Source organism: Trachypithecus francoisi, unplaced genomic scaffold (genome assembly GCF_009764315.1).
Source record: "Trachypithecus francoisi isolate TF-2019V2 unplaced genomic scaffold, Tfra_2.0 Lachesis_group7, whole genome shotgun sequence".
In the NCBI taxonomy this organism is placed as follows: Eukaryota; Metazoa; Chordata; class Mammalia; order Primates; family Cercopithecidae; genus Trachypithecus; species Trachypithecus francoisi.
Genome location: NW_022681472.1, coordinates 20,239,189 through 20,311,277, shown reverse-complemented (window position 1 = coordinate 20,311,277; position 72,089 = coordinate 20,239,189). Strand labels below are relative to the sequence as shown.

At 37.9% G+C, this 72,089-nt stretch overlaps 1 long non-coding RNA gene across 2 annotated transcripts; it reads left to right on the top strand.

Annotated features, from left to right (window-relative positions):
- Window positions 1-19,851: 19,851 nt before the first annotated feature.
- On the top strand, window positions 19,852-71,794 carry LOC117078927. 2 transcript variants are annotated; one of them, XR_004435202.1, is made up of 6 exons: window positions 19,852-19,979; window positions 54,683-54,774; window positions 64,718-64,819; window positions 66,381-66,603; window positions 67,897-68,046; window positions 70,865-71,794. It is a non-coding gene; the product is annotated as an uncharacterized LOC117078927 (long non-coding RNA). The 2 variants fall into 2 exon arrangements; XR_004435201.1 differs by lacking the exon at window positions 64,718-64,819.
- The last annotated feature ends 295 nt before the right edge of the window (window positions 71,795-72,089 follow it).

Sequence of the window (72,089 nt, the reverse complement as noted above, 5' to 3'; positions counted from 1 at the left end):
TAAATAAATAAAATGGAATTGCTCTGCGACTCACATGGTGTGGCTACAGCAAAGCAGATCCTAGAGAGTTGGAACCATATCATCCTGAGCATCTGCACCACTCCTCCTTGGAGAGTGCACACTAATCATCTCTCTTCATGGTCAGTAACCACATAAGGACAACACCAGACGATGCCAGTGGTGTTGGTCCTGTAGCATTTATATGCTTCCCTGAAAAGATAGTCATGCCAGATATTATTCGTCAACCTTGTCCTTGGTCTTCTCTCTTGATTGAGGCAGATGTTTATTTTCCATCTGTACTATATGTCAGTGCAACTGCAGCCTTCATCTGGCAAAGGGTGCTGTAATATTATGAGGCCATCACATAAGCTGCTGGAAAGATTATTCTGGTGAATAAAATCAGTTTATGGCTAAAAACATTTATTCTTCATTTTGATAAGCCCTTAACAAATGGAAATTTGCTTCCTTACACTTTTGCCAAGCATAGGACCATGTTTATTTCTCGGTATATGGGTCACGAAGGATTCCCAGCTGTTAGTTAGAGTCAGTTGTGCATTGCTGCACTCAACAACATCTGTTTCACAAAAACAGTATCCAGCTTTTAGCACTCAAATGGAGGTTAGACCATATGCCGGCAGACCACTTAGTTTTTACCTTGGGAACCAACTTTGCTCTAGTCAAGGTAACAGAGGAAAAACTGAATATTTAAATGTTACCAGGCTTCAGTCACATCTTCATATGTGCTTGTCATTTCCCACTATATATAGTAAAATTAGTTCCAAGCATATACTGCAAGCTGTTCCTCTTTTTAATTATTAATTGGAAGAAAGTTTGTTTGCAAAACAGTTGAAATGTATTTCGTGATAGATGCTGTTGTTGAAAGTAGTACCATAAGATAATTTTGTAAATAGAGCATTCAGTTAAAATGTCAATTAATATTAGCAATGGTCAAAAGAAAATCAGACTTGTAGCACGTACATAAAGTGTGACATAATGGAAAGTTACAGAATATCAAATATCTTCTTGCACTGCAAAGTTGTCTTTATTGCTTGACTTTCTGCTTAGTTCCCTTATGCTAGTCATTCTAATTTTTACAAGAAAATAAAAAGTAAAATATGTGCCTTTAGTTTGTTTTATGAGACACTTAAACTAAAAAAACACATATTCAAATGCATATTGGTTTTCAAATTTATATCTCTCTTAGCACAGTCTTCAAATCCCTGCAAAAGATGCCTCACTTATGTCCTAGAAGCCTAGAAATAGTTTATCAACACTGGTAATCTCATGAATTATTTTAGAATGTTTTCATGGATAAAGAATATTTTTAAAATAATACTAAAGAACATTGAAATTCTGTCTAGTTTTTTTCAAATTCCTCAGTTTCAAAAATGATTACATGTTTGTCTGTAAGGCGCTTTCCAAGTGCTGTGATTTTAAGATCGTACATAACTATTATTCAGTCTATTTCTTTTTTAATTCTACAGGCAGAAGTATTAGTTTTTGAAGGCTGTTTTGACATTGTGAAAAATGTTAAGAGATTTTTCTGAGTTGAAATTTTAATTGCGAGGCCAGAACATCAAGAGGTTCTTATCTGAACCTGAATTAGGGAACATCTTATATCTCCTGATCTCATTTTCAAAGAAAGTAAGAAATATGTTCATCGGAGGCTGACTCTCTGTAGAGGCTTCAGAACAACTAAGCTAAAGACCATTCAGTATTGAGTATCTCTAATTATTAGATTGTTCTGATCCTCCATCTATGAATTTGCATATAAGATTATAAATCCATCTCTGGATTAATCACATGACTAAATAGCAGACATGAGATGAATTATTACCACGTACAGTTCATGGCAGTCCTTAGCTTTGGTTACCTTCTATTTTACAGAATTGTCTGCTTAAACAGCTAAGTCCAGGTCAGCCCTGGGCAGAAGTTTGAATTGATCCAAGTTCATCTTTGGACCCTTCTATAGGTAAGCCCCTTGCTTTCAAATAGTTATCAATTAAAGCTCTGAAACATCTGCTAAAAAAGAAAAATTCAAGCCTCCCCCAGACCCTTCCAGAGGTAGTTTTTTTGTTTGTTTGTTTTTTGTTTTGTTTTGTTTTTTGTTTTTGTTTTTGAGACGGAGTCTCACTCTGTCTCCCAGGCTGGAGGACAGTGGCATGATCTCGGCTCACTGCAAGCTCCGCCTCCTGAGTAGCTGGGACTACAGGAGCCTGCCACCATGCCCGGCTAATTTTTTGTGTTTTTTAGTAGAGACAGGGTTTCACCGTGTTAGCCAGGATGGTCTCGATCTCCTGACCTCGTGATCCGCCCACCTCGGCCTCCCAAAGTGCTGGGTACAGGCGTGAGCCACCGTGCCCGGCCTAGATTTTTGTTTTAACAGGTAAACTTGGGAAGCAGGAATGATGAAGATGACAGTGAGAATGGTAATCAATAATGAATAACCTTGTCTATAAACTTGGCTCTGTCAGCAAGTACTAAGATAAACAAGTGTGAACATTTGCTGCCCACATCTCAACAACTTTGGTTATATATAACAAACAGAAATCTTGACACAATAGTATTGAATAGAACCAAGGCATAATGGGCCAATAGATCTTACAATCAATTCAAGCCAGTTAAAGAGAAGTTAAAGCCATTTTCTCCATCTCTCTGGGGCCAGGAAGTCTTTGTTCTCTGCAGCAGTGCATGTGCCATGCCAAAAGCACACGAACACACATGCCGGTGCATGGCAGGAAATGGCTGTACAAACCTTGACTCTATACAACTTCAGCCTTTAGTGCTGATTGTGTTTTGATTTCAATTCCAAGGAGAGAGAATCTGATTGTCCCAGGTGGAGTTATGTGTCCAACACTGGTCTATTCAGCTGTGGTCAGTGATGCCATGACCATATAAAAATAACATGGAGGCTACTAGGCTTACACTAGGAATTGTAAGGAGTAAATAGTTCTTATAAATGAGATTGTAGATCAAGAATGCATCAAAACAAGGGTCTCTTATGCACTCTTTCCTAGAGATGCTAATGAGTACTAAACTGTCTAAAGTCACCTTTAGAAAGCAGCTAGCTGTTGTGGTTGAGAATGTGGACTCCACAGTGGCCACTATTCAGGCTTAGAGCAGGATCCAGCATTCTCCATATAACTTAACGTCAATGTGCCTCACTCTCCTGTCTTATAAAATGGGATTGCATTTCTTATGGGTTTGCTGGGAGGATTAAGTGAGTTGCAAAGGTCTTAGTACAGTACCAAGCATACAGTTAAGAACTACATAAATGTATGTAAATGTTGCTTAGGAAAAATAATAAAAATAAAAACACTTAGAAACATAGGAAAATGCTGGTTCTGGGCAATGTAAATCCTGCAAATGTTTCTTGATCATTTGGGGTATAAGGGATACACCTCTTCCTTAAGGAAGCTATAATGCTGAGAGATTGAATCATAAATGGCTATAGGGCCTGAAAAAAACCAATCTATGAAATAGATTTGTAACAGGAGGAGGAAAGAGCTAAAATACTTCTTGTCTCATTGTAAACATGACAGTGGAACTCTTCATTTGTTCTAAGGCATTTTCAGTACCCTGTGGGCCTTTGATAAACATAAAAAATATTGAATATTACTTAATTTTCCCTGCTGATAAAAAACCAAAAACCTTATGCCACCTAACAGAACAGTCTTCACTAAATAGCAATATATTTGGTTATTTTCCACTAATTAAATATTGCAAGATTTTATGGGAAAAAAAAGAGGAAATTGTCTCTCTCAAAGAGATTCTTATATTACCCAGATATGATTGTAACAAACATACAGAAACAAGGGTACAGTTTGCTGCCTGGTAAGGAAGTACATAAGGAATGTTTATTAGGAAAAGAGTATGATGTTGGGGGATGGGGATAGATTGGGAGTGAGGCTAAGAGAGGGAAAAAAGCCTGTCCATATCACAGAGTGCAACTTAACAAGCATCATTCAAGTGCTTATAGTACAATTGGCAAGCTTACAGGTAAATCTTTTTTTTATTTGCAATACATTAACGTTGCTTCTTGAGATGTCTATCTTGCACACAGGCCGTACATTCTTGGAGGGCTGAGAATGTGCCATTTCATCAGTCTTGCTCCTCTTCCCCCATATACTTGAACACAGAAAGTAATCAGTAAATATGTAGAGAAGTGAACTTGAGGTACAGCTTTATTGGAGTCCTAACCTAAGATGCTTTAGAAGAAGGACATGCTGGAACATTAGCAGCAAGCCAGAGGGGATGAGGAAGAAGTAGGGTTTATTTTCCAAAGCTGCGCTGGCCATAGAACTACCCTCTGGAGTAGGTCTTACGAGCATGACAAAACCAAGCTTGATTCAGATCAACCAAACACATTCCAAAAGATTGCCAATTATGAGGGGAGCATGGTAATGGGTTCCATTCCAAACCACTACTCAACATTATATCATAGAGATATGGATGCTTGTCATATGGGGCAGGATGCCAATGAAGTCAGGACTTTAAAAGCCTCTGGAGAGAAAGTGACCTGAGTTAGGCAGAGTATCAGAGCCTCAGCCCAGGAAACAGGTTCAGGTTCAAACCCCATTCAAGGAATTGAAATGTTAATCAGAAAACATAGGAAAACTTCCAGTCTGGACAAATACTACAAGATTTGGGGATGATTAAGATTGGCAAATTCATGAGTGATGGGATTCATCCTGGCTTGTCAGATACCAGGCTTGCAAGGATATACCAGCCTGCTAATGCATTGCTGACCTGGATTCTGACCTGCTCAAGCATTAGGCAAGTCGGGTTCTACCTGCAGAACAAGAAGAAGGACTAAGGAAAATAATGGCTAATGCTATGTGAATCACAGAGGAAGCTATGAATTAGATTACAGAGAAGTTAATGCACAGAATCAAAGATGACACATTCCTTAGCAAATGCAGGACAATAGGGAGAGGTAGAGTAGTGGAACACAAGCCAGGCTATCAAGGAGAGCACTCTGTCGCTTGAGGATGACATTGTTTGTACTGTGGCTCATCTATTGATTAGGAAGGAGTAGAGGGAGACAGAGAGAAAAATGGGAGGGGCACACCATTTGCCTTGGGAGGAGAGAGAAGATGACCCCATGGCTTCCTATCTTGAGATCTGGATGGCAATCTCATTACTAGAGTATAACTCAAGCAAGATAAAACATAGTCTTTAATTCCTGTTTGGGTACTCATGCTCAACTTGAGGCATTCTTTATATGATCAACTTCCGCAATGAAAAGAGGTCTCTAAATCATGGCACTTTTAAAAAAACTTTTAATTGCTATGGTTACCATAGTAGGTGTGCATATTTATGGGATACATGAGATATTTTGATACAGGCATGCAATGCATAGTAATCACATCAGGGTAAATGGAGTATCCTTCACTTCAAACATTTATCATTTCTTTGTGTTACAAATATTCCAATTATACTCTTCTAGTTATTTAAAAATGAATAATAAATTATTGTTAACTGTAGTCAGCCTGTTTGCTATGAAATAGTAGTTCTTACTCATTCTATCTATTTTTTTTAATCCATTAACTTTCCCAACTACCCTAACCCCCATTACCCTTCCCAGCCTCTAGTAACCATCCTTCTAGTCTCTATCTCCATGAGTTCAGTCATTTTAATTTGTAGCTCCCACAAATGAGTAAGAATATGCAAAGTTTGTCTTTCTGTGCCTGGCTTATTTTACTTGACATGATGTCCTCCAGTTCTACCTATGTTTTGCAAATGGCAAGATCTCATTCTTTTTTTATGACTGAACAGTACTCCATTGTGTATATGTACCTTACTTTGTGTGTGTGTGTGTGTTTGTCTCCTCCATCCAACGTAGATTTTTTTTTTATTATTATACTTTAAATTCTAGGGTACATGTGCATAATGTGCAGGTTTGTTACATATGTATACTTGTGCCATGTTGGTGTGCTGCACCCATCAACTCATCAGCACTCATCAATTCATCATTTATATCAGGTATAACTCCCAATGCAATCCCTCCCCCCTCCCCCCTCCCCATGATAGGCCCCGGTGTGTGATGTTCCCCTTCCGAAGTCCAAGTGATCTCATTGTTCAGTTCCCACCTATGAGTGAGAACATGCGGTGTTTGGTTTTCTGTTCTTGTGATAGTTTGCTAAGAATGATGGTTTCCAGCTGCATCCATGTCCCCACAAAGGATGCAAACTCATCCTTTTTTATGGCTGCATAATATTCCATGGTGTATATGTGCCACATTTTCTTAATCCAGTCTGTCACTGATGGACATTTGGGTTGATTCCAAGTCTTTGCTATTGTGAATAGTGCCGCAACTTTACACTGTTTACGGTACCTTACTTTTTAATCCATTTATCTGTTGATGGGTCCCTTGGTTGCTTCCAAATCTTGGCTATTGTGAATAGTGCTGCAATAAACATGAGAGTGATGATATCTCTTCGATATACTGATTTCCTTTCTTTCAGGTACATACCAAGCCAATTCATGGTACTTTTTATGTATATTATAAAAACAGATGAGTTCATCTATTGAAAACATTTCAATTAAAGATGCAAACAATGAACACATTACAAAGAATTAACAACTCTGTAGAAATTAAGTCTTTCTGGTTTCCAAAAAGTTAGTTGGTTCTTGATGTAAATGAGTCCTGCAAATCTGTATACTGAACTCAAGCAGCCTGTGGGAGGAAGGTGGTATTCTTAGGATTGTGTTTTCACATAAATCAACAAGGACATTCTCAAATAAACCACTTAGTTATCATACAGTCATTGTCATATCAATTCATTTTTTAAATTAACAATCTGCTGTAATCAAAAGAAAGGATGAGAAACAAAAGGCAATCTGAAATAACAACACTCACTAACCAGGCTTTCATAAGACACTCTGGAAAACATTAGTCTTTAGATGTTGATTGATAATAATCTTACTTCCCCAAATAAAAAGAATTTGCAAGTGTTTATCTTTGGGTAACTGATAAAGACTGAGAGTAGTTTCTTAAGAAGCTCTAGCAAAACCACTTCTTTCCCTTTTATCATTAATCATGATTGTACAAAGCTCTGAGTAAATTTAAATTGTGCTGTTGAGAAAGTAGAACTGGAACATGTATTGGCTATATTTTTCAGTTCTTCTTTCAAATTTCCAGAAAGTCCTCCAAGTGTTCTTTGTATGTCTTTGATTCCTCTTCTCTCCATGATTCCCAAGGTATTTACAGATGGAATGACCATTTAATGCATGGTCCAAATCAGGAAACAGAATAAAAGGGGATGGCACTACGAATCATTTCAGGACAATTAACATAACCGGGATGTAGCATTACTCTATTTAGAGAGCACATTGAACTCATCTTGCCCTTATCTTATAAAAGGACTTATAAACTCCTTTCACATTATTTTAATCAAATTAAAGAATTTTCTCATTAGCCCCCATTTAAAAAATATAGATAGTAACAAAATACTGTCTTTAGGAAATATACGAGTTCTGACCTGTGAGCACAAAGACTGTTAAAGGCAATCGTAGCAAACACATTCTTGAACCTTGGCACAGTCACCTGTTTCTCCCTTCATTTATCCATTCGTGGCTAGTTATTGAGACTTTCCTGGACTTGGGATATAATGAATAGTGAGACCTACACTTAGCTGTCATATGAGGCTATTGTCTAGTGAGCAGACAATTGGAATGCAGGAACATAGGACTGTGCTGAGGTCAGTTTATGGCACTGAAGAAGTACCTCAGAGGGTCATCAGACCCAGGCAGGAGGGTGAGGGTGTTTGAGGGACAGTTTCCTGGAGAAGCAAAAACTTAGTGATGAGTTCATATCTAGGTGAAGGGAGATGCAAAAGAATGGGAAGGGAATGAGTGAGGAGAGTATTTCAAGCAAGAACAGCATATATACAGGCCTGAGGACAGGTTGATCAAGCAGAACTCAATGTAGTTTGGTGTACCTGGGGCATTAGCCAGTGAGGTAGTGGAGGATAATATGAAGAGACTGCAGATTCTCAGGACTGTGAAGAAAAACTAATTTGGAGCCCAAGGCTTAACATAGGCTAGAGATGGCAGGAGTCTGAATTAAGGAAGTAGCGATGAAAATGCCAGACCATCAGGACTCAAGGGAACTTCCAAATGCCATACTGTATTCTTTACATTAGGCAGAAACAGAAGACATTTGTTCCCAGCTGTCTAGATCCTTTAAACCACACAGTTCTGCCTGAGAACTCTAATGTGTGTTCAGCTTCCATGTCAAGTGTCCTGCAGCCAGAGCACCGAGGGATGGCACCTGACATGCCCTTGCTGTGTGGAGAAGCTGGCTCCCCTCTTCCTTACTTGAGCAAGTACCATGCACCTCACAGGGGCCTCCTGTCATCCCCGATTCCCATGCAAAGTTGTAAGAAGGTTTCAGTTTATTTCCTACCTCTGCATTTTGTGTACCATTTTAAATGAAAAATAAATTTTGTTTAAAACAGAACAAAAAGTACTTTCCTGGGGTACCTAAAAACCCCCTAGAAAATGGAAGCAATAGGGCAGATGATGACCACTGTGAAGTTAACCAGGACATATAGGAGCAGATGTGAAAGAGGGGAATTTGATCAGTTCCATAAAAAAATAGTTCATCAGAAGGCCAGCATCATGCACCAACTGAAACCACAGAAACCCTGTGAGTTGCAAACTCTTCTCAGTGACAGACAGCTGAGGACCATGACACCACCTCTCAAGTGGCAGCTTCTCTCTCTTCCTTCCTTCCCTTCCCTCTGACTGCCCTTTTTTTTTTCACATGGCCTTGACATTTTCCTATAACATACTGGCATAGTCTTCTGCCTTCAGTCTGTCACTTTCATTGTATACAGTCAAGTGACAACTGATACTTTTTTAATACTTGATGAAAATCATTAGCTGCTAGTGAGTTATATTAAACTAAGTTTGTGTAAGTGGGGTTGATTCTAGCAACACAGAAAGCAAAATATTTCATGCTTCTTCATAAGAAATGCACATCTGCGTCTGTATACTTTAGTACAGCTTAGTTAAAGTGCAGTTAAGAACAAAACATTTAACTGACCATTTACTGTGAATGGGTCCCTGTGCTAGACGCTGGGCTTCAAGGCTTGTTATTACTCCATTCCCACCCCTGGGGAACGCATAGCAAAGTAGGGGGATTACAAGAAGTCATCATGTACAGGGTAGGGAAAGCGTTAAATGATGCTGTGTAGATGATTCAGAAAAACCCTTTCTCATGAATGTAAAAAGATTTCTGCTGTTTTTTTTAGTATCAAATCCTCTTTCACTGACATAGATATGGGCGTGTGTGTGCGTGCACACTTGGTAAAAAAATATGATGGGAATTTTCTGAAGAAAGTGAGAAAATGAAAGTATTTTGTGATTGGTTAGTACTTTGGCCCTAAAGAGACCTTAAGTTCCCTGATGTTCTGAGGCTGATCAACTGTTTGCTCCATCTTGATCTGGGAGGAGGCTTGAAGGAGGCTTTATAATCTGTTGTGAAATCATCTTTGTATATTAATCATCCTTCATTTGTCTTGGATCATTGGTCCCAAGATAATCCGTTAAAGCTGGAAATCCTACCTTCAGGAAAAAAAAAAAAAAAAAATTGTCATCCAAATTTTGTATAGAATTGGAGGAAAAATTTTCTTCTCCAAAAATCTATGTAGAATTTACAGATTCCCTGATGCCTATCCACAGAATCCTGTTTAAGAACCCCAGGTCTGCACTGGACTTCTCTCCAAGAAGACAGAGAGCTGATAGAAGAAATAATCACATTCATGTTTTATTCCTACTTTCTAGCAGAGGGTCTGTCAAAAAATTTTAACAAATAACTGATAGTAATATGACAATATTGGTATTTATCTTATAACATTTATTAAGTGCTTACTGATTGCAAGATTCTTCTCTAAGCAAGGTTAGAGTTAATTTGATGCTCACAGCAACCTTTCTGGTCAATTTTATTATCTTCCTTTTGCAGATGAGGAAACAGATCAGAGAAGTTGTATAATTTCTTCCTGGTATAAGCTCAGATGTAATAAAGCAAGATTCACACCCAGACATTCTGATGCCAAAACCCATACTCCTAATAACTACATTAGGGAAAAAAATGAATTAGGTAATTAAAATCCTGTCGAAGTGTCTTAAACCTTAAAGTTCCAAGTTTATAATGTATCTTCTTTAAGTTCTTCTGTTGAATACTTATTTAAACTTAGCTAAGAGATAGTAACTCAGATTTTCTATGGTTCAAATTTAAAAGTAATAATTTATGCCATTCTACAGATAAGGAAAAAAATGCTATCAAATCTTAGCTTTTCCAGTTTCATGGATTATCAATACCAGTAACTTCCCTATAGGTTTTGTCATTCATTCCTTGTTAAGAACAACAACAAAAATCTGTGCCGTGTTTACCAAGCAAAAGTTCCAACACCCAGGATAAATTAGTCTTATCATGAAGTTATTTGTAAACGTGGATCATAGATTTTTCCAAATGGGCTATTTCCAACAGAGAAATGAACACAATTATGAGATCCTTGATTCCACTTTTCTTTTCAACTGGTATTTTTATTATGATTTGTTGCTGTCTTATTTTCTCCACTTTTAGTTCTTTATTTCATTTAAGTTCTCCCTAACCTATAAACTTGGTGAGCTCCCTATAACGAAAGTAGGAAAGATATTAAAAAATAAGATTTTCCAGGTGGGTTCTCCCAAACTCTCAGCTCTCTCATTAGAATAAAGGTTTTACAGTTACATCTGCATGGTTCTATTTAAAGAAGAAAAAAAAAGGTATATAAAAAGGTAAGATAGAAAATAGTCCTCAGTATGTCATCACTCTCCACCCACCATCATCCAGATGTGCAACGGCACTAGAGAATGGTACAAAGGCTCATGGTGAGAGCAAGTATGTGTGCACTAAAACGAAACGCTCTAAGTCCCTTTATAAAAACATCAGAAGGCCTCTTCCTTCAAAAACTGAAGATGTCCTTACCTACAAATGTGTCATGCCAAAAGCTTTCATTCCATATATATATATAATATTTTGTTTGATACTTAGTTTATAAAAATTAAAGAAAGCAAACCCCTAAACAATAATGTGATTCAACATGTTTCTAGTTGACATAAGACAAGGATAAAAGTCCTTTTCATCTCATGTTGCTAAAAAATTGCTCTGGTAGTTATATTTTTATAAGTATCCCCCTGCAACTATTATATTTACTAACTAGACAAATGCTGTAAAATACTTATTTATCTATAAGTATGAATGTCTGAATAGAATACTTAAGTAAATGAACAAGTAACTGAAACGATGACATGGACTCTAATCGGCTTCTACTTTCAGAATAATATTTCACATTATTTGTGGACTAAGAAAAATTAACCATGTATTATCAGCCCATGATTTTGTTTGTTTGTTGTTGTTTTTAATTTTATTTTACATTGTGGGGTACATGTGCAGGATGTGCAGGTTTGTTACATAGGTAAACGTGTGCCATGGTGACTTACTGCATCTGTTAACCAGTCACCTAAGTATTAAGCCCAGCGTGCATTAGCTGTCTTTCCTGATGCTCTCCTTTCCCCCACCACACACCCCCAAACAGTCCGCAGGGTGTATGTTGTGTCACTCACTATGTCCATGTGTTCTCATTGTTCAGCTCCCACTTATAAGTGAGAACACGCAGTGTTTGATTTTCTGTTCCTGCATTAGTTTGCTGAGGATAATGGCTTCCAGCTCCATCCATGTCCCTGCAAAAGACATGATCTCATTCCTTTTTATTGCTGCATAGTATTCCATGGTGTATATGTACCACATTTTCTTTATCCAGTCTATCATTGATGGACATTTGGGTTGATTCCATGTCTTTGCTACTGTGAATAGTGCTGCAGTAAAAATATGTAGGCATGTATCTTTATAATAGAATGATTTATATTCCTTTAGGTATATACTTAATAATGGGATTTGCTGGGTCAAATGATATTTCTGGTTCTAGGTCTTTGAGGAATCACCACACTGTCTTCCACAATGGTTGAACTAATTTACACTCCTCCCAACAGTGCAAAAGCATTCCTATTTCTCCACAGCTTCCCCAGCATCTGTTGTTTCCTGATATTTTTTCTGGCTGTTGTGATTTGGTATCTCATTGTGGTTTTGATTTGAATTTCTCTAATGATCAGTGATGTGGAGCTTTTCTTCATACGTTCCTTGGCTGCATAAATGTCTTCTTTTGAGAAGTGACTGTTCATGTCCTTTGCTCACTTTTTAATGGGGCTGTTTGGTTTTTTCTTGTAAATTTGTTTAAGTTCCTTGTAGACCCTGGATATTAGACTTCCATCAGATAGATAGATTGCAAAAATTTTCTCCCATTCTGCAGGTTGTCTGTTTGCTCTGATGATAGTTTCTTTTGCTGTGCAGAAGCTCTTCAGTTTAATTATATCCCATTTGTCAATTTTTGCTTTTGTTGCATTTGCTTTTGACATTTTCATCATGAAATTTTTGCCCATTCCTATTTCCTGAATGGTATTGCCTAGATTTTCTTCTAGGGTTTTTGTACTTTTGGGTTTTACATTTAAGTCTTTAATCCATCTTGAGTGAATTTTTATATGAGGTGTAAGGAAGGGGTTCAGTTTCAATTTTCTGCATATGGCTAGGCAACTCTCCCAGTACCATTTATTGAATAGGGAATCCTTTCCCAATTGCTTATTTTTGTCAGGTTTGTCAAAGATCTGGTGGTTGTAGATGTGTGGTCTTATTTCTGAGTTCTCTATTCTGTTCCATTGGTCTATGTGTCTGTTTTTGTACAAGTACCACGCTGTTTTGGTTACTGTAGCCCTGTAGTATAGTTTGAAGTCAGGTAGCATGATGTCTCCAGCTTTATTCTTTCTGCTTAGGATTGTCTTTGTTATACACGGCCCAGGATGTTTTAAAATCGTCTTTCTTTTGGCCTCTTGTCTGATTCACTTGCTATGGAATAGGAAGGAATAAAAAAACAGATGTCAAAAAACTATTCAAATTGAGTGTTTCCTTATAAGTTTGAAAGTTGACATTTGAAATTTTATTCATATTGGATGAATCTCATGTGCAATTCCCAGGCAAATGATGTGAGAAATCATACTGGCTCCTGAAATAGTGTCATTATTTTATGTATGAAAGCATAATAAATCAATATCCTGAAGAAAAGAGGACAGTTTTCTATTTATTAACTTTCCTGTGAGAATGAATTTACCATTCAAAAGACACTTCATATTATGTTTACATTAGTCAACGTGTCAAGGTCATGCTTACAGTAAAGGAATTGTCCACTAGAAGACCCACATATTGCTAAAAGTAGAAACAAAATAACTTGCTCCTAGAGCAAGGAGCTCAGCAGCAAACCCACCATGTATTCATCCATCTGGAGATGGTTACTGAGCATCATTCAAGGGCAGGCACCCTTCTGTGTATGAGAGATAAAGCAGGAGGAGCAAGGCAGGCAAGCTCTGGTGGAACTTAGATGCTTGGTAAACAGGTTACCAAGCTATTAATAATTTCAGCAGGTGATAAGTTCTACTTGGAAAATGACACTGGGAAATGGGATAGAATGCCTGGGGGAGGTTAATCTGAATTGGAACATCAGAAAAGTCCTCTAAGAAATGCAATTTGAGCTAGACCTATAGATTTAGAAGGAGCCAGCTCTGAAACACTCTGAAGGAAGAGCGCTACAGACAAAAGGCATAGCAAGTGCCCAGCCTGTGAGGAAGGAGGGAGTGGTAGATCAGAGGAATGTCAGACTGGAAGGAAGAGAAAGTAAAAAGGAAAACTGATGCACTGGGGTTAGAAAATGAAGCAAGAAATGTAAGCAAATCTGGCCAGGCTGTTGAGGCAGTCTAACAAAGATTTTCTTTGTAGACAACGAATGGAAGAGGAGATAGTGGTATGTGTATATCTGGCATCAGGTCTCTGTCCCTGTAGAGTTCTTGAAGTTGAATTTAATCCACCCTATACACAAACAATCTGACAACAGACCCTGACCTACTCATTCACCTTTTTCTGTGTGCTTCTTCTCTAACTTGTCCCACGGACCCCCATAAGCCCTTGGTTCTGCCACTCTGCAGTTCACTCTTGGGCTCCTTGGCACCTCTAGCTTTAACCAACAGTTCCTTCTCTAGTGCTGTTTTGTCCTGGGTCTTTGTTCCCAAACACTATCTGTTGAAAGAAATGTGTCTGCCCTCAGCCCAGATCAAAAGTGACCTGGGCGGCTGAGTCTGTCCATTCAGCTCTTTATGAAAGTAAGACAACTAGACAAAAGGAAGACACCACCCTCCCCATTTTAGCCTGATGACTGCTGGATGGATGGAAGATCTATGGGCAGGAAGAGTGATCTCCATGAAACAGAGTCCAGAACACCCAGAGAGGACAACAACTGCCAAAAGCAAAGACCATGGCTGTAGCCTGATGTCAATAACCCTCTTCCTCCCAGGGGGTGGAAGTTTTGTTTGGTGTATGAAGTCTCATATTTTCGCTGTTGAGGTTGCTGTTAGAAGTCTCCACCAGTAGACTATAACCTGTAAGAAGAACATTATACTCTTATACTCTTTTTTTTTTTTTTTTGAGATGGAGTCTTGCTCTGTCGCCCAGGCTGGAGTGTAGTGGCACAATCTCGGCTCACTGCAAGCTCCGCCTCCCAGGTTCACACCTTTCTCCTGCCTCAGCCTCTTGAGTAGCTGGGATTACAGGCGCCCGCCACCATGCCCAGCTAATTTTTTTGTATTTTTTAGTAGAGGTGGGTTTTCACCGTGTTAGCCAGGATGGTCTTCATCTCCTGACCTCGTGATCCACTGGCCTTGGCCTCCCAAAGTGCTGGGATTACAGGCATGAGCCACTGCGCCCGGCCTATGCTCATTTTTTAAACTTTGACAGGTTATACATAGTGGTTATTCAAGTTATATTTACTAAATAATCAGAGATACACCCAATAATTTATGTTCAAGGATGTCCATCACAGGGTTATAATGGGAAAATCAGAAAATATCTAAACGTTCAAAGACGAGGGAATGTGTAAGGCAATTATGGCATGAGCATAATACAGGGTTATTTTATATCATTAAAAATTATGTTTTAGGAAAACATGTATTAAAAAAAATTCATGACAGACCCCTATATTTGAAAAAGGATACAAAAGTTGTGTACTAGAATAAAATTATGGGGGCGTGTGTGTGTATGTGAGACAGAGAGAGAGGGAGAGAGGGAGAGACAGATAGATAGCATCATATCTTCTATTTTCCCTTCATATTTGGTCTTGACTTTATTCCATGGGGTGATGACAGCCTGGTTTGTCTGGGACACTCCCAGATTATGCTCACTGTTCTGAAGTTATTGGCATTATTAGTAATTCACTCCTACTCACTCTCAGAAGTGTCCTTATTCTCTTAAGAGATTTATAGATTTTAAAGTCACCCTCCAGCCCTGCAGCTAGGGTGGCTAAGCTGTGTGGACTTCAATAAGTGGTCTCTTGCCCTTTGGCTTCTGGCTAGGTTACTCCAGGAGAAACAGGTGATTGACCCATAAGGGGAGGAGAGAGAGACTCCTTCCCACAGTCTCCTCCCTGCAAAGTCATTCTGAACCTACAATATACCTCCATGGAATCAGGCAGGTGTCTTCACAGAGCTCCTCCATCTCCCATCCTGGGAACTTCTCCCTCCCTTCACACTTTCATGTTTCTGGGTACTAACAGGTTCCTTGCTGTTTACATTGTCCCTTCTTATTTCTCTACAACCAGATCACATCTTATAAATAGTGTCTTTCTAAAAAGTGTCCTTAAATTGTCCCCAATGTGTTTTCTTCTGGGAACCTGGTTGATTGACACAGACAGCAACAGAGTTACAAAGACAGAGAGAACAAGAAAAAGGGTTGCCAAAATATTCTCAGTGTTTATGTCCGTGGGGGAAAAAATGTAAGTGATATTGGTAGGGGGAACTTTGTGTTTTTGTTTTGAATGTTTTCTAATTTTTCCTCATTTAGCATGTAATTAGCATTTAGCAAAATGTTGCAAAGTAAGGTACACATTTGTTGAGTAAACTAATGAATGACTGAAGTACCATTTTCCCACCTCTAGAATCAGAGTTTGTGTTCACACTGGATTCATGTTCAAACTAAAATGTGCCAATTATTATTATCATATGTTCAGTTTAAAGAATATTATTATTTATACTTGTCATTTATCAAACCATCGCATGACATTCTGTCTATGTGCATTATTTAATTCCTACAACAACCAAGAGGTAGATGTTATTAATCCTATTTTATAGAAAAGAAAATGAAAACTCAGAGAAGTGATATAACCTGCCCAAGGCCACTTAGGTAATCAGAGGCAAAGCCAAGATTCTAGCCCACCGCATTACACTTTCTCCCATAAATAATATAGACATGAATATAGACAAGTTAACTGGAGCATGGCATAAAATACCTTTGAGAACAGACTGTTCTTTTGTTCTGAGAAAAAAAAAATTAGCCTTTTGATCATACAAATATAAAATAGGAACAGATTCTATTCTCTCTGTCTTTCATGAATGGGCTTTAGCTAGGAGATTTTTGATCAAGGATATTCTTGTTAGTGGTGACCACAGAGCTTGGAGACATGGCCACACCCAAGGTGAAGGAGAAAAGCTGCCAGTTCTGGATTCTTAGAGTCCTATCTACCAGGTAATGCGGTATGGTTTTTGTGCTGTAATTCCCATTTGTTATTTTTTTAAAAAATTTGAACATTTATCAGACATTTAGTGATATTACAGAAACATTGATCATTTTTTTAGGTGTGATAAGTTTGTGATTATGTTTTAAAAATCCCTAGGTTAGGGAGATACATTCTGAAATGTTTACAGAAGAGATAAATCAATGCCTGAGATTTGTTTCAAAATAACACAGGAGCGAGCAGGATGGGTTGTGGGTTGTATGTGGTAAGACCTGCCCATGTTTGGTCCACAAGGTTCATTGTACTGTTCTGTGGGCCACTGCATATGTTTGACATTCTTGTTAATTCAAAAGAGTAAAAAGGGACCCGGCAAGGTCTGAGTTCCCCCTTCCCTTTCAGTCCCACTCAACTGCCCCCCACCCCTGAGAGGTTAACCCCACAGTCTGGGGAGTGTCAAATACATGGTCTTCAGTGTATCTAGTTAAGGGGCATAGTTTGTTCTCACCCCGGCCAAAGAGAATAATCTGTGTCTGTTTCCTCACTTAGGTTAAAGTGAAGACAGAGAAGGCCAGCAGAGGTTGTGGAACAGTGGTCCAGAGTGAGACCACCGGCCAGGGCAGGTGACCACCAGAACCAAACTTCAGAGCACATAAGCATCCCCAAGAATCCAGAGATATGTGGCAGCAGGGACAGCACCGGTGTAAGACTGGGGTGGGGTTTCTGTCATGTTAATTTAAATATAAAAAGGAAATATGACTCCTGTGATCAGTTTTTATGAGTGTATGAATATAGGATACATGTTTGTAATCTTGGCCAATTTCTTAAGTCAAAAGTTATGTACCATTAAGTTTCTTTGATCATTGGGGTTGATAATGAAGCCGGATGTAATCTAGTCTGTTCTATTGATATGTTTTACTATTGCAACACCAATAGGTGGAATTATTATTGCTTTATAGTAGTTGTAACTATTTTTAGGGCAAATACCTATATTGCTTGCTTCTTATTCTCAAAGTTGTCTTGGTAATTTGGGAGACGGTTTTGCTTACCAAAAATTTTTAAATGATTAAGTTATGTTCTAAAATTTTCTTTATTAGTATTTTCATTAGAATCATAATGACTTTCTGATTAATTTGGGGGTAGAATTCACATATTAAAAATGGTAAATCCTCTAAATTCACAAAGTTTGTATTGCACTCAATTTATTCTACTCTTTCAACCTTGCCCAGTAAAAAATTTCAGTTTTCCTCAAATAGTTTCTACACATCTTTGTTAACTTAGTGTTAAATATTTTAAATTTTGTCATTAGGAATAGAATTATTTCTCATGGTGGTAGGTGGCAATTGCTAGTATACAGAAAATGTACTAGTTTTGTAATTACTTCATAAGATGCCATATTATTGAACGTTCATTTTAGTTTTATTAGTTTTTACAGTTGAATCTCTTATGTTTTGCAGAATTAGAAATAATATAAATATGAATTAGCTCATTACAAGTATCTATTCTCATTGCATATTTTTCTTGTCTTATATTAAATAGAATCTTCAGAACAAAATCTAATAATTGTGTTGATAATCAATATATTTCCCTTATTCTTAATGTATAGCAAGTGACTCTAGTGATTACCCATAAGTAGAGAACAACAGTCTAAGATGATGATGCAGGGCTAATCTATCAGGGGATATTGTCCTTTTTCTCCAACTGTATCCTATTTTAATTTGTTTTGAAACACAACATTTTACTTTTGATGACAAAAAAGATCTCAGTATGAGATGAGTGGGAAGGTCCTGAAGAAGTAAAATTTTCTGATTCCTTTAATTACTCCCATATATCCCCACTGAAATTACCAAAATCTTACATATTTATATGTATGCATTAAACTCAAATGAAAAGAGTGTTGCAATACCTAAAAATATATGTTTGTCTTTTCATGTGTGTATGTGAGTATATTGATATTATGAATTTACCATTGTTCTAATTCAGATCTTCATTTTTCCTCACCTAAAGTCAATACATGGTATTCCTTCCACCACCTTATCCTCAACAACCCTGTCCAATTCAACCTTGGTACCAATGTCACTGTTTTATCTTAAATGCAGATTTGGCTGATTTGCTACCCTGATGAAAACCTTTAAGCACTCATCCATGCACAGGGTTAATGTTAAGCTCCTGGATTCAGCATACAGAGCTCTAGGTGATCTGCTCCAGCATCTTGCCTTTGTGTCCTGCTTTGTCCCTACCTCCCACCTGCCCTTGTGCTTCCTAGCACTCACTCCCCTGTCTGGCAGGCTGTGCTTCTGCCCATGCTCTGCTCTGCCTGGAATGCCTTCACTTACTTCCATTAGACTTGGCTGACATGGTACTTCCTTCAGGAAGCTTTTTTTTTCCTCATTTTTTTAAATGAGGAAACTGAGTCTCAGAGAGGTTCAATGATTCTTTTAATGAAATACTATTCCACTATTTTCACAAGCTAGACTTTCCAAATGAATGAGTTTGTCATATTTTCTACTTCCTCATTTTTACCTCTGAAAACATGCATCCTTCACTTTAAGAACTTCTCTCTTTTTATTTCACTAGGAACCCTATTATAGAGACGAAAAGGCTAGCTTTTGCAACCTACTGTCAGATAGCAAGTAGCACATATTCTAACAGTTCCCTCTAAGTGTGTCTTCCCTAATGACAGGCAGACCCACTCTGATTTTAGAACTCTTTCAGTGTCAGTCGCTGAAACAATCACTAAGAAATGCATTCGATAGAGCCTTCCTTTAACATATGAAAGGAAACATATGAAAGCTATCTCTACTAGATAGCTCCCCTAACCAGAGTTCAAATATTAGCAAACTTTATCCATCTGAAACATAGTCAAGGAGCAGAGAACAACCCAGAGTGCTTTGAACAGTTCAGGCACAGGGAAGGAGTACTGATGTACATTCACTTTGCTACTCTATAAACGGCCTTCCTCACTCAGAGCACATTTACTCCTATTTAGCAACTCCTATTTGTTTTCAACAAATCTGTTTCTGTTGTTTCAAAGCCCATTTCATATAAATAGTGGAAAACCACCATAGAGAAAAGCAGTCATTTTCCTCAGATATGGTGGCATGCACAGGAAATGACAATTGAAAGCAAGGGAAGAAAACAGGAAACTGCAAAGGCATGGAAACTGTTAATATCAATTAGTAAAATGTTTAAAGAGACATTTGTCTAGGATCAACACAGTAGATGGTTTTTCAACTTGATATGTTCAAATAAGGCTATGATGAGAACAAGAGCTTCTGACCATTTCTCACTGCTTCAGCCCAGGATCCTGAACTCTGACCCTCACAGGTAAATGACGTGTTGTTTAAATTGCAATTAAGCTGTTTAAGACAAAGTATAAAGTGGATTTAAACAGTCCTGCAGTAGTACAAGTAGAGTCACAGCAGATGACAAAAAGCACTTTAATTAAAAAGGGAAGCAAATAGTCTCAAACCAAAGCTTGTAGTAAGCCAAGCTCTTGATGTTAACTTCACAGGTAAAGTTTTGAACATGGTTTACTTTTCTCCTTTCTCAAGTTTGCCTAAGGCAAAACAGCTTTACTCCTTCATTACTGTCTGCAATAAGTGTGTTGTGTTGTTTTAAAAATAGCTGTTTCATAAGGTGTATACATGTGTTTGAGTATGTGTGTGATTAAGTAATTCTTTATTGTGGCAAGGAGCTACTATCACTGATGAATTGATTTCATTTAGCCAAATTAACTCTGTTAGTTACATGAAAGATTAGGTACTATTACCTTATACTGTTATGCAGAGAGCTACAGAGAAGTACAGAAATGTACATTGAGGGCCAATTACATGTGAAGAACTACTGATAATTATGAGAGCTGGTTAATATTACTGAATTATTAAGTCTGACAGCATAATCCTGCTTTCTGTGTTGCTTAGTCTATTGTACCAGATGCTTAATGCATAGTAAAATGTGGCAGTGTAGTAGAAGTTAATGCCATTCTGCAAAATAAAGAAAGTTTACTGTGTGGAACACAAAATGCAGCATGCAGAAGTCAAAAGTTAGAACTGATTTTAAACAAAAGGGTGCCTGGAAATCTGAAAACTTACTAAACTTCAAGCATTTCTCTTATTTCCGCATGCAGTGGGGGATAGACAGCCGCAGTCACCTTCCACCACAACAGCTGGTTAGAGATTACCCCCTCTCCTATCCCTGTTACTGTCTGGCGAAGTCCATTTATACAATGATATAATAACATGCCTTCCCTCGAATGCTGAAACTGCTGTGTATATCCCTTTTGACAGTTCATGTCCAAATAACGCTCCCACCTGCAAAGGCATTACTTTGGGGCCATGGGTCATTTACCATTAAGCTGACAGTCAGCCCTGGTTCGGTGAGGATGATGATGAGCTTTGTTTTTTAAGTATTCAAAAACAATTTCCACAATGCAGCATCAGAGATAAGTGAGAACCATGCACTTGACTAAATGTTTGGTTTGTTTTTTAAAAATGCTAGTTATAAAATTCATTGACATGAGGGAGAAAAAATCACAAGGGGCATTTATGCATGGTATCCTACAGATGATTATAAAAACTGATTAATATTTTTGAATGTTTAACTCTGACAGTACATTTTTTTTTGTTTTGTTTCTTCTGCTGACTTCAGATGCTTCATGCAGAGTATAATGTGCCTCTAACATTTTCTGCTGTTTTCATGGGTAGAACACAGAAAGTACACGCTATCTGTGTGTGACTATGAAGACATATATAACATATAAGACAAAACAGATGTCTTAAGAATTTTCACTCTCATTTAAAGTGGGTGGAATCCCCCATAGAAAGAATAAGTAGGAGGAAATTTTCTATGACCGGGGATGGCATTTCGTCTCTTAGATAATAAAATGTGTCACTTCTGTTAGTTGGTATAATTAGTTGCAAAGGTGATGAGATATTACGTACCAGATTCTACCCACTCAAACTGAAATTTCAGTTGATATCAAGTCTGGCCAGTGCAGTTTCTTAATATAATAGCTAGCATTTATTTAACTCTTACAATATGTTTAGGGCACTGCATGAACCTTAATCTCCATGACACCCCTGTTAGGTGGCACTATCATTATTATAATAAATCATTATTCTTATTCTACAAATCTTTAATCCAACCGAGGCATAGACAAGTTAAGCAACTTGCCTAATATCACACAGATAGTTAGTGGTAGATTTGAGATTTGAACTTGGGGTATCTGGTTTCTGAGGCCACACTCTTAAAACACATATAAACACCATCACCATGGCCAGCCTGCTCCCAACACCCTAATTCTTCCCTTCTCCTTACCTCCAGCCTGTTATCTAGTACAAAAGTCATGGCTTTAGTTGATGGGGAGAGATAGAAAGCCTGTATCTTCTTGCTTATAGAAGATGGAGATAAAAAATGTGTAACCATAAGATCAGGCAGACATTTTTGTATGCTCTTTAACAGGGGTTTACATTTCATGGCATAAAGGAAATATTTGAGGTAAATAGAGTCTCTTATTTACCAGACCACTCAATTCTACCATCATTAATTGCTGGCTTAGTCAAACAGTCATATAATTTTAATTTTAAAGAGGCTAAGCAACCAAGAAAGCAGAAAATGCTGAGACTAGAGATGTCTGTATTTGATGCCAGCTTATGGAGGTTAGTTTTGCAACAATGACACCATTGGTTATATCAGCATTCATTTATTTTATCTTGAGATAAAATGAAAATAAAACTACAAACAACTTGAATTTGTTTATCTACAAAGTTGGCCAGGTAAGGTGGCTCATACCTGTAATCCCAACACTTTGGGAGGCAGGAAGATCACTGGAGGCCACGAGTTTAAGATCACCAGCCTGGGCAACATAACAAGGTCTCATTTTTACAAAAAAATTAGAAAATTATCTGGGAATGGTGGCATGTGTCTCTAGTCCTAGATACTCAGGAGCCTGAGGCAGGAGGATCATTTGAGCCCAGAAGGTTGAGGCTACAGTTAGCTATGATCACGCCACTGCATTCCAGCCTGGCTGACAGAGCAAGGCCCTTTCTCAGAAAAAAGTTTTAAAAGCCTGTCAAATTCCATGGTTTTAGACTACTTGATGTTTTACTTCCAAATTCTGGAAGATATTTTTAGGCAGAAAAATAAGATTTTATATTAGCAAACTATTTCAAAGAAAGAATAATATTTCCTGTGTATATATAAGGGGCTAATATATACCAATTGTTCAAAAATGCTTTAATATGGTTTATATTATCACAACAACTGTCATCAGAATTTCTTTTAGGAATAGACATGTCTTTCCAAACAAAGACAGTCTTTGAGTTGTGGGGAGAAGGGAGTGGTGAATTACTGAAAGGAAGGAAGAGAATGTATATTGAGAGACAACTTGCAGTTTATCTCAGAATTACATGCCTTACCACCTCCCCTTGTTGCCAGAATGGTCAGTAAAGTATAATAAAACTCAGGAATATTCTATGCAAGGGACTGTCTAGTGAGTGTGAGCAGCGAAGAAGGACTGAGTTTCCAGCTGAAGTTCACATGTTGCAAGCAGAGGCAACTTGAGCCAAAAAGTTGAAGAGACTGGGAGAATGCTTATTCTCTATGAATTTGTAGAAATCTTGAAGATAGCTTTGGATTCCTAGAAGTTTGGGAATTGAGATGTTGAAGGCAATTTCACCTGGAACATAAGTGGTAGAGTAGCCCCAGCCTGATCAAATCTGCGTTCTCTTATTAACATTTGGAAGATGCTGCAATTCGGATAGACAGGAGTCTTTATATTTGGAGGTTTAAGGCACACAGATAAAACAAGCAAGAAGGGCAAGACTATTATTATTCAAGTTCTAAGAAGAAAAAGAGAAAGAATAGATTTGGGGTATTTGAAGATGCCTCTCTATGAGAACTCTTCTCCCCTCCCCTCCTCCCCTCTCCTCCCCTCTTCTCTCCTCTTTTCTTCTTTCTTTTGAGATGGAGTCTCACTCTGATGCCCAGGCTGGAGTGCAGTGGTGCCATCTCGGCTCACTGAAACCTCCGCCTTCTGGGTTCAAGCGATTCGCCTGCCTCAGCCTTCTGAGTAGCTGGGATTACAGGCATGTGCCACCATGCCAGGCTAATTTTTGTATTTTTAGTAGAGATGGGTTTTTGCCATGTTGGCCAGACTGGTCTCAAACTCCTGACCTCAGGTGATCCTCCCACCTCAACCTCCCAAAGTGCTGGGGTTGCAGGTGTGAGCCACAGTGCCTGGCCGAGAACATTTTATTTTCAATATGTCTAGTGATATAGAACACTAGGCCGCGCATTTGACTTTGGGGAAGTGGTATTTTGGAATTCAATAGCATAGTGGTACTCAATGATGACTGAACATTACATTCACCTATAGAGCCTTAAAAAAAAAAAATCCTAAGGCCTGGCTCCATTCAAAACCAATTGAAGCCAATTTTCCAGGACCGGGGCCTAGACATGGTATTCTCTGTGTTGTATTCTAAGCACCAATTGATTCTAATATCTAGTCAGTGTTGAGAAACACAGCATGAAGGAATGTTCTATTAGTACGACATGTTCCCATGGAGCATATTAATTAGGCTTTCTACTGATCATACACTAGCAGTTTCAGCTTCAATTATTTTTTATTGATTAGGTATAATTGTAACCTGGAGAACTAAAACACTTCCCCAGATTGAGAAACTAATTTAAGAACTTCAGACACACCTTGGATTGCTGAAATGTTGAATGCCAACCAGTAGAATATTATTTTCATTAATTTTTGTTACAAAAAAGGGAATTGTATTATGTAACATGTTTGTACATTTAGCTCTTTGATAAATATTTTTTTCTGATAATGCAAGCATTATCTTGCAACTTTGGATCTTTGAATTCCTTCTAAGGTTAAAGAGGGTATAATTGGAAATTTGCACATATGCAAAACGTAGTTTGAAAGTGGATATCTTTCAGAAGCAGATGATGCAAGTGGTAGACTTTGCAAGGAGAAAATAGTGTTTTCTTTAGTTAGAAAAAATTTAAATGATAATGTCCCCACTTTTTATAAACTATATTATCTAGTGCATTATCTCACCAGTTGCCAAATTTGGGATATGGTAACATTCTCAGATGTTTAATCTCTTTTTTCATCTGAGGATTTTCAAGTGTGTTGTGACTTGAATATATTATTTTGAGGTTTAGAATTGGGATGTACTCAATTATATCCAACTAGATGGTAGGCACATTCAGCATGCTGGGAGTAAATATAAGGTACTCCCAATACTTGTAGATAACATTGGTCTCAAATAATTTAGACTAATAAAATATTGGATTATTTAGAAAAATGTCTTACAAATTAAAGCCACTGGCAAATCTTAACTTTAATTTAAATATATATCCAGAATTTAACTACTTCTCACTTCAACTTGCCAGACAAACCACCTGTGAGTCCCTATACATTCTGGCCAGTTACGCCAAGAATGCAAGGCCCTGACCACCCTTCACTCAGGACCTTTCTCAGGGTTGTGTTTGTGATGAGCATCCTGAAGGGTTGGGGCAATCCCACCCCCCAGGACAAAGAGCAGGTTTGCTTATTGCCTATTACTATTATAAAAGAGATGGATTTCCCAAGCTCAGTGTTCCTCAGTTGCAACACATGCCCACCAATCATGTAGCATTCATCTGGGCCTGTCCATATTGCCTCTAAGGGACTTGGCAGGACAAGAGGAACCAACACAAACATAAAGCTCATGCTGGTTGCTATGCCCTGGGTAATAAAGTCCTTTGCCTCTGACCCAGGAGTCTCATATATTCTGCCAGGTTCTGTGAAACAGTTACAGTTTAACATATTAGAGTATAAGTGGAGTAAAATCAAATCCGAGACCCCTGATACTCATCAAATACCACGCTAGCCAAAGACACCATCATCCCTTACCTGGATGACTACAGTGGTTTCCTTCTTGGTCTCTCTACTTGTGGTCCTTTGCCGTCTGTTCTCAACACAATGCGCAGAATGATTCTGTCAATCATGTCTAATTATGTCACTCCTCTTTGTAAAACAGTTCAGTGAACTCTTGTCTTATTCAAAACGAAAGTCACAATTCTAACTATGACCTAAAAGGCTGGACATTATCTCTCTTGACCTCATTTCTTATTACTTTCATCCTTTTTTCTATTTGCACTGTCCTCTTTTCCACCAGACACACTTAGAATTTCCTGAGTTATTCACTAGGTTAGCTCCTTCATTTCCTGCAGGTATTAACTCACTTTCTCAGGGGAGCCTCCTCATCCACCCTCTATAACATTTCCACTGCTCCACTCATCCCTCAGCATTGTATGTTTTATCTTTCGCTTGTTTTGTTTTTTCTTCTTAGCCCTTAAAACTTATCTTTTTTATTGTCTGTCTCCATCATTAAGATATAAGATCTGTAAAGGAAGGGGATTTGCCATTTCTAGAATAGTATCTGATATATAGAAGCAATAAATATGTGTTACATGAATAAATGAATAAAAGGGTCTTGTAAAAGTAACCCAAAAATATTGAATACAAAAGAATAGGAAGCTTATTGAATATCATAATCTAGTTGAAGCAAAAGATGTATTGAGGGACAGTAGATGATTGTTTCTAGAATGTATTGCTGCATTACATACCATCCCAAAACTTAGTGGCTTAAAACAACAATTTATTATTTTTTCTCACAATTCTATGGTTTGACCACCCTCAGCTGGACAGCTCTTGATTGGCATCTCTCATACACTTGTGGTCAGATGAAGTCTGGGACTATAGTAATCTAATGTGGGCTGGCATTCCAGGTGGCTCACTCCCGGGGCTGGAGGCTGATGCTGACTGTTCACTGTGAGCTCAGCAGAGCTTGCAACTAGCAGGAAAGAATGTTCTATTAATTAGTAAGTTGTACTTTACTTTGTTAGAGGAAAAGTTTGTGACGTTTTCCACCTGTCTAGGGCATATACATCCTCTAAACCACCCATTTCCTAATTTTTTTTTCTATACATACTAAATCACATATCTGATTCACTATTAGTACCCTCAATGGAGAGTTCAAGTATTTCAGTACTTGAGAAAGGCAAATTAACACATTGGCATTTGATTTACATATCCACCCTTGTCATGTTATTCAGTGTGAATCCATTCTAGACAATCTGAATTATTCTGATCTGCATAAAATCAAATTTCTTCACTTACAAAACCAGAGCCCAGTGACCCCACTAATAAACTTCCACCTTGTGAGGTGCCATATCAGCAGCCAGCTGATCTTCCTTTATGTCATACTTATCTTACTTCAACCGAAGACTGCAGGAGTTTCAACATGCATTATTTTTCATATAAAGTAGAGAGCATTACTATTGATAACTCTCCATTAAACCTACAAAAAATCTTATTGCTTTAAGTTTTCTCTATATTCAGTATAGACTGTAGTAATGATTTCTTTATATTTTACAAATCTGGTTATGGCACTTAATTTACTTAAAATTTAAGTCTATTGAGTTCTTACTGTGTGCTAGGCATCGTTATTACATGCCTTACATGCATCATCTCACAAGTGGAACCTTTTACAGCAAAAGAAATAAAGCCACAGGAAGGCTAAAGAACTTGTTAAAAGTCACTCAGCTAGTGGTAGATGCTAAATGGCCCTATTTCTTTAATTATTTTCTATAATCTACCTTGCTTTGTAATTTTCTTTTTTTTTTTTTTTTGAGATGGAGTCTTGCTCTGTCGCCCAGGCTGGAGTGCAGGGGCCGGATCTCAGCTTACTGCAAGCTCTGCCTTCCGGGTTTACGCCATTCTCCTGCCTCAGCCTCCAGTAGCTGGGACTACAGGTGACCGCCACCTCACCCGGCTAGTTTTTTGTATTTTTTACTGGAGACGGGGTTTCACCGTGTTAACCAGGATGGTCTCTATCTCCTGACCTCGTGATTCGCCTGCCTCGGCCTCCCAAAGTGCTGGGATTACAGGTGTGAGCCACTGCGCCCGGCTGCTTTGTATTTTTTATTGTTTGAAAACCTGATACACAATTTTAAAGAAAATAAGAATTGACTACAGAAATTTTACATCTGCAATGCTAGTGTCAGCATTTATTGTGACTTTTACTTTATAGGCATATTATATATAAATTGTTATATATCATATAATGTATAATTATTTGTATAACACATATGTGATTATAATATATTTTTAAACTTAAAAGTAGTCTCTAAAAATTCCAAATTAAAGCAAGCTAATTAGAAATTCAGCTTTACTTGCTGGATGTTATTTACAAAACAAGATTACAAAGAAAAAATTTCTAGTATTTCTTCATCAGGGATTATGGTCTTGTGTAAAAGTAAACAGCCAGCCTAATCTGTTGGATTCATACTTTGCTAAATTGGGGAGAAAATCAGCTATTTCACAAAATATATTAGCCCATTTTGTGTTGCTATAACAAGATACCATAGACTGGGTAATTTCTAAGGAAAATAAAGGTATTTCTTACAGTTCTGGAGGTTGGGGAGTTCAAGATCGAGGGGCCCACCTCTACAAGGGCCTTTGTGCTGTTTCATCCCATGGTGGATGGCAGAGAGCATGAGAGGGCAAGAGATTGAGATCATTCTATCAGGAACCAATTTCCGAGGCAAATACTAACCTACTTTCAAATTAATAGCAATAATCCATTCCAGAGGGCAGAGACCTCATGACCTCATGACCCTCAAGAATCGATCATCACAACACTATTGCATTGGAGATCAAGTTGCCAACACATGAGCTTTGGGGGACACATTCGAACCACAGCACAGCAGTTTAATTTAGCAAAACAGTTGATTAAACCAGTTACTTAGTTGTAGTAAAATATAACTAGGTGGCATGTGCCTGTAATCCCAGCTACTCTAGAAACTGATGTGGGAGGATTGCTTGAGGCCAGGAATTGCAAGCTGCAGTGAGCTATGATCTTGCTTATGAATAGCTACTGTGCTCCAGCCTGGGCAACATAGTAAGTCTTCATTACTAAAATAAAAAATAAATAAATAAAAGTTTTTAAAATTACACACACACACACACACACCCAAGCTTGCACACATGCATGCACACACACACATATCGGCTGTTGGAGTTGATATTATCAGTGCTGTTAGAAGTCTTGGCCTCTGTGTTTGGATGGAATTGGATAAGAAGACCTGTTTGATGTTAGGAAGCTCTTAGAATTCTTTCGCTGATCTAGATGCTCTGATATTAGGTTCATGAGGGGCAGGGGATTTCCCTTGAGGTAATGTACCCAGTCATACAAGATTCATTATTTATAATGGTATTTAGAGTTATGTCCTACTTCCAAAAAATTAAAAGGTTTTTTTAAGTTACAATGTCAAAGTGCAGTAACACAATTTTCACTAAAATTAAATGAAAAAGTACATGGAATCTTAATGTCTACCGAAGACTTATAGCAATTATCCCTTACTGACAATTCGTTGTTGAGCATCTCATTTAAACTTATAGGAACAGTTTAGTTGCCTGTTTTACCTTTCATCTTTGAATGAGAAGCATTATTTATATGCATTTCCATAGATATAACTGTTTGAAATAGCACTGTTTTAGTAGGATTTCTGCCTCCATATGGCTGAGATTAAAAATGCATACAACTACACATCTGTCAGATGTAACTCATTTTTTAATGAGGCTTCAGAATGCTAAGACAAGTTTCTATGTGCTTGTTTTGCTGTGTGGCATCACTTCTCTTATGAGCTCAGTATAGTGACCACTTTATTTTCCTTTTCTATTTTCTTTCATTTATTTAATTAATCTGTAAAAAATCTAATACATACCTCATGCTCTGAACTACATGACATATATAAACTGCATCCTCAGTTGCTAGTTTGCCTCTTCCCAATTCCCCCAAAGTAACCACTTTTTATAAAAAACTGACTACTTATCAGTTACTGGGTAAAAATCAATTACTTGAAGATGCTCAGAAGAAAAGCATAAGAATAACAAAAATCCTCAGAGAGATCTCATATAGATTTCATTTTATCCATGAATGCACAGTGTATTTAAAGAATAAGGGATTCTATGAGCAGTTCAAATACACAGTACATAAAGGCAAGTGAAAACTTCATCTTTGGTCAAATCTACATAGAATGATTCAAAAATAACACTGGAAAGGGTTTAAATCTCTTTTCAGAAAAGTCTTCCTCCACTGAGTGGCCAGTGCTTTGTGGAAATTGGGGAAAACCCAAGGAAGAAATACATGAAAATTAATTGCTGTTCTTACACAAATCACATAAATCCCTTTGCATGAGGATAAAAAACATGATATAAACAAATAGTTTTTACATCTTCCTCTCCTCAGCCATACTTGGCAGAGATCTTCATTCCAATGGATGTGGATGAGTCAGCCTAGCTGAAAAATGTGCTTATTCTAGTCCCCAGTGCCCACTGGTGGAAAATCTGTGTGCGGCTGACTTTCATTATTTTCATGAAGACGAAAAAATGACTGTTTCCAAGAGATTCAATAAGGGATGTGCTATGTAAAGGCTATTTAAATTCAAGTACCTTTGTCCTTCTTGCTGAGAATTGACTGTAACCTTTTCACTTTGCCATTTTAGGTTTTATGGGAAGGTTCTCCCTTATCACACTCAACATGTAATTCATGCATGAAGAAGACAACAGAACAGAAAGTAAAAACGCAGTAGTCCCGATTGGCAAATACTACACCCCGGGGCAAATCTGGGTTGTTAGGGGAAGCTTCTCCCCTATCACACTCAACATTTAGTTCATTCATGAAGAAGACAACGGAACAGAAAGTAAAAATGCAGTAGTCCTGATTGACAAATACAACATCCCGGGCAAATCCAGGTTGTGTTTAACACCTGGCTCTTCAGGTATGAGTATACACAAAGAAATTCAGCTTTTGAGTCAAGGAAGGTCCAAAGTGAACAAGACACACCTTCATGGAGCATCCGTTTTACTCCTAAGGGCAGGTAGAGGCAGAAAACCATTTGAACCGACAAGATATTTAAAACATTATATTAATACTACTAAAATTTTTCTTGATTTTGACATTAAAGCATATTTTTTTCCTTTTTTTCTTTTATTTTTTATTTTTTATTTTGAGACAGAGTCTCACTCTGTTGCCCAGGCTGGAGTGCAGTGGTGCAATCTTGGCTCAAGGCAACCTCTGCCTCCTGGGTTCAAGCAATTCTCCTGCCTCAGCCTCCTGAGTAGCTAGGATTACAGGCATGCACCACCATGCCCAGCTAATTTTTGTATTTTTAGTAGAGATGGGGTTTCACCATATTGGCCAGGCTGGTCTCGAACTCTTGACCTCGTGATCCGCCCACCTCGGCCTCCAAAATAAAGCATGATATTTCAAATAAACATTTTTGTTTCAGCTCCCCGATTGAAGACCAGGCTTAGACCACATGCAGGGTAAACTTTTGTCTATATTAGTGAGAGTGCTTTTGTAGGAAGGTTTAGGGGAAGGTAAGGAAAGACGGTGTAGAAGGGAGGGGAAAAAAGGGAACTTGTGCATAAAAACATAGACAGTTCCAAAGGACACCATGTGGGAAGCATTCACAGAGGATCCTGGGGCTCAGGGATTAGAGTTTAAGGCAAGCAGAACCTGGGATCAAAAGGGAAGAAGAAAGGTACTAGCAAAATGGAGGCGTAAATACCTAGGATTGTAAAAGAGCTTTGCAAATGACATAAAGCTATCTCAGTTTCTTATTGCTGCTGCCACAAATTATCACAAACGCAGTGACTTAGAACAATACAAACTGACTATCTTACAGTTACTCAGCTAAATCAAGATGTTGGCAAAACTGAGTTCCTTCTGGAGGCTCTGAGGGAGACTCCATTCTTTGCCTTTCCCGGCTTCTAGAGGCTCTCACACTTGGCTGTGGTCCTCTTCAATTTCCCAAGCCAGTACTAGCATTACCCTGACCCATGTTTCCATCATCACATCGCCTTCTCTGACCTCCCAAGTCCCTCTTTCATTTATAAGGACCCTTGAGATTACACTGGGCCCAACCAGATAACCCCCCACCTCAAGGTCCATGATTTAGTCATATCTACAAAATCCCTTTATTCATGTAAGATAACACATTCGCAGGTTCCAGGGATTAGAGTGTGGGCATCTTTGGGGGATCATTTTTCTGCTTACCCCACACAAGGATTTGGAAGGTAGACTGGGGATACTTGAATTTTGACACTGGAAACATTTGAGGCATTAACTTGCTCCAACACAGCAATGAGGTCTGGCAGGTCCGGAAGTATTAGGTAAATTTTACAAGGGGAAATACTTAAAGAGCCACATCTGCGTTTTCTTTTACCCAGACTACATGCCTCAGAACTACGGTATTTTAAAGATCCTAGGACAATGTTTGAAACCCCCCATAAAACATATATATATATACACACATATATATATATACACATACACTTTTATAAAGTATATACACTTTCAAATATGAAAAGAAAACCTAAAAATTAATACATTTTGATTAAAAGCCAATAAACTATAACATCCTGTCAACCTCATTACATATTTCTTAAATTTAGAATTCAAAGAAATAGAGTAACATTATAAATAATTTTTAAGTTTGATTTTGTTACTTCTCAAGAATTCCTAAACGGTAGAATGATGGCTGATAAAACATATGCAATAAAAATTTAAATAAATTTATTGAAGCAAATAATTTCTAAAGCAAAATTATAAAATATTTTCCATCTTCACAGCAAAGACTTCACAACAAAAACTTCACTATTTTTATGGTGAGCTGTGAATGTGTTTTAATCTCTTTAATATGGTGAAGGGTGGATATTCCCAAAAGAAGAGTGCCTAGGGCCTTGCATGGTCTTATAGCACACACAAGAGGCAAAACCAGGGCTCATGACTAGACAAATGGGTGATGGAGATTTTACCAATGGGTGAACTCTCTGAAATGAATCTTTGATGCAACAGATATGAGGAAAATCTAACTCCATCAGCTTCCTCCAACCCATGAAGTTGTATAAAAGGAATTAACTCTAGCTGTCTAAATAAAAAGTCCTCCATTTGTTTCCAAATGTTTTGAATTGGAAATAAACATAAAGGGAAATGAGAAAATGAGCATTTTCCCTTCCACTCAATTTTTATATTTGAATCATTTATAATTGATCAGCACTGGCCTCTTCATAGAGGAATTTGAAATGCATAATCTCATTCAGTCTTCACAATAATCCAGTAAGATCGATATCTTTAGCTCCACTGCACATATGGGAACACAGCTTCTGAAAGGCTCTTGACTTACCCAAGATCAAACAACTGGGAAGTGACAGAGGCAGAATTAAATACCAAGTTTACTGCACTCCTACAACTGGTTGATCTTGAGAGTCTTTATAGCATCCCAATTAGACAAACAAATTATGAGATTCAGACTTAAAGGAAATGGAAATTTGCAAGAATGCAATAAAAGAAATAATTAAATTTGGGGGAAAGGATTCTAGAGGAACTCTTTCTGTCATCATATAAAAAATCCTTACGAAAGACACACACACGTGTTTATCTGCACCAAAGAATAACAGGATGTCTTTTTTTTTTTTGCATTTGGGTATACAGGAAAGTAGAGGAAATAGCTCTTTGAAGGAACAACAGCAGCTGGAGAAGGCCAAACTTGGAGAGGTCACTTTGAAAGCAGGCATGAGGAAAAAGGTCAGGGAATTGTTAGTAACTGATTAATTTTGGATCTAAGACAAGGGAACTGGCTCCAGCATGTTAAATAGCTGAATAAAATGAAAAGGGCCCTAGTATACTTGTCAAGTTCCAGGTGGCAAGTGAATTGGCTTTTTCTCCCCTTCCTCATTGGAACAAGGTTAGTAAAAGAAATCATCACATCTGTATTAACGTTTGTATTAGCAAATAGTGACTCCTCTCTTTTTCCACCTTGTGCTGGATACACTACCCTGTCTCATTGCTACTGGACTCGGCCATGTGATTGCAGTGCAATGTTAGTAAACAAGGTGCAAGCAGAGGCCTTGAATGTCTTGTGGGGATCAGTGACCTGACAATCTATCATGGAAAAAATGTGCCTCAGATAGTGTCTAACCTTTCAGCCTAACCTTTCAGCCTGAACTTTAGAATGAGACACATGAAGCCATTCACATGTGCTAGTTGCTGCTGGTTTGAGAAGATGAGATGCACATGTCTCCTGACAGGAACCCAGACAGCAGGCTAGAACCTGAAATCTGAAGTCCAGCTCAGCCCAGCCAACTTGCAGCCAACCTGAAGACCCACAAGCATGAGAATAAGTTTTAAGTCTCTGAGTTTGGGAATGCTTTTTATGTAGCATTATTATAGCAACAGCTAATTAAGGCAGAGCTATGCTCCAGAAAGTCACCTCTGTCAAGTACTGTAATCTATTAGGAAAGGAAATTCTTATTTTCATAGTTCTTCTTTACAAGCACCTCTGTAGGATTTGGGTGAGTATTAGGGGGTGTTTTTTGTTTATTAAAGAATATTTATACACATTAAATAATCTACCATTATATTTGTTGAAGCAAGTATAATGCATTATCATTTCTAAGACGTCTACAAAGTTGGCATACTTTTGAAGAAGTTGCTTCATCAAGAGAAATATGAGAAAATTAAAATTTTTTAATTAAATAAAAACATTTGCAGAGACTTTTACTTCCAAGGAGATGGAGTGGAGGTATTTTTTCCTTTTCCTATCTCTATATACAACCAAAGTCTTTGGACCCTATATATATGACAAGTGTAAGACTTGGAAAGGATGGGGGAAAAGTAGACTGACTAGGGACTTTGGAATCCAAAGAATAACATGGTGGAGGGTTTCCTGAGTTTCTCTTTGGCAGCAACTTGGAAATGTCAATAGGCACAGACAGAAAACGCACCAACAAAAGCCTGCTCTCTTAAGCCAAAGAACAGGATAGAGGCAGCATAGCAAGACAGAACGCTTTTACACAATAACCACTCTACTTCAGCCGAACTGCGTGAATAAAACTATGAGTCTACTCTCATCCATGTCACGAAAAGCTGAGGGGAGCCTGGACTTGCACCCTTGCAGACTCTAGCATTGCTGCGGGGCTGGTGTTAGGGAAAGTTGAGTCCAGAGTTTTCACCTCCACGTGGTAGTAACAAGGGCCTTTCCCTCCCTGTAATGTTAGGAGAGACCACATGAGGAGCCTACAATTCTGCTCCCTGTCCACACTAAGGTGCTGTCAGCAGAGCTCATGGGGGGACCTATAACAAGGTACTCATACCTCTCTCAGCCAGGAAGTTTTCAGTGGAGGCTCAGTGGGGAACAAACTGCCACTCCTGACCAGCAGTGACAAGGAGTCACTACCCTTGGGATATCGGCGGGGGCCATGTGGGAAATTTGGGTTTCTATCCTCAAGTGGCAGTAATGAGGCAATGCCCCTTCTCCCTCCACTGGAGCACTGACAAAGGAAGCAATCGAAAACAGAAAGTTTAAGTGAAATTCAGAATCTTACAACATAACACCCAGCATTTCCAAATTTCTGTTGGAAATTACTGATCTTACCCGGAACCAAGATCTCAAACTGAATAAAAAGGATAATCAGCGAATGTCAATACTATGGTGGCAGAGATGTTAGAATTATCAACCATCACAAAAATACTTCAATAAGCAAGTAAAAACACACTTTAAATAAATGAAAAAAAGATTATCAGCAAAGAAGTAGGAGATATAATATAAAGATAATGCAAATGAAAATTTTAGGACTTTAAAACACAATAGGCAACATTAAAAAACAACAACAACAACAACAACAACAACAACAACAAAACTCGTGGATAGGCTTAATAGCAAATTTGAAGAAAACTGGAAAATCAGTGAACTGGAAGATAGAACAATAAAAATGACCCAATCTAAACAATAAAGAGAAAAAGATTGAAAAACAAAAGGAGAACATAGCATACTAGGCTTGTGGGACTTAATATAAGATGTAAAATTAATGTCATCAGAGTCCCTGAAAGAGAGGAGAAACCATATGGAACTAAAACAATACTTGAAAAAATAATGACAAAAAACTTCTCAAATTTGGTAAAAGGCATAAGCTTACAGTTTGAAATTGAATGAAGTTCAAATGATGAAGTCAAGAAATCCACTGAGATATCAAAGATAAAGGAAACCTTCAAAGTAGTAGGACAGAAATAACCCATTTATAGGGGAAATATAATTTGAATGACATCAGATTTCTCATAAGAAATCATGGAGACCATAGGGAAACAGCAATCATTTTTGAACTGCTGAAAAAAAAGAACTTTTAACCCAGAATCCTATATTTCTTGAAAGGGGCATAAAAAGGTAAAATATCCTCACTTCACTCAAACTGGTATAATGACTACATACTATAATACTTAGAGCAGCCGCTAAAAAACTATGCAAAGAGGTACAATTGAAAACGTTGTAGAGAAATTAAAATATAATTCTAAAAGATGTGCAAGTTACTCACAGAAAGGCAAGAAAAAGAAAACAGAAAAATGAAACACGGAAATAAACAGAAACTATGGCAGGCACAGTGGCTCGTGCCTGTAATCCTAGCACTTTGGGAGGCCAAGGCAGGTGGATCACCTGAGGTCAAGAGTTGGAGACCAGCCTGGGCAACATGATGAAACCTCATCTCTACTAAAAATACAAAAAAAAAAAAAAAAAAAAAAAAAAGATGGGTATGGTGGCAGGCACCTGTAATCTCAGCTACTCCAGGGGCTGAGGCAGGAGAATTGCTTGAACCCAGGAGGCGGAGGTTGCAGTGAACCGAGATCGCGCCACTGCACTCCAGCCTGGGCAGCACAGCAAAAACATCGTGGAAAGAAAGAAAGAAAGAAGAGAGAGAGCGAGAGAGCGAGAGAGCGAGAGAGAGGAAGGAAGGAAGGAAAGGAAGGAAGGAAGGAAGGAAGGAAGGAAGGAAGGAAGGAAGGAAGGAGGGAGGGAAGGAGGAAGGGAGGGAGAGAGGGAGGGAGGGAGGAGGAAAGAGAGGAAGGGAGGAAGGGAGGAAGGGAAAGAAGGGAAAGAAGGGAAAGAAAGAAGGTACAAAAAAAAAAAGGAAAGAAAGGAAAAGAAAGAAAGGGCGGGGCGCCGTGGCTCACGCCTGTAATCCCAGCATTTTGAGGGGCTGAGGCAGGCGGATCACAAGGTTAGGACATCGAGACCATCTGGCTAACACGGTGAAACCCTGTCCCTACTAAAAATACAATAGATTAGCCGGGAGTGGCGGCACACGCCTGTAGTCCCCGCTACTTGGGAGGCTGAGGAAGGAGAATCGCTTGAACCCGGGAGGCAGAGGTTGCAATGAGTCGAGATAGCACCACTGGGCGCCCGGGCAACAGAGTGAGACTCCATCTCAAAAAAAAGAAAAAAAGGAAGGGAGGGAGGGAGGGAGGGAAGGAAGGAAGGGAAACTGAACAAGCAGAGTTAAGCCCTAACGTATGGATTAAATGTATATGGTCTAAATTCATCAATTAAAAAGCCAAGTATTGGCGGAGTGACCCATGCCAATGTTTCACAAAAAATAGAACTCAACTGTATGCTGTCTACAAAACATTTACTTCAACTATGATATAGCAAGATTGATAGAAAGAGGAGGAAAAGATACATCATGCAAACATTAACCAAAAGAAAGCAGGAGTGGCTGTAGTAACAGCAGATACAGTAGATTTTAGAGCCAAAAAAAAATTGCCAGAGACAGACATGAGCATCATATAGAGAAAAAAGGATAATTCACCAGGAAAACATAGCAGTCTTAAATGTGTATGGGCCAGAAAACAGAGCTGTAAAATACATGAGGCAAAAACTGATAGTACTTAAAGGAGAAATAGACAAATTCACAATTATAGTTGAAGTCTTCAACATCTCTTGCTCAACATTTGATAGAACAGTTAGACAGACTATCAGCCAGAATATGAAATAATTCAACAGCACCATTAACAAAAAAGATCTAGTTAATATTTAGAGAAATTCCACTACATAAGAAGCAGAATACACATTCTTTTCAAGGGTCAGTGGACATGCACTAAAACAACATTCTGAACCATAAAACAAACCTCAACAAATTTTTCAAAATTGAAATTATACAGAGTGTGTTTTCAAACCAAAATGGAATCAAATTAGAAGTCAATAATAGAAAGGTAACAGGAAAATTTTAAATACTTGGAAACTAATCAACACACTGTTACATAATTCATGGGTCAAAGAGCAAGTCACAAGGGAAATGAAAAAAATTCATTAAGCTGTAAAAAATGAAAATACAGCATATTAAAATTTGTGGGACCCAGCTAAAAGAGTGCAGAGAGGAAAATTTCTAGCACTAAGTGTGTACATTAGAAAAAAGATAAAGACATCTCAAATTAATACTTTAAGTTCTCACCTCAAAAACTAGAACAAGAAGAGATAGATAAGAACCAAAGTAAGGAAAGTAAAAAGTAATAATACAGAGCAAAATCAATAAAATTGAAAACAGAAAAACAACAGAGAAAATAAGTGAAAACAAAAAGTGGTTATTCGAAAAGATTAGAAAAATTGGCATATCTCTGGCAAGATTAATAAAGAAACAAGAGAGAATATACAAATAACCAATATCGGGAACAAAGGTGGGAATATCACTACAGACTCTGAAGACATCAGAAGGATAATAAATACTGTAAACAATTCTGTACACATAAATTCGACAGCTCACATAAAAATGGATCAATTCCTTAAAAGATGCAAACTGCCATAACTCACCCAATATAGATAATTTGAAATGCCCTGTAACTATTAAGAAATTGAATTCATAATTTTAAAACCTCAAAATAGTAATTTCCAGGCCTAGAAGTTTTCACTGAGCAATTCTACCAAACATTTAAAGAACAAACACCGATTCTATACAACTTCTTCCAGAAAATAGAAGAACACTTATGAGTTCATTTTGTGAAACTGGTATTACCCTGATACCAAACCAGACAAAGGTAGTACAGAAATATAAGGCTGTACAAAACAAAACAAAACAAAACAAAAAAACAAAAAACTACAGACCTAGAATACTCAGGATTAGAGACACAAAGATCCTTAACAAGTTAGTAGCAAACAGAATTCAGCAATGTACAAAAATACTATGCACCATGACAATGTGAATCTTATTCCGGGAATGCAGAAGTGGTTTAATATTTGACAAGTGATCAGTGCAATTCACCATTAACAGACTAAAAAAGGAAAATACATTATAATATCAATCTATGTAGAAAATGCAGTTTATCAAAACTCAGCACATGTATATGATTTTAAAAGCTCCCAGAAAAATAGCAGTAGGGAGGAGTTTCCTCAGTTTGAGAAACAGCATTTACAAAAACCTGCATTATACATTATGGTTAATGACTGAATGATTACCCCTTAATATCATGAAAGGAGTAAGAATGTCTGTTTTGCCACTCTTGTTAAACATGGTACTGGAAGTTCTAGCCAGTACATAGGTCTAGAAAAGGAAAGAAAAGATGTGTAAACTGGAAAGAAAGAAATACAACTGCCCCTATTTACAGATGATATGATTATCTATGTACAAAATAGCAAGGAATCATACATACACAAAACTAGAACTAATAAGAGAGTACAATAACGACAGAAGATGCAAGATTAACATTTAAAAATCAATTGTATTTCTATATACTAGCAATAAACATGTGGACATCAAAAATGTAAAATATAATATTATTTGCAATCACAAAAATTTAAGTACTTGAGTATAAATCTAACAAAACATGTATAGAACTTATATGCTGAAAACTACAAAATATTATGAAACCAACAAAATATTCAGTATTATGAAACCAACAAAAATCTGTATTAATGGAAAGGCATTCTTATACATACATGTGTGTATATATATGTACATACATACATACTCTCATGGATTAAAAGACTAAACATAGTAAAGACGTAAATTTTCCTGAAATATATACAGGCTTAACACAATTTCTCTAAAAATCCTAGCAAGATGTTTGTAAATATGAATAAGATTATTCCAAAATTTATGCCAAAAGGCAAAGAACTACAATAACTAAAACATATTTGAACAAGAAAATGTGGGAAGAATCAATCTACCTAATTTGTAAACTTATTACAGAGTTACAGTAATCAAGATGGTGTGGTATTGGTGGAAAAAGGGACACATTGTTTGACTGAACAGAATTGAGAACACAGAAATAGACTCAAACAAATATCCCCAGCTGATTTTTGACAAAGATGCAAAATCAATTTAATGGAGAAAAGACAGCCATTTCAACAAATGGTACTGGAGTAATTAAGTGGATATCTACAGGCAAAAGAACTCAGGTCTCATGTCTAAAAAAGAATTAACTTAAAATGGACCCAGTACTCTAATATATAATGGTAAACTATAAAACTTTTTGAAAAAATAGAAGAGTAAATCTGAGAAGATTTGACAGCAAAAACACAAACCATAAAATAGTAAATTGATAAAACTGTATTTCATCAGAAATTTAAAATTTTGCTTTGTGAAGGACCTTGTTAAAGGGAAGAAAAGACATGGTATACACTGAGAAGAATTATTTTTAAACTACATATCCAACAAAAGATTAGCATCTAGAATACAGAAAGAACTCTGAAAATTCAACAACAACAAAAAACAATTCAATTAAAAAATAGGCAAATCACACGAAGAGACATTTTACCTAAGTTGACTTATAGATGGTAAATAAACACATGAAAAGATGTACATTACTAACTAACCAAGAAGTATATATCAAAATGTACGAAGATACCATTACACACGTATCAGAATGACTCAATGTAAAAATTAGGGACAAAACCAAATGCTGGCAAGGACGTAGAGAAACTGGAACACTCATATCTTTCTCACGAGGTTGTAAAATGGTACAGCCGTCCCGGAAAGTGGTTTGGCATTTTCTAAACAAAAACAAAAACAAAACCTAAAAATGTAACTGTATAACTACTGTATGAGTAAGAAATTGCACTCGTGAGCATTTATCCCCTATAAATGAAAACTTACGCTCACACAAAAAATTGTACGTGCATGTTTATAGCAGTTTTATTCTTAGGAGCCAAAAACTGGAAAAAAAAAACAGATGTCTTTCAGTAGCTGGATGGTTAAGTAAACTGTGTTATATCCACACCATAAAAAAACTACTCAGAAGTAAAAATGAATGAATTATTTATACACACAATTTGGAAGAATCTCTAGAGAATTATGAGGAATGTAAAAAGTCAATACCAAGAGGTTTCACACTATGTGATTCCATTTATATAAACTTCTTGAAATGTAAAACATAGAAGTAAATAACAGATTAATGGTTGTTCAGGATGAGGAAGAGTTGGGGGTGGGAGGGAAGTGGATGTGACTATAAAAAGGTAACGTGGAATCCTCACCACCATGGAATTGTTTTCTATCACTGTTTCAACATCAATATTTTAGTTGGGATATTGTGCTATAGCTCACTATGTGCTACAACTGAGGGTAAAGGATATGAAGGATCTCCCTCTATTATATCTTACAACTACAAGTGAATTTATAATTATCACAGAATAGTTTAGTTTTTTTAAGTATGAGTTTATTTGGTTAGTTATTTTTAGTCACATTTGAACCTTGTATCTCAGAGCCTCAAAATAGCTTATTTTTATTTCCACTGCAGGCCATAAAAAATGAGAGGGAGGGAGAGAGAGGAAGAGAGAAGGAAAGAAAGTGAGAGAGACAGAGGGAGAGAGATCATTTTATAAATATTTATCTTATACTGACTATATGCCAAGCATTGTGCTATGTCATGACGAATCCATGGTAGAAAAATCAGAGTTCCTGCCTTTATATATACATACACACATATATACACACACACACACATTCACAAATATAAACAAAACCTTATACATCATATAGATATTCATTTAAAATATATGCATAATTGTTTTTAATAATGATCTCTCATTTCCTCAAATATACCAGTGTTATTAACTTACATAATTAAGTTACAGCTTTTTAAAAACTTTGAAACAGTATGTTTGTAGTAACGTTTTAAAAATTGAGGGCAAAGTTAGTGACCTTGAGAACAGATAAATCTAGGGCTTCTGCTTTCTAAGAGACTGAAAAATCTTCACAAACATCATTAGCATACCCAGCCTTTTAGCTGTGCATTGGCTGCCAGATATTACTGTCGATACCATAGGATTCTCGAGTTATTACTGCTCAGGGCCATTAGGCACTACATTGGTAGAGAATTTTGTGCAAAAGACCTAGAAAGACAGATTAAGTTGGAGAAAAATTAATGTTAAAATCAACGCATACATACATTCCACTTCCTTTGAATCTGTTATTTAATCTTTGAAATGTCTATTTTATAAAACATGAGCATAAATGAGCATGTTAATTTATTAAAATGTTTGGAATTTTATATAAGTAATAGGTTAAAAACCTCTTATTTTCTTATTTAAACAATTAAATCTTGGAAAAAGATATAGTGAATCATTCTTCTTAAATATGTTTGAGATTTTTTTTAAGCACAGGAAAAAGCAAAAATCCTACAACAGAAGGCTAAAGAAAGGAACAAAATAAGCAAAAATTACAGATGATTAATTCATTCAGAGATAATACATGAATTCAGAAAACTACCTATAATTAATGCCCCTCAAAAAGAACATTAATTCTAAGAAGCAATAAATCACAGATGAGATGGTAAAACAACACATTTATAAAAGGGGATTTCAGAGCTACATAAACATCATTAAAGCAAAGGAAAACACCTCCACTTAAAAGTAAAATATTAACAAATAAATAAAACTAAAAATAGCAACAAGAAATCACAAAATTAAGTGCTAAAAACTTCATTAATGTTATAGGGGAAGGCTTGAGGGAGTCTTAGTGAGTCCATGTGCTGGTAATGGCAGGAAGAGGGGCTGAGAAGGTAGAGAACAAGAGATTAATGTACATGGAGAGAAGATAATGGAAACAAAAGACAGGGATAGACCTAAGGATAGTTGAGAAGATGAGAAACCAAGATATAGAAACATGAAGGAAGGGCCAAATAAAGACATATTCTATTACAATAAAAGTTATGTATGGAACAATAGAAATATATACATATATTTCAAGGAGCATTTATCTATCTTGTTATCTATCTACCTACATGTATATGTATATATCTTTGAAGCCTCAAGAAGATTTAAAAAAAAAAAAGAATGTTTAGCCTCAATAGAAAAATCACAACCATTTACCCTCTGGGTTCAATTGACACTTTTAAAACATAATTTACAAAAGTAAGAATAAAAGGATAGTGAAAAACCACTTCATTTGAAATTTTACTAAGAACTTAAACATAGCAAAGCCAAACACTCCTTATTACCCTACATTTGAAGGTATACACACACACATACACACACACATATGTATATATTCATATACTCTATGCCCCCCCAAAATATATATACAACTCCACACCAAAAATGGGCAGTGTAATTTGAATGCAACTAAATGCTTAGTAACAGTTATGCATGAACCTGGAATACATAAATCTTGTCCATTGATTCCAGATTACAAGTTAAGGCTACACATTATTATTATTTTTTAGTTCTTTTTCTTTCTTTCTTTTCTTTTCTTTCCTTTTCTTAGGGGGCACTTGCATTATCAAAACACAATAATTCTGAAAACTTTGATGGCTCCTAATTTTGCTAAAGAGAAATGGACTTTGTCTTTGCTCCACAATTGCAAAATATTTTCAGTTTTAGACTTATAGACATCATTTAGAATGCTCAATTGAATGATTTTTTTTCTCATTCCTACTTTATCTAATTTCCTTTGGGTAAATGCCTGCCTTCAGCATTTGTCCATTTACAAACTGTATCAAGTAAATACTAGTGCACAAATTTTATAAAAGATGAAAGAATTCTGATACATGTTCTTTTAGCAGAATAAAACATTGTGGATGAATTCCTTCCTGTTGAGTGTCATTTTTCACCTTTTCCTTAGGAATATATTGTTCACTCATTGATTCTTGAGTGTGAGAAAATTCCTCCAGAACATCAAACCCTAAAGACTCACTGTCTGAGATTTTGCTGATGGTCAATTTCACCAACATTGGACTGTTACTATCTGTTTCATTAGGATTTATCTTCTGCTTCATTTAGTAAAGTGTAGAATATCTTCCTCTGACAATAATTTTTTGTCATTATGGATAAAAATTAAAAATTTTGAATTATCAATGATGTTTAATGAAAGCTTAAATAACCTACAAAAATCTCCTGATTTCTTTGATACATTCTTGAAATACATTTCAATACTTCAGCAACATAATATGACTGCCACAGGATCCTTTTAAACAACATTAAAACTATGGCATAAAATAGCAGACCTAAGGCAATATGTATCTACTCTTATGTCAGGAAGCACAGACAAATTTAGTTATTAGGAGTGGGGAAAACACCATCAGATGGATTTTAAAAAAACACTATAAGATATATGAAGGTTATCTAGAGTTCTGTTTCCCAGTCATGATAACTTTGCCAGTTAACAACAATTAATCAATTACTTAAACAAATATAGTGAACTCTTGGACACACTACTTGTTATATAGATTGGTAGAAGAGGTTTGTGGACCTCCTGCATCCAACAAACAAAAAAACAAACAGGCAAGAAATGTGAATAGAGTCAAGCAGAAAAGGAGGAGCACTGAATGCAGATAACCTATGCTTCTACTTCTTAGAGTCAACAGGAATCAAAGGGCCCATCTAGAATATTAGAGAGAATGTTGCGAATGCGCTAAGGCGGGGCCAAAGAGGCAAGGAGCAAGGTCACAGAGGCAGGGAGCCAGGCCAGAGAAGCCAGGGGTCACAACAACAGGGAGCCAGAGAGACACAGAAATCATCAGGACTGCGGGCAGCAGGGAGAGGTGGTGCCCTGAAGTCACAGAACTAAAGCAGCATGAGATACTTGAACAGCTACAAGAAAGAGAAGCTCAGTCTCAGTCTCTTGTTCTGAGAAGGCCAAAGTGTTTCTAGGATAGGAGCATCTCCAACTTTCCTTTGAACAAAAAGCTTCTCCAAGTTGAGACTATTGAACTAGCACAAGTTAAAAGCAGCTATGAACTCATAAAGTCTGCCGAACAAATAAGAAGATTAAGTTATGAATGAAAGTCAAGAAAAAAACAAGGAAGGAATAAATTTAGACACTAGGACAACAGATGTGAAAATTTGTCATATACTTTATATAATTAAAACCTGAAGAATAATAAAGATAGTGGAATAATTTCTACAAGTGTTGGGAATAAACAATTCTCAACCTAGGATTGTGCACTCGGAAAAAAAAAAATTGACTTTAAGATAAGAATAAATATAAGGGCAGAAGTAACAAAAAATGTTTAAGGAAGTAATACATTGTGAATTTACAAAAACAAGTATACCCCAGGGGAAACCTGAAAGAATGAACAGACGTTTAAAGAAATGGAATATTTGGAAATATAAAATAATCATTGAAATAGAAAAAACTCAATGCTTGATTAAACAGCAGATCAGATACAATTGAAAAGAGAATTAATGAGCTGGAGAATATGTCTGAAAAATTTTTCCAGAATATAGGTAATGAAATAAAGGAAATGGAAAATACGAAAAGAAGGTAAGCCACATTTGAGACAGAATGAAAAGACTGATACATACTTACCTGAAGTCTCAGAATATGAAATTGGAGAACAAAGAAAAAAGTATTTAAGGAAAATTTTCCAAAGTGAATACACATGATTCTACAGATCCCAACAGGTTACACATTTATATGTATCCCACTGAAGTCCCAGAATATCAAAGACTCAAAGATCATTCAAACAGCCAGGAAGTAAAGACAGATACCTAAAAATCAACAATAGTTAAACCACCTCAGACATTTGACTACAGAAATGGGAACCAGAAGACAGCAAAATGTACCTCCAAACTGTTGGGAGTGAACCACTGTCAGCCTGTTGTGTACCTAGCAAAATTATTGTTCATAAAATAGATAATAATCACAAGGGCAACATTTCTAAGAAATTAGAGATGTATAAAACTGAGGCTTTTTGCCACCAAGTAACCTACTTTAAACATACAATAGAAAAATCCACTTCAAGAAGAATCATGCTAGGAGGATGGTCTGAGACATAAGAAATAATGATGAAAATGAAATGATAAGCAGGCATGTAAATTCAAACAAACATCATCAATATAAACAATAATGTCTATTATGTGGGTTTTTAAAAAACAAATAAAATATTCAACAAGAGTACTAACAATATCATATAAGGCATAAGGGGGAAAAACATAAGCTAAACTATTTTTAAATCTTTAAAATTTCTGGGAGAAGTATCAAGATATTATTCAACTTTAAAACTTTGTTACATTATATATGTATGATGAAACTTCAAATGTAGCCACTTGTCCTATATGTTCAATAACAGAAGAAAAAATGTTAAAGCATAACTGTCATTATAACTTGCAGACATATTACTGGGAACAATAGGAGAGTTTAGCAAGATGGCTGGATTTAATATCAATATTAAAAAATCAGTTGGAGGCTGGGCATGGTGGCTCACGCCTGTAATTCTAACACTTTGGGAGGCCGAGGTGGGCGGATCACCTGAGGTCAGGAGTTGAAGACCAGCCTGGCCAAAATGGCAAACCCCATCTCTACTAAAAATACAAAAATTAGCCAGTGTGGTGGCATGTGCCTGTAATCCCAGCTGCTTGGGAGGCTGAGGCAGGAGAATCACTTGAACCCAGGAGGCGGAGGTTGCAGTGAGCGGAGATCGCACCACTGCACTCCAGCCTGGCGACAGAGTGAGACTCTGTCTCAAAAAAATATATATATATATAAATAAGTTGGAGTTTTGAGCACCAGCAACAAATAGACAACCTAATTTAAAAGACATCAAATAAATTAAAATGGCCACCAAAACTACAAAGACCTTAAGAATATGACTAATAAAGTTTATATAAAACTCTAAACACAAAATATTATAAAAATCATTAATAAAATAAATTAAAGACAAAATAATAGATACCTTGTGCTCATGAATAGGAAGACAGTGTTGTAAAAATGTGAATTCTTACCAATCAATCTATAGATTTGAAGCAACTTCAATAGAACTCTCAGGAGGACTTTTCATGGAAGTTGACAAGATAATTCTAAAAACATATGGACTTTTCTTCTTCTTCCTTTCCCTTCCCAAACAATTTAATTCTAAAGTCATTAGGTGGAGCACAGCCAGGTAGGCTTCATGTGGATGGAAGAGGGGAAGGGATGCCACAGTTGTAGGGGATGGGCTCTCAGAGCCCAAATGTGGTGAGGTGGGTGTGCCTGTAGGAGGGCTGCCCAGAGCAAGTAGGCAGAGCCTGGTCAGGGAGAGGAGGGCGTCCACACAAAGGGGTGGCCCAGCATGGGCATCTGGTTCACCCAGTGGGGAATGGAGGTGTCCATATGGAAGAATGATTCAGAGCAGAATCAGACCCTAAGCAGGATGAGAAGTGCATCTTCTTAAAGGGATAGGCCTTGGGGTTTTGGAGACTGTTGTGAACCGAATGTTTGTGTCCTCCTCCAACTTATACGCTGAGGCTTTAACTTCCAGTGAAATGATATTTGAAGACAGGGCTTTTGGGAGCTAAATAGGTTTAGATGAGGTCATGAGAGTAGGGACCCCATGATGAGATTAGTGGCATTACACATGCACACACATGTACACACACACACACACATTATCGAGAAGAATGAGCATGAAGATTGCTAGGACACATTTGAAGGAAAAGATTTTACCTACTTGCCAGCTATACTTAATAATGGCTCAGAGGCATACAGGTTAACCAGTGAAATAGAAAAGAATGCCCAGAAAAGGATACTTACATTTACGGAGTTTTGATATGTGGCACAGTTGCCAAACAAATCAGGGTGGAGAGATGGCTTACTCGGTAAACAGTGTTTTGAGAATGGAATGTTCCCATAAGAATTCTGGAAAGGCTCCTCTGCTTGTCAAATCATCTTTTCAACACCACAGCCTGTCCAGGTGCTTAGTCCTGGGTTGTGGGTCACCCTATGTGATGTATCATGAATTACCAACCAAGTGTCTTTTGACCTGGGATTTTCAAAAAATTATTGCACTTCTCAATTGGTTGCCAATATTCAAAACTAATAAGTTGATATTCCATAAAACTGTAGATGGCTATTCTTATTTTCTTGAAAAGTCTGTGACAGAAATGAGCCTACATGCTTGCAAATAGTTACATTTGCAGCAGAGCAGTGCCTGATCTAGAGGCAGCACCCTCTCCAGTTCATCAGAGAACTTTTCTGTAGGTTGACACTGCCTGCCAAGGCCCTCTAGACAGTGGAGCTTTCTACCTGAGCTTAATCTAATGTGTTCTAATGTCCCTTAGGGCAGCCATTAGGTCTTTTTCGACTCTGAGGGTCTGAGTCGGGCATCAGTGCTCGTTGCTTTCTAGTTGTTTTGACTTTGCCCCTTTGAGTATTCTCCATTCTGTCTTCCAACTATTTGCTCACATTGCCTTCTTCCCTGAACTCCACTGTAAGTTCATATATTCTCTGTAAGATTTAAATGATTGCTTATATCTTTTTTAAGGTATGTAGGAGGGGAAAGGAAGGTCATCTAATAAATTTCATTGGAGTTTACTTCATTCACTTAAAAAAAACACCCTTTTTGAAGTGTACAATTCAATGGGTTTTGGCATATTCACAGAGTTATGGAAATATTGTCACTATATGATTTTAGAACATTTGTATCACTCCAGAAATAAATGTTGTTTCCATGAACTAGCACTCCCCATTCTCTGCTGTGTCTTTAAAAGCATTATTCCTGCTGGAAGTATTATACTTTGGTAAGTATTAAAGTCATACAATTCAAGTATCAGACAACAGACTGTAAAGGATCCTGGAGGGTATGTTTGTTTATCTGGATTTGCTAGGTGTTTCCGAGCTCATCCCTTGTAGACCTCTTAATTTCTCTATTCATCCTGTCCTCAAGGCTGTATCGCCCAGCAGATTGACTCTAAGCAAGCGAGGTCTTCTGCATTCTATAAGTCTCCTAGGATTTTCCAGGCCTTCCCCTTTATTTCTAGGTACCTAGGGCACACTCCTTATCCCCAGCCTCCCAGAGCCTTTCACTACAGGCCTCCATTCAGATTTATCTTCCCTGCTTTGGAATATGCCACGCTGTAAAGTGCCTCCATGGTCCCACTCCCACGCCCACATCACTAGAGCTTCAGTGAACTAAAGTGATTTAGGTGTTAGGAAAAAAGCAACAATGACTAACCTTATTCAAATGTAGAAATGACAGCTATTGGCACTTTTTAAGTTAGACTTCGAACTGTGAAATTTTAGACTTTGTGAGAATGTTGTTTTCACTGAAGGGGTGGAATGAATAAGCACTTCGCAAGATCCTTCCCTGGCGTGAGTGACTTTACACGAGTGGTTTTTCTATATTCTTCATTCTTAAGTGCCGTCTATAATGCTAAATTTTTTCTGCATTTTCTTTTCTTATAGCAACATGGTGTAGTAACAGTTCCAAGCTCTTTATTGGCTCTGTGGTGCAAAGAGAAAGGAACCACAACATTGATAAAAGCAGAATCAGACACCTAGGGCTGCACACGGGGCTCAGCAATGCTTCTAAAGGCAATTTTCTCTACTGATAAATGTAATACATGCTAACAGTGGAAATTTTGGAAAATGCAGACAAGTACAAAAATATATTTTAATCACCTTAAACCCCAAAAACCATGTTTTGGTATGCTTCTTTTGAATCTTTCTTACTCTCAATATGCCAATTCCCAAAATGTTTCCTCCTCTTTAACTCATATGAGCTAAATTAAACTACCCTTGATATAAATATTGACTCCTAACTCTAGAATTAGATATTTAAATTTTAAATTACTTTTTAATTTTTTTTTTTTTAAGAAATAAAAGCTCATTGAGGACATTTGGAAATTGCAAATGTTATAAATGACAAAATAAGTCATTTCTAATTCTGATTTTCTTTTTTTTTTTTTTGAGATGGGGTCTCACTCTGTCGCCCAGGCTGGAGTGCAGTGGCGCCATCTCAGCTCACTGCAAGCTCCATCTCCCGGGTTCAAGGGATTCTTCTGCCTCAGCCTTGCAAGTGGTTGGGACTATAGGCACACGCCACCAAGCCCCGGGGAATTTTTGTATTTTTAGCAGAGTCGCAGTTTCTCCATGTTGGCCAGGCTGGTTTCCAACTCCCGACCTCAAGTGATCTGCCCGCCATGGCTTCCCAAAGTGCTGGAATTATAGGCGTGAGCCACCGTGCCAGGCCAAGTCATCTCTAATTCTTGACATAAGTAATAAACACAGGCTCTCATAATTTAAATAAGTTCTGAGTTACAGCAAGGAAACCTATGTCTAGTCTTCACACTGCTACCTAAAATAGTGCAAATTACTAACGCTAGTATTCTGGTCTGGGCCCATAGTGGAATGATTTCCCAGAGTTACGGCGAATGAGGGCCGCTTCACACACCCCCAGGCGTTGGTAAGCTCCTGCCATTTCAGTTTTCTCTTAACAGAATTTGTTTAAACAAAAGAGCACAGGGATGAAATGAAGAAATACATGCATACATATGACATGCTTGTCTAACAACCAAAAGCTATAGTCATATCGATTAGGACTTGCTTTGTTAATTCACCTTGAAAATTGAAAATTGACATCTTTTCATTAATTCTTTAAACTAACAACTCTCATATCCATTAGAATATATGAATATGGCACTGTGAGAACCAATGATCCGGAGACAACAGTTACCTCCTGTTAAGTCTTCTTTTTTTTTTTTTTTAATTGATAGAAATGCAAAATTTCATAAAAATGAGGGTAAAAGGTGAAATATCATTTGAGAATGATTTTTCTTAAAAATAGTTAACAAAAAAGTATGCCCCAAATCCAGAAGGCCTAGGCAATTTTGTTGGCACACCTCACTTTTCACCTTCTTTTTCCCGCAGTAATCAAGCATTCTCTTGATTGTGCTCTGCCCTGAACGCAGAAAAACTTCCAAGTACCCCTTTGTCACTATTGCCAAGGTAGCATGCATTTTCTAGGCCTTTCACTGCTCAAGGCTCCTCTGGAAATGCTGAGTAGCAGGGAACTGAGGAGGGCAGTAGCTTCACTAAGAAAATATCCAGCAACGCAGTACCAGTTTTCATGTGCAAAAAGCTCATGGAGTTCAGCAAGAGCCTAAAATTTTTGTCTCCTGTGTCATGAAATGTTAATTTCTATGATGTTTCTGTCTCTTTTAAACTACATCTTGTGAAAACAAATAGGTGAAGTTTTCACCAAATTTTGAGAGTGTATTTGGAATGGCCTGATTTAAACTGTAGACCATATACTATGCACAATCACACAAATTACATGTGGAAGATTGAGGGAGCATAATTTCAAAGATTTCAATTAGTCATATTGCATTAAAAATTGCTTTATGTTTTGAAGGCGGAGCATCCCAAACGTTCCTGAGTTTTCTAACATGTCCGATTTCAAAACTTTTTTCAGCCACAGTCACAAGAAATTAAATCAGACAAAAGGCAAACTCAAAAACTCACAGATCTTAGCACACCACGTCATCAAATGCCTAAAAACAAAAATGAGGACACTGAGCCAAAGTTCGTATGAAAAGGATAACCTCTTGAGGACAATGACAAGAGGCATGTTAGTCGAGGACAACTGAGACCCATGCATGGTGTAAGGAGTGGCTAGCCCCAACAGAGAGGCAGGCAGCTTCTACAGCAGCTGAAACTGAGGCCTGAACAGATGCTCCTGGGACTGCAAGGCAGGACAGGTTTGCCATCGGCAGTTAGAACTGGAGCCTGAGGGAAATTTGGCCACCAGTCAGGAGAGACAACACCATGCATATTAAGATGCCACGGACAGAGAAAACAATGGCTTTAATATGAGACTCAAAGCGAGGAATGCAGTATCAGTTTAATGTCTGAAATTTAGACTACTGAAGTGGTTATTAACAAGGCAAAAAGAAAATCACCAAAAAACAAACAAAAAACCCCCACAAAACCCCAAATATTTAAAAAATGACATCAAGATAAAAATCACTGCATGGGCCGGGCGCGGTGGCTCAAGCCTGTAATCCCAGCACTTTGGGAGGCTGAGGCGGGCGGATCACGAGGTCAGGAGATCGAGACCATCCTGGCTAACACAGTGAAACCCCGTCTCTACTAAAAAGTACAAAAAACTAGCCGGGCGAGGTGGCGGGCGCCTGTAGTCCCAGCTACTCGGGAGGCTGAGGCAGGAGAATGGCGTGAACCCGGGAGGCGGAGTTTGCAGTGAGCTGAGATCTGGCCACAGTACTCCAGCCTGGGCGGCAGAGCGAGACTCCGTCTCAAAAAAAAAAAAAAAAAAAAAATCACTGCATGACCTTAGGGTGCAGTAAAAAGAAAAGTGGATTCCTTTTATATATCGGGTTGCACTGAGTCCCTGGCAACATCCTTCCTCTTTTAAACAGCCCCAGTTACCACAGGACATTTCCTTCACCTTAAACCTTAGTAGGTCACCAGGGTAGAGGGTTGAAATGAAGGTGCTGACTGGTGATTGAGCTGCTTCCCTATACGATGTGCTGCACAATGTGAATAGCATTCATGTGTACATCACATGTAGCAAATGTATGTACATACATATATCTGAAAAATATTTTTTACAAATCTGGAAACTATTATAGCTCTATTTTAATATTATAATTATAGAAAAACATTACAACACTGACTTTTTAAATAAATTCTATATTACTATGATTATGGGCATGAACTCTGTTAAGGAAAGCTGAACCATATGGCTAGCAGTAAAAGAGAGAGAAACAAAAAAGAAGAGAAAGGGAGGGAAGTGGAAAAGTGAAATAGCACTGTAGGGATTGACTCACAGTTTAAAATTTTAAGCTAAGAGAAACTAAGCTGATTTTTTAAATAAGATGAACCAGAGAGAGATTTTGGCTTATGATTGAAAGCTAGAGCGGACATTCCTACTCCTGATACACTTTCCCTTTTTCTGCCAGTAGAAGAACCAGTTTCCGCACCCCCAACATCTTCAGCCTTAAAAAAATCTTCTTTCCTTTTGTTTATTGCAGAGCTACCAATTACAGTCACACACCCATTCCCAGAGGTAGAAACACCACGGAAGAGCTATGTCAATTGAATTTACCTTCTGATTGAATTAGGGGAAAAGTACACAGGTATGGAGGGTACTTATGGCTGGATGAACCAGTGGAGTCACCTCAAAAACAGGGCCCTCAAATATCTGCAGCTAAGGGTCACATTTTGGCAAGCTAATGTGTATTTTGCATTTTCTTAAGTCCCATGTTTTTTGTTTTATGGGTTTTTTTATTTGTTTGTTTGTGTATCTTTCAATCAAAGAATTCTTGACTCTATCTCTGCGGATGCAGGGACCATATATAAATTCCCTATTTCATTCTCTGTGCTGGCTCTGTACTTAATTCTTGGTAGGCATTCAACTATTTGCTGAATGATGAAACAGAATGGGTGAATAAGTGGATACCTGTTCTAAAAATACTTCTTGCTTTTAAGTTTTGAAGAGTAATTTAAATAGTAATTTACATCTTAAATCTAAATAGTTGAGAATATGACAGAGATAAATATATTAATATGAAAAGTTGGATTTACAATGGCAAAAAATTAAAACAAATTTTTAAAAATTACTTTTATGTTTTCTACTACATGTTTTTCTATCTTATAGAAGTGAAGTGTAAGGCCAGACGTGGTGGCTCACGCCTGTAATCCCAGCACTTTGGGAGGCGGAGGTGGGTGGATTGCAAGGTCAAGAGTTCAAGACCAGCCCGGCCAAGATGGTGAAACCCCATCTCTACTAAAAACACAAAAATTAGCCAGGCATGGTGGCAGGTACCTGTAATCCCAGCTGCTTGGGAAGCTGAGGCAGAGAATTGCTGGAACCTGGAAGGTGGAGGTTGCAGTGAGCCAAGATCACGCCACTACACTCCAGCCTAGGTGACAGAGTGAACTCCATCCCAAAAAAAAAAAAAAAAAAAAAAAGAAGTGAAGTGTAATTTATACCCATTTCTTATTCTCATTGGTGAATTGATATTTTAATCAAATAGAAGTGATTATTCATTGATATTTTAATATGTTTCATCTCATTCTAACTTTTGGACATTATTGGATTATCTGCATGAATTATTTTATTTTTTAAGGGCCATCAATTTACTAAAATTTATTGCTACTTTTAATGTTTTTGAGCATCTACACCAACAATTAGTCAAGTGGGTACATGTGCCTGTAAGAATCCATGATAGTTTTCCAAGAACTTTATAGGCAGTAAAAGATATAAGAAAATCCATTTTCGGCCGGGCGCGGTGGCTCAAGCCTGTAATCCCAGCACTTTGGGAGGCCGAGACGGGCGGATCACGAGGTCAGGAGATCGAGACCATCCTGGCTAATACGGTGAAACCCTGTCTCTACTTAAAAATACAAAAAACTAGCTGGGCGACGAGGTGGTCGCCTGTAGTCCCAGCTACTCGGGAGGCTGAGGCAGGAGAATGGCGTAAACCCGGGAGGTGGAGCTTGCAGTGAACTGAGATCCAGCAACTGCACTCCAGCCTGGGTGGCAGAGCAAGACTCATCTCAAAAAAAAAAAAAAAAAAAAGAAAGAAAATCCACTTTCATTTTCTCTATTTTTTACTAAAATTGATCTGCCTAGAATAAGTCTGTGGTCAGGGCTTCAGTTTGGTTTTCCTTTCCCACTTCCCCATCTCACAACCAAACTTATCTCATAATACAAAAGAAAGGGTTATGTTTCACCCATCCAAACTCTTATCACAGTGCCTGCAACTTTCTTTAACCAGGTCACCATAAGCCTTTGATAGGGCTTTTGTCTTTCCGTTTCTCATACATTTTTCTATCCTAGAAAAAGTGGGAGATTTAAAAATTGTGTATTCTATCTTTGCTTGGATATTCTGAAGTCAGATATATTTGTAGAATTTGGTTAGAGAGGTAGTGACAATTTCCTTTTAAAGATGTATATCTTCTTTCTCCCCAATTCTTTCCAAAGAAATTACTGATGCTGAGGAAGATCCTGAGAATAAAGCAACAAAAGTGTATCAGTAATAAGCACTGAAGGACATCTTGGATTATGTGATCTAGGTGAGAAACGTTTGGAAAAGCTCTGTGCTCTATCTATCTATCTATCTATCTATCTATCTATCTAATCTACCTACCTATCTCAGAATTAGAAGGGTTACAATTTATAGAAAATGCATGCTCTCTTTCCCCTTTCTCCCTTTCTCATTTCCTTTCTGGATAATTTAGTCCAAAAGCCAGTAGGTAGGGCCAAATGTAGTAACATAAAGAGAGGAAGTAGGAATGCAAGACCAGCACCAAGTGTGGGAACCTAAGCAGGGTGAAGAAAGCATCTACACAGTGGCCCTGTGTGGAATGCCAGAGCCTAAAAAGGGTGAGGTGGTTGTAGACATGGGGTGATGGAGGTGGTGGTCATGGGCAGTTGGTAAGTTGTGAGTGGGATTGATCAGGTAAGTAAATATATTGAGGGTAATCGAATCCAAGTTTCTCACTGTCAGAGAAAGGAGTTCTATATATTCATAGACATGCCTATGTATATATACATATTAAAAAGTGCATTTCTAATTAAACTTTACTTTTTAGGTTTACTTATCAATTTCTATAATATATTTAATTTTCTTTGATAAATAATATGCCAATAATGATCGTATTATATCATAATTCAGATAAAAAATATTAGATCTTATCATCACAACTAATATTTAGAAAATTCAATTTATATACATATTTTATTGCAATTTTACTGTCAATAAAAGACCTTCAAGCATAAAAATATGTTGAGACAAAATTCTATGGGAAAAATGGAATGGAAATATGAGTTCAAAGAGAAAATGGAACAATGTAAAATTTCCGATTACTGAAAAAGAGCTTATTCATATATTTTTTAAATCGATGGTGGTGGGAAAAGCTGCTATTGTATTTATATTGCATAGATAAAATAAAAATAATATTACCATTTTATCATATGTTAATAATTAAAACAGTGCAGAAATCACATCTTTTGAAACTAGTTTACTCTATGATGAAAACATTTTATGTCAGCTTAAAAATGAACAGAAGGATAAATGGATTTCCAAAAAAATGTTAGAAGGCAAGCAAGCAGCCCCTAAAGGTAGATATTTTATCCACATTTATTATACAACCAGGAAAATGGAAATTCACAAAAATTAATTAACATTCTCCAGATCACAGTAGTAACTGGGAGAGTCTGTTTGACTCTGAATGTGTAAATTTCCTTCTGGGCTTTCACTTCCCCAGCTTTTCCTCACTCTACTCCACTTCCCGTTCAGCTTATCTTTCCAACTGTTGGCCCAGCTGACCCACAGCAGCCCTAAGACCATCACTAGCTACTTGGCTGTAGACTCACAGAGGCAGAGGCTGCACAGAAGCCACAATTTCTCAGACACCACTCCATGGGCTTCACCTTCACAGTCTAGTCTGACATTGGATATGCTGTGCTTCATGAATTCTCTGCAAGCTTTAGCATGTCCACCTGCCATAGTGCTTCAGGTGGCCTGGTTAATGCTTTATCTCAGATCCTCCAAATTTCGCTTTTGCACTTTCACTTCCCCAACTCTTCCCTCAGTTGGTAAAGTCTAGCTCCCCTAATAAATCTTTTATTCCCATAATATGTATGATGGCTTTACTTCCTAACACAATCATTGTTATCTAAAGTAATTCTAGAGTAACAAAATCTTATTATTAGCGATCTAAAACTTTTTTCTTGCTCTGGCTAGATTTGAAGACATCTATGATCCCATTGTCAGTGGCAAATTGGGCAATGGTAGTCTATGAATTTCAGTAGAAAAACACTACTTAACGTATCATCTAGAGCCACTTGAAAAGACTTTGCATGTCCAAGTGGTTGTTACCATAAAACAATTTAGTGGGAGTAAGTAAAATTATCACGGATTACCTGATTGTTTCTAAATGTGAGGGAGAACTTGGAGGGAAAAACATGAGATTAGGGATTTACATTCCCAGCTCAAGCTCTTGGTAAGGAACCAAAAGACTTTTATAATAGTCCTAAAGGTGACTTTTATTTTCTGTAGCTACAGAATTGAGGTTTCTAAAAACAAAATGCAAAATCTAATACTGTGGATGGCTAACATGCAATACAAACCAAATTAACAACTTCTCAAGGGTCTCTTAAGGGATTGACTGGAAAAAGAATAAGACCCTGAATTTTGAAAGGGGGACATATAAGCAAATTCTGATAAAGCTGAGAACTTTAAATGCTAAATTCTACAGAATTTGCTTTGACAAATAAATAAACAATTCTACCCCTCTCTGAGATTAATCTTCTATTGTCTGATGTAAAAAGTCTCTTATTTTCAGAACACCACTAACCTTCCTCAAGATCTACTCCCATCACCTCTCATTGCTTCTAGATCTATGAACAGATGCAAATGCCAGATGACTCTAGGGGTTCAGTTACTAAGTATTACCTCATGATGACATACATACACACCAAAGTAACTGCAATGTGTTGCTAAATTCTAATTGACAGAAACTTTGTGAATATGGGTGGCATTGTAGTCTACAAATATTGGATCAAGTTAGAGAAGTCTGGTTGAAAGGGCATTACTTACTAATACGGATGCACTAAGCAGAGGTCATGCATTTGGTGTACTGACTTGAGGCGATGGGAATCACTCTAACTAGTTGCTTAACTAAATCTTAGACCTGAAAGTGGCTTATACTGAAAATGAATTTAAGGTACCAGAACTTCTTTTGCAAAATGTGCAAAAGATCGCTAAATCTACTATTTCGGCATAAACTCAGCTCTACACAATAAGTAAATAAATTGGCATGGAATTATGTTCCCATAAAACTTTATTTGCAAAACAAGGCAGTCAACCTGTGGGCTATAGTTTACTGACCCCTGCTAGAGGAAAACATCCAGAGATTTAGGGAGCTCAGATTGCTGAAATTAATTTATCAGGTAAGACCCGCTCACATACATCCTAAGTCTCCTGGGAAGTTCTATTGGACATTCTCTTCTCTGAGAGTTTGAGAAATGCACTGATGAGGGGAGCACCAGCATCCCTGAAGAGCTCTCAAGCTGCTATTTTCTGCAGATCATGACTGGCCATTTAAAAAAAAATGCTGTCATCACAATTTTTTCCCTAAAAACAGATAGCTCTTTGGATTCAGTAGAAAGGATGGGATCCCTGACTGGCAGGGAACAAGCTGCAACCACCTTCGTGTCTGGCTATGTTTCTTCCCCTTGACTCTCAGTGGGCTTTGGATGGTGTGCAACTTCTGAGGCTAAATCCTAAAAGATGACAGAGTATCTGTCCTGTTTTATTGGGACATCTGTCTTCGAAGCCTCAAACCACCAGATGAGTATTCTAATTTCCCTGACATCACCATGCTGTGAGTAAACCCAGGTCACATGGAGAGGCCAAGTGTAGGTGAGGTCTCAGCCAATAGCCAGCATCTACCACCCAGACATGTGAGTAACAGAACGTTCAGGTGATTCTTGCTCCCAGCTGTTAAATTACCAAGAGCTTCTGAGTTATCCCAAGTGAGGTCCCAGACATCACGGAAAAGATATACAAGCCATCCCTGATGTGTACTTTCTGTATTTCTGACCCACAGAACCTGAGACCATAACAAGATTGTTATGATTTTATATCACTGAGTTTAGGGTTTCTGTTACTGGAATAGAAGAAATGCCACAGACAAGTGGTAATCTGAATGTTTTAATACACAGAGATCTTTGGTTTGGGGTAAGTGATTATGATGTCCCTAGAATTAAAATAAATAGGCAACCTACTAAAGTCTTACTTGATTTGTGTAAGCAGAAAAACTCTAAGTCTGGGCAATAAAAGATTGACTTGACTCACCATAAATTATGGTTCCTCAACCAATTCTTTTATTTGAATCAGTTCACAGATCAAATAAAAAGAGTAAGACCTCCAGTGAAGGATGGAGAGACCAGTCCCTCTGAAGGAAAGACCTTGCCACACTGCTAAAAATTTATACCTAGTCTTCTCCAAAAGAATGTACAGTCACTATCCTTTGGTGAAAAAGAAATAACAAGAAAGTTATAGAAATTAGGCAGTTAGTATAGCTTTGGCTTAGATCCATCTCACAGTAGGATCACTGGCCCTGAATATACCCAATGATTATTTACTCAGTTCCAGAATACATATGACTAAATGATTATTTACTCAGTTCCAGAATAGAGAGTGAACATATTCAGCAATTAGCAGAATTCTCACATTGGTTCCTTGACCTTGGGAATGAGGGCTATTGTAGGAAGAAACATTAAATGAAAATCCTCAGAACTGCCTCTACTCAAAAAAACAAAAGTAAACCAAAAGCAATGCAAAATTTATAGAGGAAAGGCAGATATTAGTGCCTCATCAAGGGCATAAAGAATACAGGTAATTCATATCATATCCCCATTTATTTTGCCTATATGGCTCATTCAGAAGACAGATTTTAAAGAATGATAGTAGAATATTATAATATTTATAAGGTGATGGTTCAAATTGCAGCTGCCATTCCAGATACAGGTTATTTGCTGCAGCACATCAACACATTCTCTGGCACATTATAGCTATTAATCTGGTAAGTGAAGTTTGCTTTCAGCTGACAGAGCCAGCAATACACATTCACTGCCCTACATATATAAAATCTTCAGCTGTCATAATAATAATCCAGTCAAAAGAGACCTTTATCATTTCTTCATTCCACAAGATAACACCTTGGTCCACTAAATTAATGTTATCATGCTGATTGGACTTTGTGATGAGACAATTACACTTTCTTAGACACTTTGCTAGACACATATATGCCATCTTGATGGAATTTTTAGGGGTACAGTGGCCAGAGTTCAAGAAAAACAAGTTACTGCACACAATTTCTCCTACCTCAAGAAAGAGGCATGACACCTGGTGGGTCTCGTTAGATTTGGGAGGCAACATGTACCTCATTTGGGCCTGATATTCCATTGAGGCCTGATTCTGATACTCACTTAGGCCTGATACTATTTACTGAGTAAATCAGAAGGCTTACAGTTTTGAGAAGGGCCCAGAGCAAGTCAAGGCTCTTAACAGGTTCAGGCTGTTATGAAAGTTGTTCTGCTACTTTATTTTTTTGACCAATCAGATCCTATGGTGACTAAACTATTTATGGAAGATAGAGATGCTGTACGGAGTCATTGAAAGGTCCAATATAAATATAAATAAAAGGTCCAATATAAATCATAGAACAGATGTTTAAGAACTAATGTTTCTGTATGTAACTATTCTCTTCTTGAGAAGCAACTTTTGGCTTATTTCAGGGCCCTCATGGAGACAAAACACTTGACCACAGCCACCAAATTAGCACGCAACCTGAATTATCCATCATTAACTCGGTCTGATGCACCAAGCCATAAAGTTGGATGTACACAGCAGCACTCCATAATTAAGTAGAACTATTCTAGATCGGGCTCAAGAAAGTCCTCAAGGCAGAGTAATTTCCATGAACAAGTGGATCAGACTCCCAAGGTTTATATTCTTGCTATATTACCTCCTGTTTCTCAACCCACAACCATTTTCTATGACCTATTGACTTAAAAAGAAAACAGAAAATCTCAGCTTGCTTTACAGAGAGTGCTGCATGAAATACTGGCACCATCCAAAAGCATCTGCAATACTACAGCCCCATGCAGAGGTGTCCCTAAAGAAGGTTTGTTAAAGGAAATTCTCTTGAGTAGGCATAACTTCAGGCAATGTACCTGGTGGTTTGTTCTTCCTGGAAGGAGAGATGGCCAGAAGTACAGATCTACGCTGATTTATGAGTAGTGACTAACTGATTGTATGCTGAGGTTATGTAGAAGAAAAAGTGATTAGAAAAGTGTTGATAAGGAGATCTAAGGAAGAGGTATGTAGACAGACCTCTCCAACTGGGCATAAAATGTAAATATATTTTTGTCCCATGTGAATTGCTGCTCAAAGAACAGCCTCAGCAGAGGACCATCATGATAAGTAGCCTTTTTCCTCAGCTATTCCTGTCCTTGAACAATGGGCTCATGAGAAAAAAACAGCCATGGTGGTAGGGATGGATATTTCACATCTTCATGTTATTTATCTTCCCAAACCTGTTTTCTCATATATAAAATAGAGATTACAAAAGTACCTACTCCACAAGGCTGTTGTGATGTTTAAATGAAACAAAAAATACATGAAAGACCTTAGCACAGTAAATGGCACACATGAAATGATTAATACATATTGAATGACTTCACTTATTTATCTATTTTATTTATTATTGATTGATTGATTGATCTACTCAACAAATACGTGTTAAGCACCAACTATGTTAAAGACCTTGTGTGAGGTTACAGCAGTGAAGTAGACAGGCAAAATCTCTACCTGCACACATTGACATTCTGGTGGAGAGGCTTTCAACAACTCATTACAATGAATTATTATTTAACGATAATGTCATAAGTACTATCAAGAGGAAGTTAATATGCTGAGTAGGCAAAGAATAGGTTGTAGTGACTTAGACTTGGGAATTAGAAACCACTTTCCTAAGTAAATGATGCTTAATTTCAGCTCAGAAGGAGATTTGTAATTTAGCTAGTCCAAGGAGGTATAGCTATCAGAAAGCAGGTGTAAGAAGGATTATTTGTAAAGGTTGAAAGATAACCAGGTTCATTCACTGAACCAGATTGCAGTCTATATTGGAATGAGATCAGGGTTGATGGGGAGAGATGAGGCTAGGGTCTAGTCACTGAGGACCACGTAAGCTTGAAGGTTAAGAAGTTTGCATTTTATTCAAAAAACAATATGATACTATTGTAGGGATTTAAAATATTGTAGTAACTTGATTCAATTTGTATTTTTTTAAAAATCATCACTATGTTTGTAGTGTGGACAATGAATGGATGAATGAGGCCAGAGGAAATCTGAGGACATGCAGATGAACAGTGGATGATACTGTCTTGGACTAAGTGATGGCTGTAGAGAATAGAAGGAGATAGATTTAAGATGGATTTTAGGCCGGGCGCGGTGGCTCAAGCCTGTAATCCCAGCACTTTGGGAGGCCGAGACGGGCGGATCACGAGGTCAGGAGATCGAGACCATCCTGGCTAACATGGTGAAACCCTGTCTCTACTAAAAATACAAAAAACTAGCCGGGCGAGGTGGCGGGCGCCTGTAGTCCCAGCTACTTGGGAGGCTGAGGCAGGAGAATGGTGTGAACCCGGAGGCGGAGCTTGCAGTGAGCCGAGATTGCGCCACTGCACTCCAGCCTGGGCGACAGAGCGAGACTCCGCCTCAAAAAAAAAAAAAAAAAAAAAAAAAAAAGATGGATTTTAACAAAGTAGTTAAATGACTTAGAACCAAAGCTGGCACCTCAGTTTTGAGCATGGGTCACTGGATGGGCGGTGATGCTTTAGGAAAAGAAGCAGATGTGGTAGCTATGGTTAAGAGTTGTTTGGACATGCTAAGTTCCAGGTGCTTGTGAAACAACCATGTGGGCTATTTAAAAGACACGTGATGGGGGGCTGCATCTTAAAGAAATCTGAAGCCAACAAATTTAGGAGCTATTCCATAGACATAATGTTTAAAGCACAAAGTTTACCTGTTTAGAGTTTGTAGTAAAAAGAGAGGAGCCTCTGGGATTGAGCCCTTTGACATCTAGTGGCCAAGTAGAGGAAGAACTGACCAAGGGGACAAAGAAGCAACCAGAGAAGTAAGAGGACATTCATGGGAGTCCAGATAAGAAAGTATTCAAAGAAAGTGAGAGTGCTGCTGAAAGGGCAAGTAGGACATGGACTGAAAAATGAACAGTGAGTTCAGCACCATGGAATTGTGCTCTTGCATCTGGTTATATTGCAGAAGTCTAGTTCCTTCTCCAGACTTTGGTCCCCTGAGTCCTTTAAGGCTCCTAGGATGCTGCTTCATAAAATAAGAAATATGCTCCTATCCTGCTTCTAATTACATATGAATACATGGGCCACAAAAGGATACTGCCTTGTGCTTCCACTGTCTTAGAGAAATTTTAGCAAAATCATTTTTTCTTTCTTTAATAGCCTTTACTTTCCGAGGTTTCAAGTTTTAAAGGAAATAAAAGAGAGAAAAGAGTGGTAGAATCATTGGAAAAATTAATGGTTCCTCATCTAAAAATTATTCTTTCTCTCTCACACTGACTCTTTATCCTCTGAACAAGCTTACGTATTTCATGTGGCCCCAAATCTCTTATCTGAGTGAACTCATGGAAGTCCCATTCCTTTTTCCCTCAATACACTGATAAATCCTTGCAGCAAACACAATTGAAGCTGTCAAAATGAGGTCCCTGATAGACACAATTTAGATGATTTTTTTTCTAAAATAAATACCTTCCTGAAGTTTTGTATTCAGGATGTTTTCTTCAAATTAAAACTTTAATATTATATATAGATACTGACTCAATATCTAGAGATATCTGTTAGAAATGAGCTAAATTGCAGGGTAAGCTTCAATAGAAAGGATCTAGTAATGTATTGTATATAATGAGTTATACACATACAGTAGAAAAATACAACTAATATTCATACCAATAAATTAGAAATCATTTGCTTGCACTAACTAGTTTGGGAACTTGGTCAAGTTCATTGGACTATCGTTCAGATAAAATATAGATGAGAATATTTAGATCAGCAATCAGCATGGAGTAGGTACTCAATACATATTAATTTCATTTCAATTTTTATATATCAGTTTTCTATTTTTCATTAATTTAGCAAATATTTATTGATAATCTACAAAGTACCATGAACTCTGCAAAGTGTTACATATACATTGGTGAAAAGAGACAGACAGATATGGTGCCTGTTGCCACGGAGGTTACAAAGGACATATGTAAAGTGAAAATAATACTCGGCTCACTGAATTTTCAAGGGGGTCATGTGAGATAATGTTTGCAAATGCATCAACTTAGAAACACTATGCTTGTTCATTTTCAAACTTTTATTTGTAAAATAATTATGTTCTGATTCCTGAGTCAGAGATGTAGAGAAAAGTAGGAGGGTAGCATTCCATTCTTCACTTTAATTTCTGTGTGAGTTTCGGAAGGCTCCTTACAACATTATGTTTGTCTTGGCACAGGGGTTGTGTAAGTGCTAGAGGGCTGTGAGTTTTGCTGAGTCTGGCAGTAAGAATCTAGGTAAGGAACAGATGTCCAGAGTGCTCAGAACTGATTAAAAAAAAAAAAAAAAAAAAAGCAAAAACAAAGAGACATGGGAAAGGAGAAAGGGGTTTTGAGGTCTTGGCACACCCAAAGGCAGGAAGAAGAAATTCTGAAAAGCAGGAAGAGGAAATTCTGAATTAGCCCTTGTACCTTTCTAGACCAGGAATCCAGCCTATAAAGAGGTGAAGGGCAAGTGAAGAAAAAACATAACATGTCTAGAAATGAAAGTTTCTGAGGTGCCTGTAAATGCAGAAGGGACACGTGTTGATTTTTGTCCATTCATATATGTTCTGACTGACCAGTCACTGTCATTAGAACATCTTTAAGAATAGGCTGGGCCGGGCGCGGTGGCTCAAGCCTGTAATCCCAGCACTTTGGGAGGCCGAGACGGGCGGATCACGAGGTCAGGAGATCGAGACCATCCTGGCTAACACGGTGAAACCCCGTCTCTACTAAAAATACAAAAAACTAGCTGGGGGAGGTGGCGGGCGCCTGTAGTCCCAGCTGCTCGGGAGGCTGAGGCAGGAGAATGGCGTGAACCCGGGAGGCGGAGCTTGCAGTGAGCTGAGATCCGGCCACTGCACTCCAGTCCGGGCGACTGAGCGAGACACCGCCTCAAAAAAAAAAAAAAAAAAAAAAAAAAAAGAATAGGCTGGAGGGAACACCATTCTCCCCTACTTAACCAAATATCTACTTACATTTCTAGAAGAGAAAATGAGCCAGGCATAGTCCCAGCTACTTTGGAGGCTGAGGTGGCAAGATCACTTGAACCCCAGGAGCTGGAGACCAGCCTGGGCAAGGTCACTTAAATTTTTTTTTTTTGTTTTTGAAGATGATGACTCTGTTTTGAAAATATTCCACGCTCCTTGTTCAGAAGAAATTTTTGAGAGCTACTTAGCATGGGAAACTCCAAAGCCTGACTCAAATAAAAGATGTGAGTTGAATTTCTTTGTATTATAAAGGCAGGAGGTATTTGATGTTTGCTGAGGAATTTGATGTTGCTGTTTAATTCTGGAGGGACAGTGGAACCAGAGAGGCTGGACTCTGTCAGAGGGAAGCAGAAGAAAATTCCTTTTGCCATGTGGCCCAAGAGGACAGGAGGATATAAAATGTCAAGAATTTTTTGAGTGGGATCCCATGTTCTGTACAATAAACCCCCCCACCCCCCGCCCCAAGAAATCTGCCAGAAAGATGTTAGTGCCTGCTGTGTTTGGGTTTCTTGCAGAAACAAGTGAAGGTACAGAGTGCTGCCTTTTGGTTACCAGCTGCCGAAGGGCCAAAACAGATCTTGCATACGCAGACACAAGTGCCAGGAAGCCCCTGACTGATGTCTGGGTTAAGTGTGTGTATACCCATCTTAGTTCTATTGCAACCCTGGCAAGCAGACAATTAGACTGTTTTTCAGAATCATTACAAATCAATTTTCTCATTCATTAGTGCTATGTTTGTTCATAAAGCAGAATATTCAAAACTTCCAGCATATGTATAATTAGTGTTATGAATTGCTTTTATAAATGTCAAAATTTAGCAATCTTTGTTGGTGGAAAAAATGCCAGACTTCAGAGAAGAAAGGAGAAAGAGAATAACCATGGAAATGTTAGTGATTAGAAAGCTGCAGGAGAAAATAAAAGGCCTTAGAAAATCTTGAGGGAATTAATTTGACTATTTTCCAGTGGAGCTTTGGAGAGGAAAGCAGGGGGTTGGGAGAAAGCTGGGAACAGAGCTCACACAATGAGGAGACAGATACAAAGGGGGAGAGAAAGAGAAAGACATGTTTTTCTAGTCTTTAAAGAAGGGTGTGGGTATGAAAGGGCCCAGTGTGAATCCAAGTGGCAACTGGCCCACGTGGAACCTCTGCTAAGAGGATGGAGCTACTTCAGGCAAGGGCACCATGATAGGCTCAGCGAGTAAAACGTTAGCGTGAAGGAAAAATGGTCCTAAGCCCCTTCTGCCGCAGGAAGCATTTGCTTAATGAAATGTATACGTACTTCACGGAAAAGCGTAACCTTCCTAAAAAAATGCTTTAGTAGTTTCCTGATAAAATTTTATGGGATTTAGACTTGTTTGGAGAAACTAGTTATGTACCTTCATTGTCCTCTGTCAGGCAAGAGTTGAACGATTTTAAATCGTTCTTCTAGTTACTCTGATAATGCTTATATAGCATTCCCTATGTTTGTAATCAGAGCAAATGTTTGAATTGACCTCCTAGAGGCTTTCCTTGTTGTAATATTATAATAAAACCTGACTCATAAAAATTTTTTTCTTTAATAATAGAATCACCTAATAATAATAATTAGCCAAATAAAATTTGTTTTTATTCATCTTGGATTGTTCCCTCTCTCATTAGCAAAACGCCTATAGTAACACTAACCTCTCTGCTTCTGAGATATTACAACTCCAAGATGAATGCAAGCAAAACCACCACCTGTGTGCTATTTGCCTCCAGCATATTTCTGTAGCATCCTTGTGGACACTGACTGTATTTTGTCACACAGATTCTCTGTCAGCGTGGAAGAACCTTTGCTCCAAGCTCTGGGATTGCCTCATAGGCTGCTTCAGGACTCACTCTCAGCCAAAGAGAACCTCATCACTTGTGGACACCTCCCCTTTCCTGCAGGCAGTCTGGAACCAGTGACATGAAACCTGCACCTCATCTTGGGACAATTCTAAGGGCCACCTGAGTTCCAGATATTATCAAGGACTCAGCTGAATCTTTTGGTAAGACTGTGTCCCAGTTCAGCTTCTCCCTCTGCCTGTTTCCTTCCCATCAGCATGCCTGATGCTGATCCTACAAGCCTGTCCTAAAACACTCTCTTGTGATAATATCCCTCTCAGAGTCTGTTTCCTGGGACCTGAACTATAACAGGGGTCTTTGCTTCTCAGAGTACTGATCTAACAAATGTTTTTAAAAAAGTTTTTGACTCTAGAAAACATTTCCTTAGTGAACAGAGGTGGATGGGGAGTGGGGCTGGAGGAGGGAATGGTTCTCATTAAAAGGAATGCTCAGGGAGAGAGTCTTGTGCTTTTTGTCCCCAGAAATATGGGGTCAAGGCTAGTGGGAAAATGAAATGTTGGAATAGCCAGTGTGAGTCAGAGACAGAGAGAGAGCGAGTCTCAAAACTTGGCGTGGGAAGTAGGGTCAGATTGTGAGAATGAGCGAAGGTTTAGCACGGGATTGTGATTTTATAAATCACAGTATTCAAAACTCAAGTGTGTATAAGCAATGCCAAGACTGTTAAACAAGAAATGACAAAACTCTCCAATCTTTTCCTTCCTCTTGGAGATAATCAGAGCCATCTGTTCCACCATTTTTGAAGCTGCTTCAAAATAATTATATTCAGGTCTTACCTAAAATTATACTTTATTAAAAAAAAGTTTTAAATGGAACTACACTCTATTGTTGGGTGTCACTTTGCTCATTCAACAGCATTTTATTTAATAAGATTTTTGCCTGCCATGTCTATATGTGTCCTGTACCAGACTGTGTGCTAGGTCAGCACTACAAACTGGCTTTATTGGAGAAAGAAGAACTAAAGCAAAGAGAAAACAACTAAAATCGTTTAAATTGTAAAGAACGACAGAATAAGTGGAAGCATTTGTGATTTAAGATATTTTTAGTCAAGTTTGGTGCCTGCATCTACGATGCCTTACTATTTACTATGTGCCAAATTAAACAATAACTTTTGGGCTTATAGCAGTCTCAGTATAATGTGATTGTTGCAATATCAGCTGCAATCAGTTTGAGTAGTCACTTTAAGGAAAGAAGAAAGCCACCTATTTTATATTTTAATTGGGCAGAAGTAATATAGCAATAAGCTAACATCTCAGCTGGGCTGAATTTGTCTGATTAACTTGCTTCTACTTATACCCTTTGCCAGTGGAGCAGAAGGTGCTTAACTGTGAAAAAAGGAAGCCCCAGGCATTTTCATTGTTATATATATATATATATTTACTCCTAACAATTTAATCCTCATAATCCTATAGGGAAGGCAGTCTTATATCATTTTTCAGATGGAAAACTTGAGACCAGCCTCAGAGCTAGACAAGGGCCATGGAGTGCCAAGGTCATGGCAGAGCTCACTTGTCTCCAAAGGGAGCAGTTATGGACAACTTAAGGTAACAACTGGATCCATAAAGATGGAAGCAAGAATGACTGAGCAGGTAAGTAAAGGGTTAGTGAAAGAAAACTCTAAGGAGGGCAAGGTGACAAGGTGAAAACGACGGGTGACTTCACAGTTGGACATAAGAGCTGAATAACCACGGGTGTCCTGGAATTCTTTTGAGTCTTGGTTTCTTTTATGTAAAAAGGAATAATAATATCTACATCAGAGACTGGTTTTGAAGATTAGGTGAAACAATGTGTGTAAAACATGTAGCCTATATTCCTTTCTTCTTCTTTCTCTTCTTTCCTTCCACTTCTTGGTAATTTTGTCCAGGGGTGGTTGAAGGTAATGGGAAATAAAAGTTAGTTACAGTAAAACTCATGGGAATGGGAGAGAGACAAACAGCAGTCAATCATTTAGTTATAGAGGGGTTGTGCTTGGATATGATTCAAAACCTAAACCTAATCTGTATTTTATGTCAAAAGTTGACAGGGCCTTTCAGTGTTGGACACTCAATTCTGACTTTACGGACTTCCTAATACTGGAAAGAATGTGTGAAATTCCATTTTGGCATTTTCCACAGTGGTACTTTCAGATGTTTCCTAACAGCAGAAGCCTCTAATCTATCCTCCCCGCACCACATCATTTACTTCCCAGGAGCTCACAAGATTGAGGCCATATGGGTACATATCCTTACATTCCCCCATGGTCACTCCACAATCTTCTTTGAGTGGCCTTTTTACTTTCTCTTATCCAATATTAACATGTTTAGTCCCCTTCATCCCAGCTTTTTGAAGGAAGTGACATCTCATTTTTTTTTTTTTTTTTTTTTTTTTTGAGATGGAGTCTTGCCCTGTTGCCCAGGCTGGAGTGCAGTGGCGTGATCTCGGCTCACCACAACCTTTGCCTCCCAGGTTCAAGCGATTCTCCTGCCTCAGCCTCTTGAGTAGCTGAGACTACAGGTGCATGCCACCATGCCCAGCTAACTTTTGTATTTTTAGTAGAGACAGGGTTTCACTATGTTGGCCAGACTGGTCTTGAACTCCTGACCTCATGATCCGCGCCTGCCTCAGCCTCCCAAAGTGCTGGGAATACAGTTGTGAGCCACCGCACCTGGCCCATCTCATTCATTTTTATAGGTCCAATAGACCAAGTGTAGTGCCATGAACATAATTTGCACTTAACAAAAGTCAATGACTAAGTAGGTAGACTTGAATGTTTCAGTTCAGTATATTAGTATTTTCAAAATCTGGGCAGGAGAATTAGGAGGTACATGTTGAAATGCAAGAGGAAATAGTCATCATTCAGGTTTTGTTGACATCCACAGAGGCTCTTGGGAATCAAAAGTTAAGGCATGGGGGAACAAAAGCCAGAGTTCAAGTCCTAATGCTAGATTAGAACAAGAACAGAGAAAGAGGCTAATCACTCCGGCCACCTGGTAGATGAGGGTCACTTGGTTAGTGGAGTGAGTCAGTGAAGTATAATCTGTCACCCTCTCCCTTTCTTTACTTCCTCTACTCTTTCTATCACCCTTTTCCTCCCCTCCCCTCCCTTCTCCTCCCCTCCTTCCTTCCCTCCCTCCTTCCTTCCTTCGAGGGGCCTTTTTACTTTCTTTTATCTAATATTAATGTGTTTAGTCCCTTTCATCCCAGCTTTTTGAAGGAAGTGACATCTCATTCTTTTTTTTTTTTTTTTTTTGAGACAGAGTCTCGCTCTGTTGCCCAGGCTGGAGTGCAGTGGTGTGATCTTGACTCACCACAACCTCTGCCTCCCAGGTTCAAGCGATTCCCCTGCCTCAGCAGGGGACTACAGGTGTGTGCCACCATGCCCAGCTAATTTTTGTATTTTTAGTAGAGACAGTTGCACTATATTGCCTGCCTGCCTTCCTTCCTTCCTTCCTTCCTTCCTTCCTTCCTTCCTTCAAGCGATTCTCCTGCCTCAGCAGGGGACTACAGGTGTGTGCCACCATGCCCAGCTAATTTTTGTATTTTTAGTAGAGACAGTTGCACTATATTTCCTTCCTTCCTTCCTTCCTTCCTTCCTTCCTTCCTTCCTTCCTTCCTTCTTTCCCTCCCTCCCTCCCTCCCTCCTTCCTTCCTTCTTTCCTTCCTTCCTTCCTTCCTTCCTTTCCTTCCTTCGAGACAGGGTTTCTTGCTCTGTTGCTCAGGCTGGAGTGTACAATAGTGTACTCTGATGATAGCTCACTGTGGCCTCTAAGTCCTCGGTAGGCTCAAAGTGATCCTCCTGCCTCAGCCTCCTGATTAGCCAAGTATCTGGGACTACAGGTGTACACCACTACACCCAGCTAACTAGAAATAGTCTTTATGAGGGACTGGCATTCATTCAGTTAAAAATGGAGGACTCTGTTAGTGAGGAGGAAGGGATGAGTAGATATGGAGGGTCAATCAGCAATCTCTGTCAGAGAGGTGATGGGGATAATGGTATACTTTGGAGTTAAAATTGAATTGAACTGGATGGAATATAATGATGCTAATAATGAACCACCACGAAAGTAAAAGAAAATAAAAGATATCTTTAGATTGTTTTAATCTGGTTATACAGTAAAGGTCCCTTTTAACAAAAGTGGAAAACCCAAAAGAAATATATACCTAAAATGTATTGCATATAGATAATAAAGTTTCCCAAGTAAGCCACTGTGCAGATAACACAGGGATATGATACAGTTGCAAACCAAATCTGGTAGATAAACTATGCAGGCTTCTTCCTTCCACTTCTCTAAGGCAGGGCAATCAATCATGGGTTTTTGCTGTTATTAATGTGATAAAATCATATGTTTAGTATGGTGTCTGGCAAATAATAAATGTTCAGCAAGTAGAGTGAATTCTTATTATTTTAATTATGTTTTTAAACAAAAGTCATCTAGGAGAAAACAAAAGCATGATGACAGAGACTTCTTGTGAAAATCAGTGAGTGGCTCTCTGCAGTGGTTACAGAAATGCCCCAGCATGGACACCATCCTATAAACTTGTTCTGCTGTCCCAGCAGTGATGGAAAGCACTCAATTTGCTTTCTCTTGGAAGAGACAGAGTGGCTGTCAGTTTACTGCAATCTTTTGGACTGCCTGGAAAACTGAACGTACAACAGGAGAGAGGAGAGGCAGGACACAGATTCTGGAATAGAAGTCGAAGACAAAGAGGCTCGTAAACATCAAGATTCTGGGGCTAATCTAGCCATTCACAGTTTTAGAGTCATGGGCAGTAACACTTAAAAAATACACTATGTTCTAACTACCACAAGGTTTTTCACTCTAGCAACTAAAAAAGCACTGGCCTCAGGATTTGCAATATTAACAGTCACAGCTCATCCACCATCAGATGCTAACTGACCCTGCTGTTCCACAAGCCATAGCTACAACTTTGATTGGACAAGAGTCTGGTTTCAGTAACTTTCTCCTGATTAAGAAGACCACTGACCATTGACTGGTTCTGCCCGTTTACAGAGATTACACACTTACCTACCTTTGTATGTAAAATGATCTTTTGATATATAAAGCATAATTGTAACACATTTAAATGCTAAGTAGCCACCCCAAAGTGAACATAGGTCATATGTTACATGCATGTTTGTTCAATAGGCATGTGTCAGGACCACCTTCATGAATATTCATAGCTCCTCCTGTAACCAGTTAAATATATATGTTTAGCCAACCTCTTTAGCATAAAGCTCCTACCCCAAGCCCCCCTCCTTTGAAGGGCCTGTCTCTGGTCTTGCCTGGATGGCCACCTTGCAGGCTGTAACCCTTTGGAAGAAATAAAGTCTCCTCTCTCCTTTTCAAAACTTAAAAATTGTGAATTTTAATTTTTATTTTATGTATTTAACTTTTAAGTTCAGGATGTATGTGCAGGTTTGTTATATAGGTAAATTCATATCATGGCGGTTTGTTGTACAGATTATTTCATTGCCAAGCTATTAAGTCCAGTACTCATCAGTCATTTTTTCTGATCGTCTCCCTCCTCACTCACTCTGTCCTCCAGTAGGCCCCACTGTCTGTTGTTCCCCTCTATGTGTCCATGTGTTCTCATCATTTAGCTGCCACTTATAAGTGAGAACATGCCATATTTGGTTTTCTGTTGCTAAGGA